Source organism: Gossypium arboreum, chromosome 12 (genome assembly GCF_025698485.1).
Source record: "Gossypium arboreum isolate Shixiya-1 chromosome 12, ASM2569848v2, whole genome shotgun sequence".
In the NCBI taxonomy this organism is placed as follows: Eukaryota; Viridiplantae; Streptophyta; class Magnoliopsida; order Malvales; family Malvaceae; genus Gossypium; species Gossypium arboreum.
In genome coordinates, this window is record NC_069081.1 from 115,939,696 (window position 1) to 116,011,486 (window position 71,791).

A 71,791-nucleotide genomic window follows, 5' to 3' on the forward strand; every position below is an offset into this window, starting at 1 on the left:
CTACGTCTTGCCGTATGTTAATTTGACGGGATTAAAAATTTAGCCAACATGGATAACATCATCTAACAAGGTATAGGTAGAGATGTCCATTATTCGGATTGGATTTAGGTTTGATTTCAAGGAAAATTTAAAAGTCCAGAATTGTTTTCCAGTTGACACGTTAAATAAATTCATTTCACTATTCAAGAAATTAAAATATTTAAAATTATATTTTTAATTAATATTTTATATTTTTATAATTTTATTTAATTTTAATTTTTAAAAATATTTTTATTATTTAAATTAAATTTAAATCAGATGAAATCGTCTCAAGAAACAAATTTTTTATTATTAAAACTTGACTTTAATCAAGTTAGGCTTACCGAGTTCGATAGGCTACTCACTCTTACAAGTTTAAACAAATCTCATAGAAGATATTATCACATGATATTTATTGGTACGTAATTAATCGATGATAAATTTAAAAAGATAAGACATTAAAGTGCAAAAGTTTTTTTTTTTTTTATTTTAAATAAGCCTAGATGAACAAGATAGTCTCGTGGCTTGAAAGTAGTGTAACCAAAAAAAAATGAAAATAATCAAAAAAATAATAATTTAGAAGAAAGAAAACGAAAACGAAAACTACGAAGAAAACAAAAAAAGAGCAAATAAGGTTTTGGCATGGATGGTAAAGGCAAAAGGTATTAAATTTTCAATATCTAGATTTGAGAAGTGCAAATATATATTTGAATTTTTTAATTTTATTATATATTATTGTCGTGTGTCGATTTTAGTTCGTTTATTTTAGATTGTTCAAGCAACATTTAAAAGGAAAAAATTAAGAATGTCATCTTAAAATAAAGTTGATTTTCAAATTAAAATTTCAAAACTACAATACTTTAATGGAAGATCTAATTATATGCAATCAAGATTTTAAGTCTATTGACCACTATCCAAATATTAACTTAAACGGATCATGGATGAACTCCCGTTAAAGAGTTTATCAAAATTGCTTTGCTCTCTCACTTTTTCTCTTCTTTTGTGTGTGCCGCTTACTTTGCTTATAAAAATTGAAAAATAAAAATTATCCGACCATTTATTAGAAGGGTAAAAGGTATAGTTAATTTCTCACACATAATGAGACTTATGGATTTAACCATTAATAAATTTTTAGTGTGTTTGTAATCTCCAAAAAAAAAATTATATTTACTTTACAAGTGACTCGAACTAAAACTCATGCCATTACTTTTACCCTCATGTTTATTACTGGTTAGGTGGATTGCTCAACTCAAATTTAAAATATTTTTATTTAAATTTCAATATTTAATTATTAATACAAATTTATATATTTTATTATTTTGAAATCATAATATGAGTTTTTAATACTGATGAAGTTTGGATTGGTTTTATATATATATATATTTATAAATGGAATGACAAACCAGCTTGAAGTGCGGAAAACTCTATATAATGAGCTCTAATGCTTTATCAAACTGAAGTCAACTAATTAAAAAAATGGAACAAAAATATATGAAAAGAAATCTTGAATGAGACGTGGTCTGATGTTTGATTTGGGCAGCCTCAAATAGATTGTGTTGAGCTGTTTAAAGACCATTTCAACATCCTCGGTGTCACTTATGGGATATAGCTTCGCTTGCCCTGCTAATTTTACCACTACCAACACTACAATCTTTTTTTTTTTAATGTCCTTTTGGTGCCTTATTTTATTTGCTATTATATATATATATATATATATAGAATCAATTATGATAGTCAATATCGTATCGGTTAGTATATATCATTTCGATCTTTAATTCACATCAATCAATTTATGTTTCGTTCTTATTAAAATTTTGGTGCATTTCAATTATTTTGATGCATTCTTGTCCGTTTCTATCAATATCGACTTGTATCGATGTGTATCCACTTATATTTGTACAAAAAAATTTCTTACCCAATTTAAATTTTTCTATAACTATATTTATATGGATGTAATTGACATATATTTGCATGCATATATAATATATAATTTATTAAGAAATTAAAAATAAGATTATAAATATATATAATATTTAAATATATATATATAATTTATCAAGAAAGTAAATATGAGACTATAAATATATATAAAAATATTTAAAATATCGATAAATTTAAAATAATATATCAAAATATTAATACGTATCAATACCAAAACAAAAATAATATGCATATTACTTGCAATCAACACTAACCTTTCATATATATATATATATATATATATATATATATATATAGTTTCTTGATATCGTTCAGTAAGCATTAACACATCAATTTCTAATGAATCTTTGGTTGTTTAAGCAAAAAGGTGCCTCATCCCAACGCGTTTGTCATCAAATCATGGATATCATTTTCATAGCATGCAATTCATGACAATAACTAATTATTAAATTACAAAAGAAAAAAAGAAAAAATCATAAAATCTTTTAATATTAAAAGTTATAATGAGTTTTGACTAAATTTAAAATTGAATTAAATTAAACTCTTAAACAAAAATAAAAGTGTCTCGGTATTAATTTTTTCCGTCACACTTCATATAATTTATTCTTTCTTCCTGAGCGAAGAAGAGATTTCCTGAAATTTCCTCGCAATGTATAAACACTGACATTTTTTTTTCTTACATTGTTCTAAATAACAACAATATATAAACACTTGCTAGGAAAAAAGGAAATTCAAGAAAAAATAATAATAATAATAATAAACCTTTATTGAATGGGTTAGTCTTACAAATTCACAAACATCTTTTTTTGTTCCCTCGTACATTGTTGTAAATAAAAAAGAACAAAAGAAAAACAACCAACAATAGTATATATGTGAACGAGCTGTGCTCACCAATGTTGAGCTTTCCTCACAGTATTGCACTTTTACATGTGAGGAAAGACCCAAAAAACTTACAATTGTTGAACAAATAGGGGTTTCATATAGAATGTAGCAGAAAAAGGTTTGAATACTATAATATGGTCAAAAGTCTTAGTTGATCAGCTTAAGTCCTGGCACGGACAAGGGGTGATTGAGGTATGGGAGAGTGAGGAGACATCATGTTTTGGGACATGAAATCGTCCATCCTTCGAGATAAGCTGAGTTTAAGGCTGGCTCGTCTGCATAGTTTACGAGGAACCATGGCCTCGTTGTGCTTATGCATAAAGGTCGTTATTCTCAACAAAGCAACTTCCATGGTATTGTCATCCATGTTAGCAAAGCAAACCCTGAACCAACCCGGCTCGTCACAATGGAAAGAAGAACCAGGGGAAACATTGAGCTTAACTTCATTGATAATCACTCGCCACAAGTCCATTTCAGCATCGAACGTCTTCTCTTTTAGGAGCTTACGAAGATCCATCCATATGAACAATCCAGCATTGCTCTTCAACGAACCGATACCGACTTGAGAAAGACTCAAAGTGAAATACTTGTGCCTTTTGAGCAACTGCTCTTTGCTCTCCACAATGAATCTATCCACAAAATCATCATCGGACAGCATCTTCGCGATTAAATGCTGAGTTTGTGAGGACACCAGTCCAAAGCTAGACATTTTCCGAGCACAGCTCACCACTGCATCGTTGTACGAGTATACTATGCCGACTCTGAAACCAGGGAACCCCATGTCCTTGGAAAGACTATACACAATGTGGATGAGATCACGATTACACTCCACTTCCTCAATAATCTCCGATATACTAACGAACTCGGGTTCCATGAAAACTGTGGCAGCATATATCTCATCACCGATTAAGTGTATGTTCTTTTCGTTTATGAACTTTACAATACCCTTCAATGTGTCTTGATCCAAGATAGTACCTAAGGGATTTGATGGATTGGTTATGAGCAAACCCTTGACTCTCAAGTTAGCTTCTTTTGCCTTTTCATATGCAGCTTCCAAGGCAGCTCTAGTGATCTTGAAATTATTGGAACTTTCACAAACGACAGGAACAAGTTTAACCCCTGTTCTCCACCTTAAGTCACGATCAAATCTGCAAATCAATGGCGAATATTTGAGTAATCAAAAGTTGGCAAGAACTGTTCAAATTATTGTCCACCTTCCTTGAAGGTTTTAAAGTTATCTATAACTATTGAAGAGTAACTCTGTACTTGATAATTATACAGGTCCTTTCAATGAATAAATACACACAGATGGGTCAATAGCTATAAAGTCTATGATATTAAAACAAAGAGACAACGTCGCTTTCAATGAATCCCATCCGTGGAATATGAATAGAAAATTAGAAAAAAAAAAAACTTGGATGTCAAGATTTTTTCTTCTTTAGTTGCATCGTCACATTTGACGTTATTGCTATGTTGACTATGATTTTTTTTTCTATCAATGTTCTTAGTCATAATTTAATTATTTATTAGTAATCCCTCCATCTTCTTCCTTACTTTCCGTGTGTGTCTGGGTTAGGGACATAGGTGAAAAAAATTCAAAACCCAAATTAAACGATCCAAAGGAAAACCCCAAAATGAAAATGTGAAAAAAATGATGCATTACCCTGGATAATAAGGAGTGGGAACCAGAAAAGCTTCACCAGGATCAGCCAAGCAAAAAGCAACCATCTCATGAGCTCCGGTGGCTCCACCGCTCATAACAATGCGGTCTGGGTCAAATTTCACTCGACCACCCCTCACTTTCCCCATAAATTTTGCAACAGCCTCTCTGAACTCAGGCATCCCATGATAGTCTTGGAACAGAGCCGTCTCCTTGAATTTGTTCACACCTTCTGCACTGCACAGAGACGCTTCTGGGTGTTCCATGACCCACTTTTTTATAAAGTTAAAGCAAAGCTGCAGAGATTAATAGCAAAGAAACCATCAGTATCTCCATAGATAAGATAAGCAGTCATGTTACTGTAAAATTCATGGAAGGGAGGGAGGGGGGTCTTTAACTCTTTATAGTTACCTGATTCTCAGCTAGACCCATCTGAATGACACCATCAGGTCTATCAATGGGATGAAAAGGGTTGGTCTCATATGCCTTCCATCCATCGAAATAAGGTGAGTCTTCACCATGACCATTACCAGTTGCAATCTTAGATATGGCCACCATTTTTTTTTTCTATAAAGAAAATAAATTAGCTTTGGCAGTTTACAGAGAAAGAATAGATTTAGCTTTGGTGATGTAAACAAGAAATTAAAATAAATGAAGAGAAAAAGAAAGAAAGAAAGAAAGAATAGATTAGCTTTGGTGAGTGTGTTGAAATGGTTGAGCCATGGTGGATCTGGCCTCAAGGTATTTATAAGTGTTGAATGATATTTGATATCTTCTGTACTGAACAAAGTCTTTACGATGGCTTGGCCATATCTAAGAAAGTTCCCTGGAGGAACAAAGAATACCATTCTAGTATTCTTTAACGTCACTTTTGGATTTTTAGTTACCATTTTTAATTTTTTTTGCTAATGGAATTCTAGAAAATTAAATAAAAAATGGAAAAGAATATATAGATTTTACTTTAATTATTAAATTTAAGGAATAATATTTAATGTACCCGACTTATAAATAAATTTTAATAATTTTATTTTGATATAATTAAACATTAATCGTAACAATTATGCTAAATATTAATAACTCTTAAATTTAAGTTTTAGAGTTGTAGTGTCTATTTATAATTTAATTATATTTAATAATTAATATTTATTTATAAGCCCATAATTATATATTTTTATTTAATGATGAAAGATTATGTTATTATTTTTCCTAAATTTAAATGTAATTGCTTATAATTACATATTTAATATATTTATTTAGATGATCATTATAATAAATGAATCTCATTATACTAAGGTAAAAAAAATCACTTGACTAATTAATTAACCATTATTTTCTTGTTTATTATATATTCGTTTTATGGATGATATTTGAGTTTATGTAAAAAATATTTTAATATATTTTAAAAATGTAAAATAATTAGCGGTAATTGTGTTTAATCGAATTTAAGCTTCACCCAAAATTCTATTTTATTAACTACACAAAGGTCATTTATATAATAAAAATAAATTCCATTGTTATATTTTAATTTGTGTTGGGATTAAAATTTTAATTAATTAATTATTTTGAACAAAATATACTGTGGTACTGTTTTTCCTCAATCAACACGCTACTTCTGTTTAAGGAAATTTGGTTGTTTTTTTTCTGGCCAAGAAAATATTTAACAGCATTTATTTATAGGAACAAACCATTTTCCACAACATTTATTTTAGTCTGGCAATGCAATAATTATAGAAGTACCCCATCCATACACGGTGTGGTGTGGTCACCGTGTAATATTATTACATACGTGTATTAAATGAGGTTAGCCTAATCCAAAAATGGTCCCATGTGATAATCATACTAAGTATTTCATCTATTACATGACTACCATGTGATACTATGTTCCATTTTTAGTGTGATAACCGACTTGTGTATGAAATTGTTGTTTTAATTCATTTTCACATTTTTAATAACACATTACATGATATGCATTAAGTGGATGTTAGATCTACCGACCAGTCATTGGGTTTTGTCTTTCTCAACCGAACCCTTTTTTGGTCCTCCATTGATTACTCTCTACTTTTTGTTTTAAACCTCCATGTTTGCTTAAACTAATGATACCGCCCTTCAAAATTGGAAATCAAGGTTAGTGGCGTATGATTGAGAGCTCTTGTTCAACATTCGGCACTCTGCATACCCACGTATGAGATATTTACGTGTTTGGCACATCTAATTTTTCTATTAATTATTTTTAATTTGTTTTTATTTTTCCATAATGCGAGCAACATCTTGGCAAAAAAAAAAAATGTTTATCCTTTTAAAATTGTAAAATTTTTAAGTTAAAATATTGATAATAATTCAATTCTATCCTTTTAAAATGGTAAATTTAGAGTTTAAGCTTTTAGGTATTGTAAAATATTAAGTTCATACATTAAGAAAATTACATTTTAACTCCTCCTAACTTTATATCAATTAATTTAATGTAGCTTATCTCTTTTAACATGTACTAACATGACACACATATATATACTTTGATATTTTTATATGGTTGGATAATTTTTTTACACATTCAAAAAAAAAAAAGAGAAAATGTACAATATTTTTAATTATACAAAATGCCTATATATATACCACATTATTGCATGCTTTAAACAATATAAATTACGACAAATTATTTGATGGTTCAAAAATATGTATTAAAACTAAAAACTTAAATGATAAAAAATCCTCGTAAAATAAATCAATAATAAATTAAGCCCTAAATGAGAAATTAAATCCATCTGATAATCATACTAAATATTTCATCTTTCACCATAATACTATGTTCCATTTTTCGTATGATACCGACTTGTAAGAAATTGGTTTTTTTTTTTTTTGGTCTTTATTTTACTCATTAGTGTCCACCTTTTGTTTTAAACCACCATGTTTGCTTCAACTAATGGTAGGCCCCTTGAAAATTAGAAATCAATGTTAGTGGTGTAGGAGGACTCTTGCTGAACATAGAACATTTGGATAATTTGAGTTTACAAGTTTTGGGGTGTGCATACCGACATAGAAAATTGCTTTAGAGAGATAGTGGATGAAATATAAAATTTTAAAGGGTTAAAAGTATAAATTTATTATTATATTAACATGTAATTTTGAAGGGACTACAAAATAATTTTACTATTTTAGGGGCCAAAATCATTGTTTGTTACTCTATCTACGCCCCTACATAGTACCTATTTACTCCCTTACTTGTACCATGCGTGTTTGATGGTTTTAGTTTTTCTATTATAAATCATTTATAATTATTCTTTTTTAAATATGTAGTTTTGTATCTTATATATTTTTTTACGATTTATATTTAAAATTTGTGATTCTTTTTCTTAACAATGTCAAGTGTTTGAACTTATATTCTCTCGTTAAAAATATAATCTATGTTACTATTACATCTAATACTTTTCTAAATGTATATTTTAAACAATTAGCAAGGGTAATGCCAAGTGAGGGCCCTGGCACAAAAACATGTCATCACTCCTACATGTAAAATTTTATAAAAATTGGATAATTTTTTTTTTGCATTTAAAGAAAAAAGAGAAAAATGAAAGAAATATACTATTTATCTAACTATATAAAATGCCAGAATATATATCACATTTAAATAAAATAAGTCATATGAATTTATTTTAATGAAATTAAAAAAATTGGTCTCAAAAATACGAAACGAATAAAAATAATAAAATTATAGTAGTGAATCCACCAAAAAAATGCGTAGTAAAAGCACCTTCCATAGCTTATTACTAGAAGTATTTTAATGGAAATCCATTATGATCGACAACTAATTAATTGGATAATTATATGAAGCCACTTTTAGTTTTGACACGTTCAGGAGTCTGACCTGTAACAGTGTAACGAGTCTTATGTGCCTAACACATTAAAATATTTATATATAAATATTCTGCAAGCACTTCTTTAATTAGGAAGTCAAAGCATTTGGTTGCTGCAAATGTGGCTTTGAAAATTCATATGTGCTTCAATAACACTAAAGCTATTGTGTTTGAAATGGTCGAACCATATTAAATAACAAAAATAATTGGATTTAATTGCCTTTGGTTAGGAAAAAAAACATTATCTTCAATACTCATGTGAAATTCATGAAGCTCATGTAAGTTGATGTTTCAATGGTGAAAAAAAAAAAAAAAACCTTGAGAGAATGATTCAAAGACTCAAAACAAATGTTGGAACACGTGAAGGCAGCCATGGTCACTTTTTGATGTAGCAGAAAAGTAAGATTTTTAAGAATACAAGGAATTGAACATGGGAAGTTGACTGACAAGAAGTAACATAACATAAATATGTTGGCATTTTGACAAAATTATGTTAAGACTTATTGACCATGTGTTGGAAACTGTTGTACCGTCAAAATTCACCATTATTCTTCAAGTTTTGAGAATTCAACATTTTGGTCCAACCAAAACTAGGATGATGTTCAGGGTATATAAATATACTCTCCCATCAGCAGCATCACTTTTCGGGTCGGGGTTACCCTGCAAGCACAGTGCAGGGTGGTTGATGTCGGAAGTTTGAAGTCATTACGAAACAAAAGGATATCAATTTTTGCAGAATCCCGCCAATTCAGAGCTCTTTACTTTTTTTTTTAAGTCATTTTTACAACGTGGACTTGCATGCACAATCACTAGCTAGATAGAATATAAGAATACGTAAGGTTTTCTTAAGTTATGTACATGCATATGCCATATTAGTTATCACAATCCAATATAAAACTTAAATAAACAAATTAACCTGTTAGATTCATTGTATCAGATAAAGCATATAAGGTTCAGTGCATTGTGATTGAAGAAGTCACTATCAGATTCTAAAGCATCACAGTATTGCTCCACCGAAGTAGTGTGATATGCACCACTCCACTCCTCAACACAGCAGACATACCTCTATTTATTTGCTTTTGCTAACGATGTAAGATAAACCACTTATTTTCTTTGAACTAGAAGACTCGGTTTTCGATTCTGAGAATATACTATAAATTTAACAGGGACCCGAACGCTGCTCCTGGACTACAACCCATGTTATATGGGTTTGAATAACACTTGTTATAGTGATAAACCAACTATAAGTTTGATTTGTACATACAAAATGTACAGGTACGGCATCCTGGTTTTACAACAATGAATAAGCAACTTTGCTTTGATAGTTTCTATGATAGACATTTGATATGAGAGGATACAATTTACATGAGCACAAAAGGGACAAAAGAAAATCACATTATGTAGTTGAAGCCCTAGCTTGCTTGCATCAATGATCTGGGATTAGATGTTCAGTGGCAGCTCTCTTCGGTCTCAACTGCAATGGAAAAGCAGTAAGAAACTGCATTAAATACCCTACACCTACTCTCATATTGTATGCATGCGTCCATGAAATTCTATATGTGACTAGGAAGTTATTTAGATGCAGTCTTATAACATAAAAGAATCATAAAAAAATAGCTACTAACCTTCTTCTCGTCATGCTGATAGAAATTTCTAGTAAGTAAATTTTGTCTCAGTAGTTATAACTGTTAGAAGTGTTTGAGATGTCAGTCACGGATAAAGAAAATGTTCCTAGAAGGATTAAAAAAAAAGAAAAAACTATTCATGATAAAATTCTAGACTTCAAAGTCAATGAGCTGTGGCACTCTGAATCAGGATGCAATTTGAAGTAGTTCTTTTATATTTGTAGCTCAAACAGTTCACACGGAGAAACATTTTCATTCCAATTGACAGACTTCAGAGAACAATTTAAATGATTTACGTGATACAATCGTTGTATTCTGATTACAAATCTCCATTCCCTGTTGATTTCAAAACAAAACTGTCTGACAGAACGTGAACAAGGCTAAATCAGTTCCACCTTTTCAGAGGAAGATAAGAAAAAGTAGTTGCAAATTGCAATGCCATGTACGAAGTGCTGCATAGATTTTAGTTTCTCAACTGTATCCATCTATTTGAAGCCCAATTGTCACGACAGTACCTTTGTCGAACTAATCAAATCAAAATATCAAGTTCCAGTTCAGACATATCAAGATACCTTTCCAGCAATCATGGTCTCAAACACAAGACAACATTCAACATCCAAGAAAGGTATCCTAGCCAAATAATTATTATGGTATATGGCATGGACTGTTAAATATATATTATGACCAAGTCACTAAAGCTTGAAAGATTTCACCAACCAAAGGTTAGAACATTGTCACCACAGGCAGTTTAAAGTGCCAAAGAATATCTCACTTCCACTTAGAAAGAGATATTGTTTGACAAGTAAAAACAAGGAGGAAGAAATAACTGTTCAATACCTTGATCAGGTGGTGGAGGAGTCCGGATATGACTAGAGTGGTAGGTGACAGGCATCAATTTCTAGCCAAAAGGAGATTGTTAGACTATAAAAGATAAGTGCAATCAATTCTTAATTTCTTATGAAAATGAGAGGAGCTCAATATGAAATCTGTTCAACAGTATAGCATTTCACATGTTGCAACAGATCAAAAGGATTGAATGGCAAGTGAAATTTGTTCTATACCATTTCGACCTTTCAAGTACTTTGAGCTTAATCGGAACGCTATAACTGTTAGGCAAGGAACCAATGTAAACTATATAGCCACAGAGAAACAAGCTCTCAACTACCGTGTTGGCTAAAACATAGTACTTTGTGAATAAGAACCAGTACTACGAACTAAAAATACCGAGTACACAACCAGAAAGCATTTCTCTTAAATCATTTTAGCAAACAGGTAATAACAAGTATTAGCATTACTTAGATGCATCGTTATCATCACCATATTATACTCCATTGAATCAGATTGGATCAACATCCTAAAAATAAGTGTATCTTGCAATGCAAGAGACAAAATCAATAAGCTGATATATTCATTTGTAACCACAAACAACTTTATCCAAATTAAGGTCCAAATTCAGTAATTTGATAATGATTAAAACGAAATCAACTAATCGTATATCAAGGTAAACCCAGAAACCTAAGCATAAGAATGCAATAATATTGCAGCAAAGGAACAGCTGAAAGAAACAACTTATTCAGATCAAACACGGAGATAAAAATCGATGCGTTTACGTAATTTGGAAAAATGGGAGCGGCTACTTACACAAGGATTAGAAGGATCTGAGGGACGAAGTTGGTTGAAGTTGAGAGGGTCAAACGACGGCAAGACACCGAGCAAAGACCCCATTGCTGGTTTCTGGTCAGCAACCAAAGAATCAATGGAGACTAATAGAGAGATTGGAACAAGAGACAAAATTGATAGAGAAACCACGAGAGTGGATGAACTGGTTCTAGAAACAGCCGTGTTTTGTGTTAGTGCTGGATGTATATATAATATAGGAATAGCTTAACCATCCATTTTAGGCAGTGTCCAGTTTTACATGTCCCACCCCCATCCTGTAGCCAACACAAACTACGTATCGGCTAGCAGTGAAGATATATTATTAATTAAAAATGTCAAATAAAATATTTAATATTCCAATTCTAAATTATTGAGATTTAAATTAACAAAAATATAATCTTAATTACACTTGATAGGTTCATAATTACATGTTCTAAAACAAAGGCCAAATTACCATCTATGAACATGTAGGCAACAAGTATTATACAGTAGAAGCTTACAATAAGGTATTTAGGAAAGTCTTGAGAATATTTTAAGTGGTGTATATAAATTTTTATTTATAATGAAAACTATATCAATAAATTAAACGAAATTATTATTATTTAAATAATATTGTTGAGAGGATGAAATCCTACTAAAAGAAGTTAAACCATGATAATGGTAGCAAATGCATACTTATGACAATCTCCCGGTAAAAATGTTACGAAAGCTTTTATATCAGATTTGGATTGTATTTTATTTCATCTATTTAAAAATAAATAAATTAGTCTCTATACATTAAATCAAAAGGCAAATTAATCTTTATGTTAAAAATTCTATTTATTTTTATTGTTAAAAATTGGTCACTATAAGTCAGAATGAGATACACCTGACATGCTACGTGTAACTTTTTGGTTATTCTATTATCAACGCTGGTTTTTAACAATAGAAATACATGAAATTTTTACTAGAAAGGACTAATTTGATATTCAATCTAACATATAAGAACTAATTTACCTATTTTTTAAATAAAAGATACAAAATACAATATAACTTCTAATACAGAAACCTCGGTCGTATGTTTACCAGTCTCCCCAATCCACACAACAGCCACTACTAAACAAACGATGTTGTTTCTCTGACTCCCTTGTTGGTTCAATAAACTGTTGGGAAGCAAATGACAAAGTGGGGGTTTTTTATAAAAATAATATTTAAAAATTATTTAATTACAAAAATGAGGCGGGGAACAAATTAATTATAAAAATAGGACATTTGCTATAGTGTTTTTTGGTGTCACTGACACACTGGCAACACCACTCCATTTTTCAACCAATGCAACAATCATTAAGATTTTTTTTTTTAAATAATTTTTTTAGTGTCACCATTATATCAAAAAGTACCGATACACATTTTTTAAAATATCCATAAAAATATGGATATACATGATAAGAGAAAAAATGAAAAAATATTTTTTATTGGTGTCTGGCAGCACCACTTTAATTTAATTAAAAAATGTAAAAAATAAAAAGCTACAAAAGAAAATTTTAACAATAGAAAGGAGGTTAAGCATTGGAGAAGAAAAAAATGGTGAACGCTGAGCCTAACCTGTGTTTAATAGGGATGAGTATTCGATTAAGTCGAGTCAAATAGAGTTAAAAAAATTTAAGTTAATTGAGTTAGCGAATCCTATTTTAGCAACTGAACTTAATTTGAATTTTTTTCGAATTGAATCGAGTAAAAAAATTTCGAGTCAAGTTGAGTTAAATTAACGAACCCTACTATTTATACTCAATATTGCGTTTACATAGGTCGATTATTTAACTAGTAGACGAAGTAGAAGATTATTTAACTACATAAACAATATAATAGTTTTAACTTTTAACTTAATGAGTAAATATTTATCAAAATGATATAATTTTTTCTTTTAACTTAATGATTATGACTTTTAACTTTAGAAAGGTAAATATTTATCAAAACGACGTAGTTTTGCTTTTACTTATTCAAATTTTTAAATAACTCGAATTGCGTAATTCATATTCGAGTTAAACTGAAAAACTTAATTTTTCATTCAAGTTGATCTAAATAACTTAATTAACCCAAATAACTCGAACTATTTAATTTAAAATTTAAATTTTTTATCGAATTTTTTAAATCAAATCGGATTTTAGTGTCCAGCTTTCTTTTTTCTTTCTGATAATTTTTTAAAAATTAAAGTGATGGCTCCTGACGTAATAGCGACATTAATAAAGAATTTCTTTTTTCATTTTTTCTTCCATTATGTATATTCATATTTTCACGATTTTTTTTTAAAATACATATCAATACCAAAAAGAATTATTATTTTTTAAACTTTAATGATTGCTGCAGGATTGATGTAAAGTAAGATGATGTTGTTGGTGTGTAAAGCGACATCGAGAAGCACCATAACAAATGTTTTATTTTCGTAATTAATTTTAATTTGTCTCTCATTTTGTAATTAATGAATATTTTAATATTATTAAAAAAAAACCACAGCGGAAACAGCATAAGCGGCGTAGTACTTTTTTTAAGTTACTGTCGTGAAATCACCACGCGTCAAACTCATGATCGGAAGGGACCCACCTTCCATCCCCGACAGTCCTACACCTCCAATATTATTTTTAATTTCATCCCCACCGCTTGATTACAGCGTCTCCACCGAACCCCACAAAACATTGAAGCACCAGATATTTCCTCGCTTCCGCTTAGGTTTTCCTTCTCAGAACTCTCTCTCTAACCTTTTTTTTCTGCTTCTCGAGTCTCGACCTTCCGAAACACGGCTCTGCATCGTCGGCGGCGTAGCAGAAAGGAAGAGAAAGAAGAAGCTATGATGGCCGCACCTGAAGCTGCTCTCCGCTATGTTGGCATCCCTCGCCAATCTGCTGCTTTTCGCCTCATGAAGCAAATGGTACGTATCCATACGAGCTATGTACGTTCTTTTGTTAATTGTAAATTGTATTTATTCGTTGTTTGGATGGCCCGGTTAGGGATGGGAAGAAGGAGAAGGGCTTGGGAAAGATAAACAAGGGATCAAAAGTTACGTTAGAGTTAAAAACAAACAGGACACAATTGGTTCGTCTCTCTTTGCTTTTTTTTCTTTAATCTGTTCGCGTATTTGTTTGTTTTAAGTTAAATTCTGTTTATGTAGAATGTAGATATTGAATTTACTTTTTGGAGAACTAGAATAGTATGAAATGATGAAAAAGAATATGAAATATATGGAGCAGGGGTTGGATTGGAAAAGCCGAATCCATGGGCTTTCGATACAGCTCAGTTTGATAGTATTCTCAAGAGATTGAAAGTGGTGAGTATTTCGTGCTTACTTTTACTGTCTTTAATTTGGCTAATACAGTGCTCAATTTGATGTGAAGCTCATTTCTATTTACATTTCTTTGGTATTTTTTGTTTTTTTATGCAGCAAGCAGCACAAATCAATGATGAAGGTACGATTGATGCCAAAACAAAACTACATCTGATTTTATACCTGATAGAAGATTATTGATTTTGAACTACTTTAATTTAACTGGACAGCCGAAAAGAATGAAAACCAAGTATTAACCGAGACCAATGTGTCTAATGACAGTGAAGAGCAAGTTGTCAAGGCTACCCGACCACAGGGAAGGTTTGTGCACTTGTTTTGTCCTAGTTTGGTAATGTATTTTAGTGATATGAGATTATTTCCAATTATTTAGTTAATGATCGCTGATATTTGCTCTTGTTTTTTACTTTGCCATATTCTTAGGTATAAGAAAAGAGAGAGAGGGAAACTTGTGCAGGCATATTCTTCAGAGGATCTTGAAGGAATTCTGGTAAGTTCTAAAATTTCTTCATGTCTTATATTGTTTAGGCCATTAGGAATTAGGGTTTAGGCAATCATTAACGCATGTTTTCAGTATGTGATATATTGTTATGCTCTTCCTCGTGTCCTTTTTGAGATACAAAATTATTCTATATTACATCAGATCAAACTGTAAGGGTCCTGTATTTATTTTGAAATGTTTCACTTGTTACTGAGTATTCGAAATCTGTTAATAACATACCACTCGCTTTCAATATTTTCCTTGTGTAGAAAATATTAGTGCCTTCTTGGCTGTGGTTGCCAGTGGAGTTGTCAGTATAACTGTTTATCCTTGATTGATCAGTTCAGTTTTTCATATTAGCATGAGAGGGATAAGCCATGTTACCCACCTTAATTATTGAGTCCATCTTCTGAACAGATTCTTGCCTGTAATGGAGTTAGAGAGGCAGAACCTTCAGCACTTTCAAAACTTACAATTCAGTAATAAATAGTTCTCTTCTGGTTATGCTAAAAAATCTTACAGTTCCATATGCAAATTAAAATGGGAATTACAATGTAGTGTTTATGTTTTGTTTGAATTGTCATATCCATTTTTCCTGACAGATCTTTCTTCCTTGTAATTAGTAAACCTTTACTAGCATTTTTATTATTATTATTATTTTTTAAAACACTGCGTATTTACTTATGCATGCTTTGCAATAGGCCAAAAGGGTTGAGGAGTCATCATCAGCAAATCCTGATGTGGGTGGTGAAATGGAGTTGATAGAGACAACCGAACGTCAGGATGTTCCTACTGGAGGTAATAACTACAAGTAGATTGATGAAACACTTGATAGAATTTTGCTGTCTGCTATTGATCATTTCTGAGAGAACTTGGATCCTCGTGACAGGAGACACAGCTGAAAGCGTTCCTCCAGAATGGTGGGGCCATAAGTATGGATTTATTTCTGGAGGTTTTCTAGGAGAATCTACCAGGAAAAAATCTAACAAAACTGGAGAGTGTAAAATTTTGAACGGGAGAACTGTTTTTTTCGAAGATGACCAAGAGAATCTCTACAAACTTGTGCAAGTTTGTCTCTTTACCTTTCAAAATATTTTTGCATGAAAACTGTATTATAGTTATTTGTATGATGAAGGAGAACAATTATAGTTTTCCATTTAATTTGACCTTATTTAAATTGATGGTTCTGTAAGATTTTTCTCTATATGATTATGAACATTGTAGCGTATGTTTTGGACTGTGAGATTAAAGGAGCTTATCAGCATGTTAGACAAATAATATATACACATTTTACTCCAAAATTTCAGTATAATGCCACAACTGGAAAGCAAGGTTTGGGTATTAAAGATCGACCAAAGAAAATAGCTGGAGTTCGCTTTCAGGGGAAAAAGACATCATTCAGTGACAGTGATGATGAGAATTCGGATGATTTTGGTCCTCCAGTAAAACGGATGCGAGACAATGCCTTTGAAACCGAGAAAGCCAGTGAAACAAACTTGAAGTTGAAAAAGCTATGCAAACAGCTTCTTCGTAAGGTACTTGATCTAAATAAGGAAAGCTCTTTAAAATCGCGATGCAATCTCCAATTATTAGTTATCTGCCTACTTCAGGTACCTGGAGAGACATTAAAACTAAAGCAGTTAAAAGTTCTCATCGATGAACAGTCGTCCTCTGTTGTTTGCAACTGTTCTTCAAAGAAAGAAGCTCTTGCCTACTTGAAGCAAAAGGTCTGTGTTTGTTCTCTTCTTATTCGATACCTTTGGCTTATATTCCTTTATTTGCTAGAAGAAAATGTTTTCATTTCCTCACTGTTTTCCGGTTCTGAATTTCAATATTTCTTTGCTTTGTGACACAGCTTGAAAGCAGTAGCACGTTCTCCGTAGAGGGAAAGCGAGTGAGTCTTACATCGAGAAGCAGCTAATAACTTCGGTGACAGTTTCTGATAATCTTTTAGCGGCCTGTAGATTTTGAGACTAAATTAGAACATTTATATGCGTCTTCTATTCATTTTGTTTTTGTTATAGTAATTCAGTCTTGTTTACTTTTTGTATTTATGCGTCATTTGTATTGTTTGATCAGCTTAATATTCATTAGCATTTAGAAATAATATATAAGAGTTGTTGGGGGTGAAAACAAAGCATAGATGTGGAGATGTTATGATGATATTGTAATCTGTGATTGGATTTCACTGATGAAAGTACCTTCTATACCACGATAATTTTTGTCCCGTTTATAATGTTTAGTAATGCCAGCAATGCTTAAAATCAAGGTGCCAAAAACATTATGGCATGCTTGCTCGACTTAATATGATCAAAGAAGGTTTTTTGATTGATATAAATGTTGAAATGATTGACCTGAACTTTCTCCATCCGCTTGCGATTATTATCTTTTAAAAAATCCAAAATAAATTTAAATTAATAAAAGTTTTCAAATTAATAAAATAAAATAAACCTAAAAATATAAATTAAAAACACGAAAATCAATTGATATCTTTCTTTCTAAGATTAAATATGATACTCATCCATTCCTAATAATTCTATCAAAAAGAAAAAAATAATTCCTTTATGAAAATCCCATTCTCTTTATTTTCATTTAATGCATGTATATGAATGGCTCTTACCCTGTGCTTGAAGACTTGAAAAACCTAAAAATTTTTGTTTAAAGATTGATTTTGAAGATGGACTATGGTTTAAAGATAAAAAAAAAAGATAAATATCAAAACTATACATGGGTTATAGTTTAATGAGCAATTGTATATATGAATGTTGATTTTGTACAAATTTATATATGAAATTTTGATTTGGTTCAATTCTTGTAAATTATTAACACAATTATTGATATAACATTATTTTATGTTTATATATTGTATACATAAATAATTATATTTATCTAATATAAAAGTAAATTTATATATATTTCTTTAAATGTGTATAATTAAATCAAAATTAAAGTTTCAAGTATACATTTGAACATAATTAGAGTTCTACGTGTATAATTGCACCAAATTAAAGTTCATGTATAATTGTACATTAAATCAAAGTACATATATAATTTTAAAATTTATCCCTAAAAAATATTACACTTAAAAATTGTTCAAATTTAAATATTAAATGAATATTTAAGCCCAAAGAGAAAATAGTACTTTTTTTCCACAAGGTAAATTTTAGTGGTTATCTTTTTAAAAAATATATAATTAATGGTTCCACTATTTGTTAATAACATATATATTTAACTTGGAAAAAATAATTGAAGTACTTGTAATCAAAGAATATTTAGGTACCAAAATAAGAAAAATAACATAATTTAGGTATTAATTTGTGTGTTAATTTTTCTAAATAGACTCGTGTTGGTGTAATAGAGGTACTAATTTTTAAAAAAAAAAGTAGTCTAAGTATTATTTGTGATAAAAAATTTAAGTATCAAAATAGAAAAATAATATAATTTGGGAACCAATTTGTCCGTTAAACCTTTAAAAGATTAGACAATAATCCTACCTTTGATAGAGGCACTACTATTTTCTTCATGTTTTAGTATATAAATTAACAATAAACTAATTTCCATTGATAATAATACTTAACCATTAATATGACTTATTTTTAGAAAATAAAAATAAAATATTTCGCTTACTTTGAAAAGATTTTATTTTTTGGAAGAGTATTATTTTTTTTTTTCAATTTTAAAGTGATTGTAAGTGTATATTAAATATTTTTTTTATTTCAAAACATATCGTATATGTTGGGCCCTTTGGAGATGGAGTTGGGCTTTGAAGGTTGGTTTGAGCTAATTATAAGGTATTAAGAGTTAGCATTTTTTGATACACTTCGTTATTTAAGTCAATAAGAAATTAAAAGAAATCTCAAGGACAACTCATAGATGAAAATGTGTAGACCAGCCAAGATACTGGGAAAAGAAAAAAAAAATGATGGAATAGCGAAAAATACTTGCATATAACTCACTCGAGGAGTTGGATCATTTTTATTCTCCTGGATGGGCCATCGAGAATTCATCATGATCTGGTTAAGTTTGGATCTGAGTCGATCTAAAATTTTAGATTTATCTTTAAAATTTAGATTTGATTTAAAAAATGTGTATAAATCTTGTCCAAATCTAATTCAGATCAAAAATGCTAAACACAAGTCTGACCCTACCTACTCAGTATTAAATTCTTTTTTTTAGGTTAATTTTTATATAAAAATAAATTTAAAAATATAATACATCAAATACACTAAAAACATTAAAATAAATGTTTCTCAAAAAATTAAAAATACACTAAAACAAACTTTTTATACTTAAATAATACTAAGATGGTTATAACTTAACAAGCAAATGCCTCTAAAATAGTAGTAAAATTAACCATAAAACAAGAGTTATAGAACAATGATAACAAAATAGTAGCAATATAATAGCAAAATGGAAGCAAAACAACAACAAAATGGCAATAAAACAACTATGAAATTGCAACAAAACAGTTAGATTAAGGTCAAATTGAACTCGAACAAAAAAAATCCTATCGAAGCGCGGCCTATTTAGAAAACGAGTCTTATTTTTTGTCAAAGTCTATTTTTTAGACTTATATTTTAACTCAAAGCCTCTTATTTTCTGAACTAACTTTTAATCCTAGACAGATGATCTGATATGATCAGATTTAGTAAAAGCTTGATAAAACTAACAATATCAATATTTACTTGCTATATAGTTTTAAGTGGTGAGAAGCTAATTTTAAGGTTTAGATATTATTTGTTAATGTGTTGGGTTGCTTTAATTACATCAATTTTGGGTTTTAATCTATAATCATGAGTTGATATTACGTGTTATTTTGTTACAATGAAAGCATGATTAGAAGAAGGAGAATAATGTTAAATAGGCAGCAGTAAATGTTGAACAAGACTTGGAGAATCAATCATATCCTTTTATTTGGCCAAAGTTTTCGCTTATCGTATGTGTTCAGTTTTGAGTTTTTTCCCAATTGCAAGAATTTTCCTCCTCCTTTCCGCGTGGGACATACATCAATCCACCAATGACCATAACAACTTACTTTCCCCACTTCTTTATCCATATTTTTTTTTCTAACGTTTCTATGGATAACTGGGAAAATGGTGGAGGGTCAACTTGTTACAAAGAGATATTTACATTAAGAGTTTAATTGGATTTTATATTTTTATTAAAAAATAAATAAATTAATTTTATACTTTATATCAAAGAGCAAATTAATCTTTTATGTTAGAATTTTCATTTAGTTCTATAATTAATTAGTGACGTGATTTATGGAATAATCAAATAGTTACACGTGAGGTATCACATGTAGCTCATGTTAACAATCAAGGACTAATTTTTAGCAATGAAAATGAATGATACTTTTACTTCTATTTTACGTTCTAAGATTAGAGTTCATGGTAGCTTTTTCTAATAATATTATTTCTAAAATTCAAATCTTATCTTCTTTTATTGGGAATGAAATATGTCTTACCTTTACAATTAAAACTTGTTGATATTCTCGCAAGTTAATTAGTGGCTTTTCAATGGTGTTTATTTTATTTTTTGAATAAAAAGTACTCATTTTGTTAAAGAGTATAAATATCAGATTTGAAAAATAATTTAAAAAATTAAATAAACACATATAAGAATTGCGGTTGATTAGTGGTAAAGGCTTGAGTCTGTTTTCCAATTTTATAACATAATAGCTTTATTTTATTTTATTTTATATTGATATATTTTATAATTTTGTATGGCATAAAGGCTGAGAATACAGCATTATAATCTAACCATTAAATTCTATTATAAATACTAATAAATAAATAAATAAATAATAACATAAAATTTAAAAGAAATATGGAAAAAAAACAGTAAGGGATATTCATTTATAAAAAATATGAAACTCATATTTCCCAGCCAATAAGTTTCTTCTTATAAAAATATCATAATAAACACAGGTTATGCCTTGATCAGTTGATCGTATGTGCTTCTGGGTTCATAGCCAATTAGACCCATAACCCCTATGTGTATACATAATCTTTTTGCAGGCTGAAATTGGAGTAATAACATTTAACAGACCTTGTAATATTCAGTTGGCAAGTTGCAGAAACGTAGATAGCAACTGATCATATAATAATAATAATAATAATAATAATAATAATAATAATAATAATCCATAGTTTGTTCGCCAACATTATGATCCATTTCAGATCTGATCATCATACAGATCCTCCGTAAAGAAAGGAATGTTATGCTTTAAAATTTTTTTTAAAAATTGCCAATGGTTTCATTTGCATATGAGATTGGGGAAGCAACCCTAACAATGCCCCTATAGCCTATATATGCAATTTGGCCATATGGGGTCTATGATTTTACCCATACTTTATTGCTTGTTTCGAATCTCTCAGCCTGTTTTTATTTTTTAAAATTCTAAGTTTTCCATGTTTAGATATTGCATGTTTGCTTTGCTTTTGGATAAATTTCTGGAAAAATTGCAGCTCCATTTCAAATAATAATATTTCTGCATGCCTAAAAATATAAATTAATTTCCAATCATCTTATAGTATTACATAATTCATAAGTTCGTGAAGTTGCTCTAGAAGAAAATGACTGGATGCATTTATATGATACATGCATAATCTCCAAATGGTTACTTATTAGATATGTATTCCTTGATTACTGCTTTGGCAGTTAGCAATATGACGAAGCTTATTCATACAATTATTTGTATTGTGTAAAAAGAAAATAAATATTATCATAATCCATAATGAAATTATTAAAAATAATAATTTTAAATGCTTATTTTATAATTTGTATTTAGAACTCGTTATTAATCCGTACAATAATGTCTATTACACCAATATTTAGAAGGATGAAATTTTATTTAAAAGAAACAAAAGGGTGACCTAAAAACTCCTTTCTCACCGACAACGTCCATGGAGGGACGATTAAACGTATTCCCAAAAGCTAATAGTAATCCTTTTGACTTTTCAAAACGTCAACTTGGTGGTTGAGAAGCAGCAAAAACCAGATTCGCACAAATTGCTGCTTAATTTCAATTCAAGTAGCAAAATTAAATAAATCATTTCTCTTTTGTTTCCAATATATAAACAATGCCCTTACTTTTTAAAAATTTCCTCTCATACATCCATCTCCTTCGTCTCACAATTCTCTGACACACATCTCAAAGTCAGCGCCACCCTTTCTTCTCTTTTATTATTATAATTAATCGATTTTTTATGACGAGTAACTTCAACATGGAGCACTGGGATTGGCAAGCGGTAACTGGTGAAACTTGCAGCAACAATGATGCTTTTTTCTCTTATATGGAAAACCCAGAATTCAGTTTTGGTCCTTTGAGTTTTCAACATGGAGATGAAGATCATCTCATGAGTTTCCCAAAAGTTTTTGAACCAAACCCTAATGTTTTAGATGAGTTAATGGAGGAACTTTACAAGCCTTTCTGTCCTGAGTTGAACCCATATACAATACCAGTTCTTGAAGATCACGCGGAGGAACCAGAGTGCCAAAAACAGCAGCCACTTGTTGTTTCTGGTACAAACAAGGATTCGACTAAGCCTAAAAGATCCAGGTTTGTAATTAAATTCATGGTTATTAATTACAAAAAGTTTTACATGTTTATAACTTCACATGTTTCAGCAGGAAGAAACAGCAACATAGAGTGGTGAAGCATGTAACAGGTGATGCTGGTCTTCAATCGGATATATGGTCATGGCGAAAATATGGGCAGAAACCCATCAAAGGATCACCATATCCAAGGTAAATATTCATTTATCATCTTTGTTTTGATATATATATATATATATATATATTTGAAGGGGTCATTGAGTATTTTTGAATGGAAAAAAACACAGGAGCTATTACAGGTGCAGTAGCTCAAAAGGATGTTTAGCAAGGAAGCAAGTAGAGCGTAGCTGCTCGGATCCTCGAGTCTTTATTATAACCTACACAGCCGAGCACAACCATGGCCACCCGACTCGACGGACCTCGCTTGCGGGAAGCACTCGCAACAAATCATTGACAGTGGCTAAGCCTAAAAACCTTGCCTATAAAAATGAACCCCATGAGGTTGCAGAATCAACGGTTCTTTCTCCGGCGGTCATTAAAGATGAGTCGGTGAAACAAGAGAGCATAACAATGGAGGGGGGAAAGATTCTAACGCCGGACGTAATGTTGAGCGACGAATTAGTTGAAAGCTTTGAGGGTTTTGGGGATTTATTTGTAGACCAGTTTCCAGATTTGTCTCACGAATTATGGTCCATGAACGAATCTGCAACCTTAACTGGTGGTTTGCTGAATTAGTTTTAGAGCAGGCATAATAAGCCAGCCATGTAATAACAACCAAATTGCACACTTGTACCAGCTGAAGAGTGTCTCTTTTGCAGTTTCAGTTTCTGTAATTCATTTGTTACAAGGAGTTGAATATATCATAATTTTTTTTCTAATTTATTTAAGATAAATAACCAAAATTCATTAAAAAATTATATAAAAAATTTATTAATAAACAATTAAAATTTAATCAAAGGAGGACTGGCCTGTTATTCATTGTTAATTTTGGGGTAATATCGGCTTCTTTGTTAAGATGGAGCAATGTTGACAAAAAGATCAAAGGAGGTAGCAAAGTATAAATGACAGTTCATTTGTATATAATAAATGTTGAAAGTCAAGAAAGTCAGAATTGACCACTTCTTTCAAATGATTAATTTGTATTTTATTGTCAATATATCCCAACTTGCATTTCCTTTGGCTAACTAAGCTTGCTTACACTCTTTAAACTTGTTGCTTAAGATTAGGTTTCAACTAGTCAAAACTGCAAGATGTATATTATATCTCTCTCTCTATATATATTATTTAACCGTTGTTTGAGCTAATGTGACGGATCAATTTAGTATTAATTTGGTTATATCTTTTCGTATCTAAAATAAGTTATATTATTCAAAGATTTTTAATTTTTTATTTTATTATCATACGTATTTAATGTATTATTATTAATTAGTTTTAAAATATATCTTTCGTTATTTATTATATATATATTATTTTAAATACACATTTGTATTCTAAATATATAATTTCTACACGCATACGCGTGTGATAGTATTTCTAGTTATATATTAAGCACTTAATTGAGTTAGCATTAAAAGTCAACAAGGTTGTTGAGTAATGTGAAAAGTAGTTTATTTTACAAAATATTATACTAAGCACCTAATTGAATACACAAAATAAAATTTGAACCTAAACTTTTATAGCTGTCAATATTTATACTTTTAACATCTCACTCAAAGCTTAATTTATTATTTTCACTAATTTTTATAAAGATATTTATACATAATTCTATTTTTATAAATATATATTTGACACGGATGTGTCATAATTTAATATATAAATATTTCTTAAATAAGCAATAAATTCTGCAATTATTTTAAAAATAAAAGGGTTTCTTTGCACAAAGGTTGGAACCCTGAAAATTTACTACTATCTAGATGAGTATAGATATTCCCTTAAAGTTTAAATTACTTAATTGATTCGATGAGTATAGGAAATTCATGGGTTTCGGTTGCCTGATGCAACTCTGGTAAATTACATGTAGTCGACCATATTTATGGTTGTATTAATCTGCAGCAGTTGCAGAGGCTCCTGTTTGGTTCCATCAAGCAAAGCAGCCACTGCACCTACAAAAGCTGCATTAATATAAGTTGTGGGTTCGGAATGCGAGTAATCCGATCTCTGATCATTGAAATGGTCACTTGAATCAGGACCTCCCACGATTGCTCCGACATGTTGATTTGGATTCGGGTTGTTCGAAGAGTAATAACTCGAGTAGCCATCGTTACACCCCACCCTGCTCGGGTGATTGTGGATAGAAGGGATGGATGAGCCTCTATGGTGAAGCTGCATGGGATATCTACTCCCAAACCCCACCATGTATGACATTTTCATGGGGTTGTTCCCCAATATGTAATTCACCTGCAATAATATCAGTATATAAATGAAAACCTTATTCTTGGTTTTTTATATCAATATCAGTATATATGTATATATACCTGTGATTTTACGAAAGATTTGATTTGGGAGGCTGAGAAATGTGCAGAGCCACATTGGATGCCATCAATATTAGATGTCATTAAGGTTTTGGAGTAGACAGATAGCACCATGCAAGAGCTTGTAACGTATTGCAAATTAGAGCTATCTCTTATATACAAAAGGCCACCTGAAAACAAACCAGAAAATTTATTAGCTTAGTGAGGATCGTTTAGAAATCTAAGTTATTCATTAGTGATTTTAAGAGGTGTATGTATGTACCAGCAGTTGTTTGAATCTGTAAAGAGCTGCTCCCTGGCATTAGTGCACATATAAATGATTCAACATCAGTCTTATATTTAGACAAATCCTTCTTCCCACCATAGAATTCCTGAACAAGAACTGTTAATACCTTTCTTTTAACTTGTTACTTATAAAGAAGGGTCATATGATTTTACCTTTGCTAGTAATGCTTGAGCTCCAGCAAATTTGTTGTCCCAACTAAACTCTGATACTGCTTGACTCCATCCTTGGTTGCTCAAAACATAGTTTAAGTATTTTTCATCTCTACTTGCCTTGTATAGCCAAGCTGCAGACCATAATAACTCGTCCTATATATATATATATATAAATCAGATGCAAAGCTCAAATGATTATATGGTTATCAACATTGCTAAAGGTTTATGATTTACCTGATATCCTGAGAAAGAGCAGTAGAAAGGGCAAGAGTCTTTGTATGATCCCCTATACTTGTCTGCGAATTTGAATAACTGTGCAGCCAATATGATTGAGATTGATATGCATAAAAGGCATGAAGAAACAAATTTAAACGAGCTACTTACTGATTTGGATTTGCTTAACAGCTTTGTAGAGTAATTGGAATCAACTCGTTTGAAGACTAATGAAGCAGCTGAAAGAGCGGCGGAAGCCTCAGCCGAGGCTTCGGTGCCTGGTGAATCGGAAGTGATTTTATAGAGCGTTCGAGGGGTGTCCATGTCTTCAGGACGCTCCCAGCACCGGTGATCAGCGTTTCCATCCCCAACCTGAGTATAAAGTGTGGTGGGTGAAGTATGGGCTCGCAATATAAAATCAGTGCCCCAACGGATAGCAGCCCGGAGGTGGCTAAGCTGATGGGCCGAAGAGATTTCATGCCGGTACTCAACGGCTGCCCAACTCAACAATGTCACTGTAAACGCCATTGGCCATCCGAACTTCACATTATCCCCAGCATCATAGTAACCTCCCACCAGATTGACCTGCACACAAAACCAAATCCAAACTTCAAAATTAGTCTACTATTTTCCGAAGCTCAATTTTATCATCATCATCATCATCATCATCAAAGTACCAAGTAATTTGGTAGCCATACATACATTATCAGGTTTGCCATCAGTGAGTGCAGAGTCTCCCCTCCATTTCAGTCTATGGTTAGCCGGCAACTTCCCCGAACGTTGTCCTTCAAAAAACATGATTGCTTTGCCTAGTGCATCCTTATAATCATAAGACAAATGTTCCACATCCTCCAAGGCTAGTTCATTGTGACTACTACTAGCCAATGCCATGGCTAAGTTGCAGCACAAGACCAGACCCCATACTATTTCACCACACCCCATTTTTTTCATGCCTTACAATTTGCATTAACTAACCTGCATGGTCTTTAATGGTTGGCCATGCTGGTAATTTATAGACCTTTTTTCACCACAACTGATGCTGTAGCTGGTTATTTAACAAAAATCAAACAAGTGTTGATGACATGGGAAGAATGGAGATGGCGTGAAGTGAATGAATTAAGAATGTGTTGCAAAGTCAGTAAGAGTTGAGTCACAACACTGTACTAATAATGTGAGTGAGAGCACAATGAGATATGGTTTCACCCACTCCTTCACGTCATGTATCTTCTTTCGTGTGATTTTTTCCATAAGAGAAAACCATAAATTTCAATGGTTCATTGAACCTTTTAGTTATGGGCCTAAATATAATGATTGTTCTCATACGGCTTCGCTCATGTATACGTCTATGTTAGTGGTTTGGCTATTAATAAACATATGACTGATGATACTACAGGAAGATCACTACGATCAACTTGTGGCCCATGTTCAGTTTTTGAACGTCCAAATAGCCAATCATCTACCAAAAGCCCAAATCAATCTTAACCTTATCCGTTGCCCGTAAGTTAAACCCTGTTAGAAGCAACAACCTCCCTTTGCCATATCTTAAACATGGAACTCGTTTCCCTGATAAGAGAAGATTCAAATAAATATTTATCAAATGGAATGAATTTTTTAATCTAAATTTAACTGATTTGTCAATAAGTCATCACGATTATACCATAATATTATTAAAATCAACTGTAAAATATTATTAACTCAACTTAATATAACGTGAAATCACTTTACAAACCAATCAATAAAAGAATAACTTTAGGGCTAAACGTAAAGGTTTTAGATATTATCCCTGGTTAGATCTTACTCCTTTCTTCATCTTATTTTTATTGCTCGAATTGACTTTTAAGTATAAAAAAGTCTTAAAATATAAATATTAATACTCTCTTAACTTATTTTCTTTTAGCAAAAATTTTAAAATATCTAAATTCATTTTCAAACCTGACAAATTATCAGATATATATAAAAATTCTAGAAACTCAACTTTTATTTTTGTGGCCAAAAAGTTCTTAACACCAACCTCACTAATATTATTTTTTTCTCTAAATTCATTTCTTTAGCACGTTTAATAATTTCTTATAAAGCAAAGTAGTAGCATTCAATCAATTCTATCAACGATTATCTTAGACTCTTTTCCAATTGATTAAGCGTAGGTTGAATTATAGTCTCCTTTTCACACATTAAGATTTAGCTAAACCAGAAAACAATAATCATTTAAGCATTCTTTTTCAGTGGATTAGCCCTCCCCCTTTTTTTTCTCTTTTTCTAATTTAATGTTCAGAAGCTGTCTGCCATGGAGTTTTCATGAGGCCAATACATGAAACACTTGTCTGTGTTCCCAACAATTTCGCCGTATTAAGAAAGAAAAAAAACAAAAACCCTTTAAATATGCGCACATAATCTAACCTTCTATTCCCATTTATGAACTTGTTTAACCCCCCTTCCTCTTTTAATGCATTTTCTAGAAAAATGAGTTAGTGCTTCTTAGTTGCTGCCTTAGATAATATTTTTTTTTGCAAAATAACTTAGTGGGAGATTTCCTGCTTTTTGTTCTCTTTTTTAAGCAACAATTAACGGATCTCTACTTGACTTTCAAGTATTGAAATCCAAGCAATGATTATTCGTCTCATTCATACTATCCACATTTTGGATTAAGTTAATTATTTATTTGTATCAAATTTTGAAGTTAAAATTTGATTATTAAAATATATTTTAAATAAAATTTTTAAAATTAGACTAGTAGTCGAATTGGTCATGCCATTAATTTGTATGATCTGATTAAATAAATCATTAAAAATCATAAAAAAAGACTCGTCTCAATTTATTTTTAACCTAGTTCAATCAATTCGTACCAGTTCACAGCTCAACTGATCTGTTGTCTCTCTTTGGACAGGTACCTCAACCAATCTGATCTGGTTCAAACAACCATAACTCTAAGTCTCTAGACTTTGTACAATTGAAATTTAGTCCTCCTACTTTTATTTCAAGAATTTAATTTCTCTACTTTTTAGATTTAACAATCCGCTTTCAAATTATATTTAACCACGTAACATTTTAATTGAAAAGTTAACTATATTAACTATTTAAATTAATCAATAAAATTATAAAAACATAAAGACTAAATTATGTTAAAAAGTAAAGTGTAAAGATTAATTCTCAATTTTAAACATAGTAGAAGGACCAAAACTAAAAATTAAATGTTGTTACAAAATAAAATAAAAAGAAAAGAGGCATGGTGGGTGTGCCACGTGTCAACATGAGATATATAGATAGATATGTATATTTAAATTTTTAGCATATTTTAGGACTAAAACTTAAACTATACCACCATTTGAAAATCTAAAATATATATATATATATATATATATATATTTTCCAGGTGTCAAAAAGAACATTGTTTGGACACTACTTTATGAAACTCAAGAAAAATCTAGATATTTAAAAATGAGAATGAAAATCATGAAAATAAAAAATCTTGATAAATTGTATGAATACAAGAAAATAGGGAACTGAAATGAAAAAAGTTGTTGACAACGTTATTACTTATAATGTTGCTATTGAAATAGCAAAAAGAAAAATTGAGGATATTGAGCCTATATCAGTTAAGGAATGTATAAATAGAAAAATTGGTTAGATTAGAAAAATGGAATTCAAGCATAATTGAAGTCACTCATTAAATAGGTATTTATGCCAAAAACAAAATGAGAAAAATGAAATCATAAAATATAAAGCATAACTTGTAGCACAAGAATTTTTGCAAATACCTGACATTGATTATGAAGAGACATATTCTCTTGTGGTGAATGCAATCACGTTTAGATATCTTGTTAGTCTGGCAATATATTAAATACTTGACATGCATCTAATGAATATCGTTACAATCTATTTGTATGGTTCACTTGATAGTAAAATTTATATGAAAATCTCTGAAGGATTTAAAATCTCAAAGGATATAGAGTTCCTTAGGAATATTGCTCGTTCAAAATAAAGAAATCCTTATATGATTAAAATAATTTGGACGTGACACAATATTCTTGGTTAATATTTGTTAGAAGAAGATTATAAAAATGATTCAATTTGTCCATACATTTTTATAAAAAAGGTATGGATCAAAATTTTGTGATAATTGTTGTTTATATTGACGATTTAAATATTATTTGTAACGACCCAAAATTCGTGAGCACCGGAAAAGTGTGTTATCGGGCCTCCGTCTTAGTGAAACGGGTTCGTAAATAATTATTAGGAATAATTATAAGTCTAGCAGTGTGTTTAATTAGGTTTTAATTAAGTAAAATTAACTCAATTTAGAGTAATTAGCAAAAAGAATTAAATTGAATAAGAGGTAAAAGTTTAATTCTAGAAAATAGAAAGTAAAAAGGGCCAAAATAGCAAATATGCCATTAAGTAATGGTTGAGGCGGCATAAATGTCTTAAAAATCTAATATTTTATTTAAATTATATATATTATATTATATTATATAATTGATTATTATAATTATTAATTATTATTATTATTATTAAATAAATTAAATAGTAGAGAATTGTATGGTAATAAAAATATTGGTACATTTGTAATTTAAATACTTAAATTACTTATAATTTAAGTATAAATATATTTGTTAATTAAATAATTAAATTATGATATTTTTGCACAATAAACAAATTGAATAATGACAATGGTAATAAAAACATTGGTACATTTATAATAAATAGATACATGTGTACTTGTTATAAAATAATTTGTTTACTTAATTTTAAAGTAATAGATAATTAGATTAAATTATATTATTGATAATTAAATAATTATGTCATAAGATTTTATATGTTAAATAAAGTATGATTATGACAAGTGTAAGATGATAAAATATACAAATGTAATGATAATATTTGTATAATTATAATATTTTATTTAAATTAGTAGATATTTATTATTTATTGTTATTAAAATTAAGAGATATTTATTAATTAAATAATTATAAAATAAGATTTTTATGTGATAATTAAATAAAATTATGACAAATGTAGGGTCATGATATTGGACAAATGTAAAACATGTGTGTGTACAATTGTTATATATATATATAATTGCTATTAAATAGATATTTATTATTAAATATAATATAAAGTAAATAAAGTAAAAAGAAATAAAGTATAAAATAAATAGAAACAAAACAAACAGAATAGAAAACAGAAGGCATTCGAAAACAGGGGAGAAAAAGAGAAAGAAAAAGGGAAAGAAAAAGAAAAAGGAAAAACTAGAGATTTGAAGCTTGAAGTTTTGATTAGTAAGTCAATTAAGTACTTTTTAGTTAATTTTGATGTTTTAGAAGCTTTAGAACAAAGTTTTGTTGAAATTAAGTTAAGGTTTGGAAGTTTTTAGGTTTTTGAACATAGTTCATGTTGAGCAAAATAATGAATTAGGGATTTAATTGAATGAATTTTAAATTGGAATTGAATAAATGATTGAATTGTAAACTAAGCAATAAGTTTTGAATTTTAGGGATTAAATTGAAATAAATTCGAAATTATGAAAATATGATAAAAATTAAATAGTTAAATGTGAGTTTGGCAAGAAATTGAGTAGCAAAAAGGTATGAATTGAGAAAGAAAAATATATAGGTTTAGTTAGGATTAAATTAGAATTAAAGTAAAAGTTAGATAAAAATTTCAGCATTTAAATTGTGTTATGCTAATAATTGTGAAATTATTTTAATTGTTTGTAGCTAATATCGAGCCTGAAGCATCAGCCCAAAAAGGAAAAGAAAAGATCGTCGAGGATTAAATCCGAAAAAAATTCTGGTTTGTATTACTATAACTCAAGTTTTATAACTAATACGTGTTTAATTTAATATGTATGTGTGGTAAGTATTTTAAGGTAAGTATTTAATGAACTGATAAATTTGTGATTGAGTATTAAAAATTGAGATTGATACTGAACTGAATTATGGGATACTGAATATTATTTTGAATATCGAATTGAATTGTGAAAATTACTGAATATTATTACGTATACTGCATTGAACTGTAAAATTTCTGATGAAAACGAAATACTGTATTACTGTGAAAATTGATCGAAATAATAAATTATAATTAATATTGAATCGAAATAGAAATTGTACTGAAAAGTGAATTAAATACCCTATTAACTAGTCGGGCTAGTCGGATATAGGTGGCATGCCATAGGATATGGAAGAGTACGGGTTTTTGCTGGCTTACTGATTAGGCACTTATGTGTCGACTCATCATATTATATCATTATTGTTGCCGATTCAATACTTTGTATGTCGAATACTGTTATCGTTCTATATCATATCATTTATTCTGATTCAACACTTTGTGTGTTGAATACTATTATTATTATTGCTACCTATCGACATTCTTGTTTAGGTCATCGTGTACCGTTAAGACGCAATGTGCCGTACTGGTGTGTTGGTTGGAATCCGTGTATCCGTAGAATCCAAGTCAAGTTAATAGGGACAAATGAAATAAATTTACTGATAAAACTAAATTTGAATGATATGACATATGTAAAAGGTGAGAATTGAAATAAAGAAATAAGAATGGTATATATATATATATATATATATAATCAAATGATAACATAAAAAGATTGAATTGTTCATTAAGTGATGATAATTGTAATGTAAAGTATGAGTGTGATTTAATGTATTTAATTATAAATTGAATTATAGTGATACCACTAAGTATATGCATACTCAGCGTACGGTTGTTTCCGTGCGCAGGTTGTAGAAGTCAAGTACTAAACCAGCATCCAAAGCCAGACCCGACTTCAGCAAACTTTTTGTGATGTATATTTTCTTTTGGTAATGTGGCATGTACATAGGATGTGTATAAAAGTTATTATGTTTTGAATACAAATGGTTAAAAAAGTTAGTATTACCGGTCTAAGAATTATTATGAAAGAAGTTTATTCATTTCAATTTAATTAGTACATTGATAAATTTAAATTGATATTATATTGATTGAGTTTGATTAGAAGATATTTAGAACAGAAAATGAGTATGTGAAATGATTTGGTTGAATTGGTTATGTTTGAAATGGATATGGTTTTAATTGCAGGAGGTTTTATGTGAAAACAAGTAGATATGCTGTCAAAATTTATAAAAAAATAAAATAAAATTTGGAATACTTGAATGAGTCTCGTTTCACTTTTAATACAAGTTTTAGACTTCGAGAGTTCATTATAGAGACTTAGTGATTAAATTACACTACGAATGTTATTTTATTTGTGAATTATTCGTAAGTTATCTGATATGTCCGGTAATGCCTCGTAATCCTGTTCCGGCGACGGTTCGGGGTTAGGGGGTGTTACATTATTGGAATTCACAAATAGCTTTATAATATAGTAAATTATTTAAAGAAAGATTTTGAGAGGAAATATTTTGGAAAAACAAAGTTTTGTATCAGCCTACAAATCAAGCATTCAAAGGATAAAATTCATGTCCATCAATCATGTTATACAGAAAAAATTTTAAAGAAATTTTATATGAATAAATCACATCCATTGAGTACCCCATGGTTGTAAGATCACTAGATGTGAATAAAGATCCATTTTGTTTTTGCGAAAATGATGAAGGGTTTCTTGGTCTTGAAGTACCATCTCTAAGTGACATAAAGGCATTTATGTATCTTGCAAACAACACACGACCCGGTATAACATTCATTGTGAACTTGTTAGCATGATTTAGTTCTTCTCCAACACATAGACACAGACATTGGAATAGAATTTAAACATATATTTAGATATGTTAAAAGAATAGTTGGAATGAGGTTATTTTATTCAAGTAAATCAAGATCTCTATTAATTGACATTAGTTGTTCTCTCTTCAAATCATACATAAATAATTGCAATGCATGAGGCAAGCTAAGAATGCGTTTAGCTAAGGTTGTTAATTCAACATATCTGATATGTGATTTGTCTTTGTAAGAAAATATGTCAACTATCATATACAAAAATAATATAGCATGTATAACTCAATTGAAAGGTGGTTGCATCAAATGTGATAGAAGAAAGCATATTTCACCAAAATTATTCTCCACTAATGATCTTGAGAAAAAAATGTGATATAAAAGTTTAACAAATTCGTTCTAGTGATAATTTGACTAATCTTTTATCAAGGCATTGCCAACCACAATATTTGAAAAACTAGAATGCAATATTGGAAAACGTTGGCTCAAAGATCTAATGTGATGTAGGCATTAGGGAGAGTCTAAAACACGATTTTTTTTTCCTTCAACCAAAGTTTTGTTTCATTGAATTTTCCTAATAAAAGTTTTTAACAAGGCAACTTGTAAAAGGAGATTGTGTATTTTTTTTCCCTTCATTATATTTTCATCCCATAGAGTTTTTCCTAATAAGGTTTTAATGAGACACATTTTCATTAATGAACATTAAATGGGGAGTGTTGTAAATCCATTGATAAATGGATGTCCATATAACTCTCCAAACCCCCCAAATTCATTCTCTTGTAACCCCTAAAAAAATTATAGGGCACCTGAATTATTTTTATTATATGTTTGTAACTTAAAGTGGTTGAGGCCCTATAAATAGAGGGCATGTATAAGTTTTTTAGTATCCAATTGAAAGTTGAATTATCGTTTCATTTTTCTACTATTCTCTCTTGTTTATTATATAATTCTCTTAGTTTATAATATAAGCTCATTTTTTCAATTATTCCTAAATCAATAATAAATAAAATATAAATATAAATAATATAATTAAAAACATAAATAACATAATTTAAGGCGAGGAATATCACAAATAATTAATAAATTATACACTTATCACCTAATATATAGGATTACTTGGAATATAAATTTTAATTTTTTAATTCACAGTTGTAAATAATTAATTTAAGTTAATTTTATATGATATAAATTATTGAATATATAAAAATAATATAATATAATACATACTAAAAAATATATAGGTTGGATCGTTGAAGTCCAAACTTAATTCATACTTTAAAACATTTTTTTATTTTCATTTTTGGCTTAAATTTTTGTTAAAATTTCTTAAATATCCAAATAAATTTGAAACTTGTACGGATACTGAGATGGTTAAACAAGTGTATTTTTTATTGTTATCTAAAGTTTGTTATATTATTATGTCAGTCCATAAACGAAGATAAATAAATGACATAAGCTAAGATATTAATTTAAGTGGTATTGAAACAGACTCTTCAGTTAAAGTCCTTACCTACTCAAAATGTCCATTTCATGCATAAATGCTTTTAATTTTTACAAGAAAAGTGATGGGTGGACTTTCGTGCCTTCTTTTAACTTAGCTAATGCCATTATCATTGACGACCAAGCAAAAGTCCTAGTCAATGGTTACCAACAATTTCGTTTAAATTATATCCCAACTCTAACTCTACCAAACATTTTCAATTAGATGTAGTGCTTCCATTTTAATAGAGTTATGATTTATATTGATAGTTCAGAGGTAATTTAACTCTAAAAGAATAATTTATTGGGGGAATCGAGTATTATAGATGGATCATGGGAATAAAAAGATATTGACATATTCCTAAAGAAGATAACGAAACCTCTCATAATGTCTTAAAAGTTTTAAATTAAAATAAAACTAAAGGTGCTTTTCATGAATTTTTTTCACCAAAAAGAAATATAGGGCTTCCATGTTTCTGTATCATATATTAATAATTTCCTATTTTATTTGATTAACTTTTATATTTGAAGTTTAATTTCCTTCTTCAGTTTTTTCGCCTTTAAAATTAATGACATTTTGTTATAGACCTATCAAAACCTGCCGCGACTTATTTTTTTCATGTAAGCAATTTAGGTGGAATTAGTGATTGAATAAACAATAATATGAAATAAAAACAAAATTAATAAAAAATTTAAAACAAAAAAAAAAGAATTAAATGAGTTTAATTGAAAATTTTGTTGTTTAATCTCTCGCATGTCTCAGCTAAATCCAAATTTCGGGGTCAGCTACCGCTTAAGCTGCCATTTATGGCAGGTCGGTGGGAGAAATTATCCTAAATAAAATTTCCGATTAAACTTTTAGTTTCCATTTTCCTTAATGTGTTTTGATTCACTGTTTCAATAATGCTTGATTTATTAGTTTTGTTGGGTGTACCAGATGCTGGATACGGTAAGTAACTCATCTATGTTCATGGAAAAGTCCAATTTGTTTGGTAATGAAAAGAAAGATGTTAATTCTTTCCTGTATATTGATTGATTTGGAAACACCAATTATTATATATATATATATATATAAATAAAGAATATATATATTTTTTATTTTCTAAATTTTATATTTTTAATCAATATAAATTCCACATCATCATTTGCGCGGACCAAAAATGTCATACCACAATTTTTAATAGTTCCACTTGGTGATTCGTTAGTTAATTCTTGGTGGAAATATAAATTTATGTATTAAAGTGGACAATTTTTTTTTAAAATAGAAAATTGGTATAATTTAGTGTTAGAATTCATTACGTGAAAATTGTTACAACTCGCGGTATATTTTCTAAAACCCAAAAACTCAAGTACAACCATATCTAAAACCAAATATTTGACTATGTATTTCAAACACTCTAAAACAAAGAAAAAGAAAGTAAGGAATTTGAAAAAATAAAATCAAATACAACACTCATTTGGTGCTTTTTTGCAATGTTATTTAAATAGAAATGGATTAGCCGGTTGAATCGGAAATTGACTGAGATATTAATTTGGAAAGGAGTTTTGAACCGATTGATTCGGAAACAAATACAGATTGATTGACTAAATTAAAAAAAAAAATTAATCAAACCGACTAACCGATGCTCTAACCAATATGACCATCACACATTGCTTTTGTGAACTAAAGATTTAAATTACATAAATAAATTTGAAACCCTTTACTTATTGTTTTCACAGTGTGGCGATTACTTTTTTAAATATAAAATAACTTATTTTTCTTATTTTCTTATTTCCAATATTTTCAATCTAACCCCAACATGTAGGGGTCAAATTGCTAATAAAACTTAATTTACATTATATAGTTTTTCTTAATATATCTAAGCCATTTTTGTTATATATCATATCGTGTTTTGACTACCTTTTTATTTGTTTATATTTGGCCATCACTAAGGGTAGTTGTAAATAATAGGGTGGAATTCGAAATCCCTAACCTAAATTCCATGGCGTTATACTTAATAGGATGTTCTACAAGATGATCTTTTCATTACCTTTACTAAGGGTGAAGTTGGAAAAAGGTCGAAATTAAATTTTAATTTTTATGATGGTAAAAATATAATTTCGTTATTTTAAAAATTTATATCTTTATAATTTTTAAAGAATTAAATCAAATTTTATCATTTTAAGAGGGTTAAAATGTAATTTTATATTTTCTAATTTAAACTATTAAAACTCTCATGAAAAAAATTTCATTTTAGGAGGCACCTGTACGAACTATCCCTACTCAAAAAATATATATTTATTAAAAAAAGGAGAAGAAAGAGAAGAAACAATCTTATTTGTTGTTATTTGTTTAGCGTAATATATAGGACATCTGAATTCTTTCATTTATCATTTTGAGGGGAGCCACAAGATTTAATCCAAAGCTTTCAAAGTTTTAATTTATAGAATTTTATATATTTTGGGGTTTTTTTTTAAATCCTATTGTTTGTTTGGTAGTGTGGATAGATGATGAAAATCTATGTGCTTAAGTCTTATAATACTAATATGTTTTTTAATAGTATAAGCTCAACTTATTTGATTTTAAAATATCATTTGTAAACTTATGCTTGCTAGTAGAAATTCCTTCTTCTTTCTTTCCTTTTCTTTTTAATTTTTATATGTAAATTATTTTTATCTGTCACCAACAAAATTTATAATTCATCATCAACAACAAACATCGACTATGAAACTAAAAGAGCTGTAATTCCAAATATTATGATTCTTTTAAAGAATTTATAATTCACGGTCTAGAATGTATAAAATTTTAAATTAATAATGATACTTTTAAAAGTGATAAAATTTTAAATTTTTTTAAATATTAAAATATTTAATTAATATAATATTAAAATTACATTTTAATTTTTATCAAAATTTACAACTTAATTTTAATGTCAAAAACTTTTTTTAACTTCTAAACATCACATTTTTCTCACTAAATAAAATTGAAGTGGACTCTAATATAATATTTCAGATATTGAAGTGGTTGGTGGATGTTGATTCACAGTGGAATATTCACTACTGAAAACAAAATTGGCATCAGCTCCAAAAATGATTTTGTTGACATTAATCAAGGAGGAACATGAGATGAAGTTGAACCAAAATTGGGTTTATCTGTATTTCTACAATTTGTGATAGGGTTAGGTTGGCTTTCTTTAAAAAAATTTATTATTTACTTTGTCACACAAGTTTTAAATGCTTACAGGATTGCTTACAGTTGGGAAATCATTTTCCTTCTAGAAACCCCAACAGAAAGAAAAATAAGTAGATAGTATAAAGCACAAATCATATATATATAAATGTGATAGTTCCATGAAACTGAATAAGGGTTGTTTGAACAGCTCAATCATTTCCTTTGTCAGGATTTGAAATCTTGGGTCCATAAGTATCTCACCTTTGCCAAACATGAGAAGAGATTAGTTTCAAATGTTTCATAAATTAAAACCAATTTGTGCTTACATGAAGGATTAATATAATTAAGTTTGAAGCACTAAACTTACTCTTTTTTTTTTTTTGGCTTCAGCCTGCATTTGTAATATTAATTTTTCAATTCCCACTCTCTTTTTTAATTTAATGCTTAAAAAATATTAGTTAATTCTTTTCACGAAAAATATATTTAATTAAGCCTTTAGACAATAAAAACAAATCAATTAAGTTAGTTGTTAATTGTTATCATAGTTGCTAATTTTCCACTATAATGCTAATGGTTGTTGCGTGACTAGACTTTATCATGGGCCGGGTCGAGTCAATGTAAAATTTTAGGTCCATTTTCTAGGCCCTGGCCTGGTTTGAAGAATGGGTTTAAAATTTAGCCCAAGTCTGACCTAATAAAAAATGCTAAACCGAGTTCGGTCTAGCCCATCCATATTAAATTTTTTATATAAAAATAAATTTATAAAATATAATACATCAAATACACTAAAAACATTAAAATATTGTTTCCTAATAAATTAAAAATACATTAAAAAAAGTCTTTATGCTTAAATAACACTAACATAGTTGCAACTTAACAAGTAAATACCTCTAAAATAGTAGAAAATTAATAATAAAATAAGAGTTATACAATATCTAAATAATAACAACGAAATAGTAGCAATATAATAGCAAAATGACAGCAAATTAACATCAAAATAGCAATAAAAAAAATTAGGCAAATTCATATTAGGCCAGGCCCAGGCTAAAAATCTTACGCCGTGCTAATCAAGTCTTATTATTTATCCAAGTTCATTTTTTAGGCCAATATTTTTACCCAAACCCTCCCACTTTTCAAGCGGATGGTCCAACCTATGATCAAGTCTATGCGTGACTATAATGACCCAAAATTTACGGGCACCGGAAAAGTGAGTTATAGGGCCTCCGTCTTAGTGAAATAATTTCGAAAATAATTTTTAGAAATATTTATGAATTTAGTAGTGTGTCTAATTAGGTTTTAATTAGGTGAATTTAGCTTGATTTAGAGTAATTAGTAAAAAAAACTAAATTGAATAAGGGTAAAAGTTTAATTCTAAAGTAATACAAAATAAAAAGGATTAAAATGGTAATTAAACTATTTACAAAAGTTGAGGCGGCATATATGTATTAAAATCTAAGATTTTATTTAGGTTATATTTAAATATTATATATAATTATTATAATTATTAATTAACATTATGGTTTTATATTAGATTATTATTATTAGTATTATTATTAAATAAATTAAATAGTAGATAATTATATGGTAATAAGTAAATATACATGTGTAAAAATTATATTGGTACATTTGTAATTTAAATATTCAAATTACTTATAATTTAAGTATAAAGATATTTTATAATAATTAAATGTATTAATTATATTATGAGATTTTTTATATAATTAATAAATTAAAGTTATGGCAAATGTATGAGGATGATAGGGTACAAATGTAATAATATGTATGTGTACAAATGTAATATATGTAATTGATATTAAAATAGATATTTATTAATTATTATTATGTTAAAGATATTTATTAAATTAAATAAATAAATTATGATATTTTGTTTGATAAACAAATTAAATAATGACAATTTTAATAAAATTATTGGTACAAATGTAGATATATAAATGTGACCAAATGTAATACTAACATTTATTTTAAATAGATATTTATTGAGTTAATTAAATAAAAAGTAAAGGAAATATAAAGAGAAATAAATAAACAAAAGAGAATAGAAACAGAATTGAAAACGGGAAGCAGGGGAGAAAAAGAGAAAGAAAAAAAAAAGAGAAAACTAAGGATTTGAAGCTTGAAGCTTTGATTAGTAAGTTAATTAAGTCCTTTCTAGTTAATCTTGATGTTTTAGAAGTTCTAAACAAGGTTTTTTTGAAATTAAGTTGATATTTCAAGAGTTTATAGGTGTTCAAGTAGGGCTTATGTTGAACAAATTATGGAATTAGGGATTAAATTGAATGAACTCTAAGTTAGAATTGAATAAAGGATTAAATTATAAAAGAAGTTATAAGTTTTATGTTGTATGGATTAAATTGAAGAAATTTCGAAATTAGAAAAAATGCTGAAAATTTAATAGTTAAATGTAAGTATGGAGAAAATTTGAATAGAAGTAAAGTATGAATTGAATTAGAAAAGTAAGTAAAATTATTTAGGATTAAATTGGGAATAAGGTAGGAATTGATTAGAAATTCAATTATTTATTTTAATTAGTGTTGTAATTAATAGTATAATCATTTTAATTTTGATAGCTAACAAAGAACCGAAATATCGGCTCAAAAGGAAAAGGAGAAGATTACGAGGAGTAATCAAGAATTTCGGGTTTGTATTACCATAATTCAAGTTATTTATTTTAAGTATTAATTTTAAATTTATTTATTTTATAGTAAATAAATATTGAGGAAAGTAATTTTATTGAACTGAATTTAGAAAATTGAATTGAATGAGAAATACGTGTTAGTATTACTATAATTTGAATTTAATTATTATTAATTGTTGGATTTTAAGTTAATATGCATGGTAAGCATTAGTATTGAATTGTATGAAATTAAATTAAATTGTGATTATTTGTGAATAATTGAAATGCATATTGAATTGAGAAAATGTATTGAACTATGAATATGTGAATTGAAAATTTGTTTGAAAAATGGAAAATGATTGAATTGAAAATGTGAGAAATTGCGACTGAATTGAATTGAGATTTATATGTGATTCGAAAACCCTATTAACTAGTCGGGCTGAGTCAGATATAGTTGGCATGCCATAGGATTGGAAGTGTTCAGGGATACTTCGACCTCGAGTCGATGAGACACTGAGTGTCATACTGTTACTTCGGATAGATTCGATGAGGTACTGGGTACCACTTTACTTCGGCTAGGCCGATGAGACACTGGGTGTTAACTTTGCTTCGAACTATCCGATGAGGCACTGGGTGCCAAACTGGTGTGTTTGGCTGGATCCATGTATTCGCCAAAGTCCGAGTCTGTTAATAGGGGTAATTAAAAGAAAAGTTAAGTCGAATAAAAGGAATTGGTTGAGTTATTGAAAGAAATGCTAAAATGGAACATGAATCGAAAATGTGATTTGAATGTGAGTATGAGAATGGAAAGCATGAACCATTGGTTCATTAATTAGATAATGGCTCAACATGAATGTATATGATTTTAATTTACGAATAGCTAAATTAAATTGTATGAATATATTGAGAATGACAAATTTTTATTTAAATTGGTTTAGTAAATATTAAAGTTATATGAATTAATTTATATGATTATTATGTTTATAATTTGAATTATGGTAATACCACTGAGTATGAAATACTCAGCGTACGGTTGTGTCCGTGCGTAGGTTAATAGGCATTCAGAGTCTCGGTTCAGCATCTAGACGATCCCGACTCCAACGCAAAACTCAGTGATGTATTCTTCTTTTGGCAAAAGTGGCATGTACATAGGTGTGTTAATTTCGTCACTTTAAAATGCTATATAATTTTTGTTGTAAAGAATGGTATTCGGTATTTTGGTGTTTAAACAAATGAAATAGTATGAAATTTTATTTGATATATTTGGTATAATTAATACTAACATGATCTTTTGATACTTGGTTTAATGAAATGGAAATAGAATTATCATAACATATTTGGTATAGTTGGGAACAAGTTGAAATAGAATGAATGAAGTTTATTTAATTAAACAATATATGCGAATGTTTACTTAGTAAATTACTGAATTGATGTTAAGCTATGTTTAGGTATATTTAAATATGAAATTGTATGGATTGTGATATTGGTTTTGAATTGGTTGCGATTTGAATTTGCAGTGAAGGTTAAATATTTATAAATGGGTTATATTGAATTTTTCCAAAAAAAAGAAAAAAGAGTCGATTAGCAAAAGTTTTATATGAACTTATGATTATATTATAACATGTTCGATAATTATTTAAATATTAATTGTAAATTATCCGATTATCCGGTAATGTCTAGCCACCCTATTTCAATGACGATTTAGGGTTAGGGGTGTTACAAATGACACTACCATGTCAATAAAAATTTAAAATAATGTAGAAAATCATAAAAAAATTAAAATAAAATCCAAAATAAATCTAGACAAATGGGCATCCAAATTCATTTTATTCTAAACATCCATTTGACTAGGTTAAGTTTAGACGTAGTTTTTTAAATTGTAAAAAAATGTTTTGTAAAATATTTATATAAAATTATTTTAAAACCAAAAAATATTATTTGAAAAAAAAGAGAAAAGATGTTATTGCTTTTCTTGCTATCTCACAACAGGTAAATTTCATTGATTCTTTTTCATCTAATTTGCTAATTGTAGCATTGGTGTTTGATATACTTTTAACAGTTATTTTCTCGTGAGTTGTTAATTTTAATGTAAGATGTAAAACTATAATATCGAAAAATAAAATTATCAATATGTGCATAAAATAGAAAAACAAGACTTATTATAATAAATTTATTTAGAATAGTTGGCAAAGCATAATTTTTAAGATTTTAATTTTTAATTTTTTTATATTTATAAAAATATTTTTAAGATTTTGTAAAATTAAATATTTTTGTGATGTTTCAAAGAGTAAAGAAATCAAGTTGTTTGTGCTCGACATAATTTAAACTTTTCGAAGTTAGATAGATGTATCAAAGACTGCTTGAAGAGTGTTGGTTTGTATGTGGTATCTACAATAGTAACATTTGAATTGATTACTTCCACCTTGTTAAAAAGATGGAGGTAAAAATGCATACATTTCCTTTTTTATGCGGGAAAATAACTGTATTATTGGAAGATGTCACTTTTATAACCGACCTTTCAATCGATGGGTAGGTGATAACCAGAACTAGAGGCATCAACGTAGAGCACGATGTTATTAGTTGTTGAGGGTCACACTGTCTGTAGATGTTATTAGTGGCATCCACAAAGGTGAAATGCACCTAGGTGAAGCAACTTATTGCTCCTGCCCTTTCATCACATGCAACTATGGAAGAAATGGAGCAAAATTATTCTCATATTACGACAACATAGAGCCACTAGAGAATACTTTATTGTTGCTGCATTTTGAGCAACATATCTGTAATGGCGTAAATTCAATGTTATTGGAACAGTGGTTTCGTAACCACAAATCCGATTTAAAGAGAAATTTATTTCAATATTTTTGCTTGAAAATTTATATGATAGGAAAATTGTATGAAAATATTGATAGGAAAATTTTATCAATTTAGTGATTAGTTAGAAAAAGAAATTATTGAAGAAATTGGGTAAAATAAGGTATCGGGACCTCTATCTCGTAAAACCGAGTTAAAAATAATTTTATAAATATTTATGAAATGTTATTAATGTGGTATTAAAATTTCGTTAGGAAATTTTAATGTTTGGGTAGTCAATTAAATGAAAAGGACTGAATTGTAATAGGTGTAAAAGTTGCTAGAGTGATTAAATAGCTTATTAGTCTAATGAGAAAGGATATAAAAGGCAATTAGACCCAAAATTTATTTGGGCTGGACGGCAAGGGTATGAAATCAGCAGAAAAATTGATAAATTAAGGGTAAAATTGGAATATTGCAAAATTAACTAAATAAAACTAGGACTAAATAGGAAATATCTAGATTTCTCTTCATTTATCTTCAATTCCAGCAGCTAAAAACGCCATAGGAGGGTTCTCTAAGCTGGTATTTCATAATTTTTGCACCAAGTGAGTTAATCCTTGCCTTTTTCTTGTAATTTTTGTGTTTCTAAGACTTTTACAACTAGATCCTACTATTAAATTCATTAGTTTTTGATTTCATGGATGAAATTTAAAGTCACCATGGTTGAGTGCTGTAAGTTTATGATGAAATAGAATGAAATTAAAGCTTTAATTTGTTTATGAGATGATTTCATTAGGCAATTTCAATGGAAATTGATTTTTGGGACCTAATTGTGAAAATGTTTGGAATTAAAGTCTATTGCTGAAATTCTGATTCCTAAAGGTTGTAAACTAGTTTAAGGTGATAGAATAAAATGTTAATTGAGAAAAATCAGCTCACTTGAGAGGCTAATTGAGTAGGGACAAAATTATCATTTATTAAAAGCTTAGGGGAAAAATGGTAATAAATAGCTTGCACTAAAACAGTTTGGACAGCAGCAGTAGACTAACTTTGAAAAATCACCAAAAATTTTAGGAATCGAATTAGAAGATGAAAAAAATATGGAATTAAAGCTTATTGAGTCTAGTTTCTCATAGAAGAAATATTGTAAGCAATGGATTTGTAAATTTTGAGATATAATGAATTTTGTGAGACAATGGCAGAATGAATTCGGGTTCCCTTGTTCTGACTTTGAAAAATTATAAAAAATTGAATAAAAATAATTAGGGACTTAAATTTATATGTCTAAAATTCTGAATGATTCTATTTTTAATAGAAACAAACAAGAACATCATTTGAATTCTGTATAAAGAGATAATTTATTTTTAGTGAAGAAGGGTCAGAACTGTTAGACAACAGAACAGGGGTGACTTTGAAGAATAAACTGTACTGATTGGCTAAACCAAAAATTCTGAAAATTTTATGGTAAAAATATATATGAGTCTAGTTTCAGGGAAAATTAACGGATCTTAATTTGGAGTTCCGTAGCTCAAGTTATAAATAATTTAGTAACTATGACTCAAGTAGACAGCTTTGAATGAACTATAAATAATAGTTGAATTATAGAGAATGTTGCATATGAACATGAAATGTATTAAATTGATAATTAAATTTATTTATTTAGATCCAGAAGATTCAAATACAAAGCTAGATCGAGGAAAGGAAAAGTTCGGGATTAATAGATTTTACTGTTTACAAACAAGTATCAAGGTAAGTTCGTAACTTGAATTATATTCTTAAATGCTTGAGATTGTATGTTATTGATGTGAATATGATTTGAGTGTTCATTGTATGAAAATTAATGAAACATTGATATATTTGATAAAATGGGAAGAAATCTCGGTTGAATGAAAGGAAAATTCGATGGATCTCTGAAAAGGAATTGACGGTAAAAAGGATCTAGCCCGGACGGGTGATCTTATCTTGATATAGCCCTCCCGAAGAATATGTGTAAAATGGATTTAGCCCAGACGGGTAATCCGAATCAAGGTCTGAATTTAGCCTGGACTGGTAATTCAGATCCAAGCTCATTAGAGTAATTGTCGTTGTAGGGGATTTAGCCTGGACTGGTAATCCCGACAATACTCTATGAGTTTATATTGCGTGATTTAGCTGGATGGTAATCCATTTGCAAGGTTGAGGTTCATGGAGTGTGCTCTCTGAAATGGAAATGTGCACACATGAATATGAATTGACAGACCCGGAATTGTACACTAAAAGTGTACCTCTGAAAATCCATCGAAATTCCGATAAATTCAACGGGATAAATATGAAAAATAATAAGGGAATGAAAATCATGGTATTGATGAGTACATCAATCATGGTATATATATATATTATTGATACATGGAAATTATTGTACTAACTTGAATGTTGAGTTTGTGCATGTTAGGGTAATAATGCATTGAATGGATATATGAATGTTTATTATATTGTATTGAAAATATTAGGTAAGTATAATTCTTGTTACATGAGCTTACTAAGCACAAAGTGCTTACCCTTTTCCTTTTTCCCTGTTTTGTAGTGTTAAGAGCTCGGAGGTCGGATTTGGTCGGAGACACATCACTTTATCAACCTCGGGATTTCGGTATATAAAGAAACTTTATTTTGGAAATCAATGGCATGTATAAGCTAACAAAGTAAATGTTAACGTGAAATGAATGTAAAGTTAGCCATTAGTATGGTTAACAAACCTGGTTATAGATATGTGATGACGTTATCTTATATAAATGCATGAATCTATCATGAAAATATGTTGAATTGAAAAAAAAAAATTTTAAAAAAAATTTAATTCGTAAACTCCGGTAATGCCTCGTACCCTATTCCGACAATGAATACGGGTAGGGGTATTACATTTATTGGTATCAGAGCTACGGTTTAGCCTGTTCTAGGACCGATGTAGCAAATACGGGATTAGCTATACATGCCATTTAAATTATTATTGATAGTGTGATATCTCCTGACCATTTAAAATGTGTTTTTCTTATAGTAATGTCATTCGACCGAGCTCAATCTGAGGAAGCTGGGATTCATGCTCCGGCTTCAGTACAAAGAGAAGAAACTAGCAGTAGAAGGCCCGAGATAGAGGGTCGAGGGGAGGAGGCAAAAACAGCCTTCTCTCAAATGATGAATGAATGGTTTAATCAATACTGAAGAACTAACCTGTAGTGCAGCAAGTTCAAGCTCCCCTCCTGCTCTTTCACGGTTCGAGATCCCACAAGTGCAGTCTTGAATCATCGGAAAAGGAAAGCTCCAGAGATAAAATTCGAAAATATGGGTAAGAATTTGAGCAGCAGTTGATGATGATTCGAACGGGCTGAATTCGGTTAGAAAATACTACTCGGGTTCGGAAGAATTATCTTGTACACCGAAGAATGTAAAATGTGCCGTCTCTTCGCTAAAAGATACTGACTTACCATTGGTGGAATACTAAAGCTTCAGTTGTTCGAAAGAAGAAATTACATGGGAATTCTTTCGCATCGAGTTCGAAAAAAATATATCACCAGAGGTTCCTTGACCGTAAAAGAAAAGAATTTCTTGAGCTAAAACAGGCAATAGATCGATTCGAATATGAAAGAGAATTTGTTCGATTGAGTAAATATGCTCAAAATGGGTACAATCGGAAGTTGAAATGTGCAAACGATTGAAGAAGGGTTGAATGAAGACATTAAGTTCTTGATCGAATTCTTGAAATTTGAGAGTTTGCTACATTGGCGAGAGAGCTTATAAAGCGAAGAATTGAGCAAAGAAAAGAAAGCAGTGAGAGGAAGCTTGAATTTTAGTAAAAGACCGATGGGAAAATCCCGTTTTACGCTTCAAAGAAATTGAAGAAATATCAGGATCGTTCTACTTCAGCCATTGGGTATTCGGGCAAAGAACGAGGTTTTCAACGCACTAATCCAAGTCCTTCTACTCCATCAGTGACTAGTGTTGGCAGTGTTGGCACTCCTAAACCGAGATGCCAGTACTGTAATAAAGCTCATTTTGGTGAATGCCGATTTAAGAGTGGGGCTTGTTACCGATGTGGTTCTTTTGACCATTTCTCGAGATTGTCCGAAAGGGTTGAAAAGAAGTTGAACATATATCGAAGCCGAGTAATCTAGTTTCGAGGGGCAGACCACCTTGACCATCCGGTAATGTCAGTGGTAGTCAATGAGCTACAAAAGATACTATAGGTAGGCACGAGGTACGAGCACTGCTAGGACATATGCCATTCGTGCGGAGAAGATGCTTGACACCGATGTTATTCTTGGTACATTTTCTTTACTTGATACTTGATATTCTGCATTGATTGATCCTAGTTCTACGCATTCATATATATGTGTTAAACTTGCAATTGTTAAAATTTATCTGTTGAACCCATCAATTTGTGGTTAAAGTCTCGAACCCCTGGGCGATCGTGTTAGTGGATAAAATTTGTAAAATTGTCCACCGATGGTAAGAGGTTATTGTTTCTGGTGATTTGATGTTACCGCCATTTGATGAATTTGACGTGATATTGGGTATGGATTGGTTAACCCAACATGATGCGGTAGTAAATTGTAAACAAAAATATATTGTGTTAAAATGTCAGAATGGTGAGTTGCTCCGGGTTAAATTTGATCGACGAGAGGGTTATCGATATGATTTGATAATGGCGACAGAGGTATGTTAAAAAGGGTATGATGCTTACTTGGCTTATGTACTCGACACCAAGGTATCGAGTCAAAGATACTGAGCGAGTTCGATGGTATGTGAATTTTCGATGTGTTTCGGAAGAATTACCAGGATTGCCACCAGAAAGAGAAGTGGAATTTTCTATAGATTTGATTCTGGAAACTACTCCGATCTCCATAGCTCTGTACCGGATGGCTCCTATAGAATTAAAAGAGTTAAAGACACAATTGCAAGAGCTTGTTGACAGGGGTTTTGTTCGACCGAGTCATTCACCTTGGGGTACTCCGGTTCTGTTTGTGAAAAAGAAAGACGGGTCTTTGAGATTGTGTATCGACTACCGGCAGCTTAATAAAGTAAAGAATAAGTACCCGTTACCCCGGATTGATGATTTATTTGATCAGCTGAAAGGTGCTACTATGTTTTCAAAGATTGATCTTCGATCAGGTTATTATCAGTTATGGGTAAAGGAGTCAGATGTGCCAAAAACAGCCTTTAGAACCAGGTACGGGCATTATGAGTTTCTAGTTATGCCGTTTGGGCTAACTAATGCACTGCGATATTCATGGATTTGATGAACCGGATATTTAGACCGTACTTAGACAAATTTGTAGTAGTATTCATTGATGATATTTTGGTTTATTCTCGGGATGAAGAAGAACATGCAGAACATTTGAGAATTGTGTTGCAAATTCTACGAAAGAAGCAGTTGTATGCTAAATTCAGTAAATGTGAATTTTGGTTTCGAGAAGTGAGTTTTCTTGGACACATTGTATCTGCCAAGGCATCAGGTAGATCCAAGTAAAATCTCACTATTGTCAATTGGAGTCCAGAAGAATGTATCCAAGTTAGAAGTTTCTTGGGTTTAGCTGGTTATTATCGGAGATTTGTGCAGGATTCTCTATGATAGCTTCTCCAATGACTCGGTTATTGCGAAAGATGTAAAGTTCGAGTGGATGATGAATGTCAACAAAGTTTCAACCGATTGAAAGACCTATTAACGAAAGCACAGTATTAGTGCAGACTGAACCGGGTAAGGAATTTGTTATTTTGATGATGCCTCATTAAATGGTTTAGGTTGTGTTTTGATGCAAGAAGGTAAAGTAATAGCCTATGCTTCAAGACAACTTAAACCACATGAAAGAAATTACCCAAGACATGATCTTGAATTAGCTGCTATTGTATTTATTTGAAGATATGGCGGCATTACTTGTACGGTGAGAAATGTCATATTTATACGATCATAAAAGCTTGAAATATTTGATGACACGAAAGATTTAAATTTGAGACAAGACATGTGGCTTGAATCGATAAAGGACTATGATTTGATTATTGATTACCATCCGGTAAGGCTAATGTTGTAGGTGATGCTTTGGTAGGAAATCTCTGTTTGCTTTCTGAGCTATGAATACCGGTTATCATTGATGATGATGGTTCAATCCTAGCTGAATTGAGAGCTAAACCGACATTTTACAGCAAATATGTGAAGCTCGGAAGAATGATGAGAAGTTACAGTTAAACGGCCACGATGTGAGTCGTAATGATTCGAATTTGATTGGTTCGATGATTGTTTATTATTCAGAGGTAGGGTATGTGTACCTCGAATTCGGGACTCATCTGAAGATTCTACGCGAGGCCCACAGAGTACTATGTACGTACATCCGGGAGTAATAAAATGTATAATGATCTGAAAAAGATGTCTTGGTGGTCGGAATGAAACGTGATATCTCCGAGTTTGTATCAAGGTGTTTAATATGTCAACAAGTTAAAGTGAACATCGGTACCTTGGGTTACTTGACCAATTACTATACGGAATGGAAATGGGAAAGAATCACTATGGATTTTGTATCGGGACTACCTTTGTCTCCGAGGAAAAAGATGCTATTTGGGTGATTGTAGACCGATTGACAAAGTCACTCACTTTATTAGAATGCGTATGGATTATTCTTTAGATAAACTAGTTGAACTGTACATATCTCGAGATTGTCGGGTTACATGGAGTGCCTGTCTCCATTATATCGAGATAGAGATCCCGATTTACGTCTCGTTTCGGGACAAATTGCAAGAAGCCTTGGGTACTCGGTTGTATTTCAAACCTCGCATTTCATCCTCGACAGATGGTCAATCTGAGCGTGTAATTCAAGTATTGAAAGATATGCTCCGATGTTGTATACTAGAGTTTGAAGGTAATTGGGAGAGGTATCTACCTTTGATTGAATTTGCTTACAATAACAGTTATCAGTCTAGTATTAAAATGGCTCCGTATGAAGCTTTATATGGTAGAAAATGTAGAACACCGTTATATTGGACAGAGCTCAGTGAAAGGAAGATACATGGGGTTGATTTGATCCGGGAAACAGAATAAAAAGTAAAGGTTATTCGAGATAGTCTAAAAGCAGCTTCTGATCGTCAAAAATCATATGCCGACCTTAAGCGAAAAGAGATTAAATTTTAAGTCGGTGACAAGGTATTTCTGAAAATTTCTCCTTGGAAGAAAGTTCTTCGATTCGGTCGAAAGGGTAAATTGAGTCCAAGATTTATCGGGCCCTATGAAATCATAGAAAAAATTGGACCGGTCGCTTATCGATTGGCATTACCACCGGAACTTGATAGAATCCATAATGTTTTTCATGTATCTATGTTACGACGATATCGATCAGATCCTTCACATGTTATTTCTCCGACAGAAGTAGAGATTCAACCGGATATGACTTACAGTGAAGAACCGGTCAAGATATTGGCACGGAGACAAAAGAGCTTAGAAATAAAAAGATAAATTTGGTGAAAGTATTGTGGCAAAAGCACGGATTGAGGAAGCAACATGGGAACCGGAGGAGGCAATGAGGAAACAATACCCAAACCCTTTCTTGGTAAGATTTTCGAGGATGAAAATCCTTAAAAGGGGGAGAGTTGTAATGGTGTAAATTCAATGTTATCGAACAAGTGGTTTCAGAACCACAAATTCGATTTAAAGAGAAATTTATTTCAATATTTTTGCTTGAAAATTTATATGATAGGAAAATTGTATGAAAATATTGATAGGAAAATTTTATCAATTTAATGATTAGTTAGAAAAGAAATTATTGAAGAAATTGGGTAAAATAAGGTATCGGGACCTCTATCTCGTAAAACCGAGTTAAAAATAATTTTATAAATATTTATGAAATGTTATTAATGTGGTATTAAAATTTCGTTAGGAAATTTTAATGTTTGGGTAGTCAATTAAATGAAAAGGACTGAATTGTAATAGGTGTAAAAGTTGCTAGAGTGATTAAATAGCTTATTAGTCTAATGAGAAAGGATATAAAAGGCAATTAGACCCAAAATTTATTTGGGCTGGACGGCAAGGGTATGAAATCAGCAGAAAAATTGATAAATTAAGGGTAAAATTGGAATATTGCAAAATTAACTAAATAAAACTAGGACTAAATAGGAAATATCTAGATTTCTCTTCATTTATCTTCAATTCCAGCAGCTAAAAACGCCATAGGAGGGTTCTATAAGCTGGTATTTCATAATTTTGCACCAAGTGAGTTAATCCTTGCCTTTTCTTGTAATTTTGTGTTTCTAAGACTTTTACAACTAGATCCTACTATTAAATTCATTAGTTTTTGATTTCATGGATGAAATTTAAAGTCACCATGGTTGAGTGCTGTAAGTTTATGATGAAATAGAATGAAATTAAAGCTTTAATTTGTTTATGAGATGATTTCATTAGGCAATTTCAATGGAAATTGATTTTTGGGACCTAATTGTGAAAATGTTTGGAATTAAAGTCTATTGCTGAAATTCTGATTCCTAAAGGTTGTAAACTAGTTTAAGGTGATAGAATAAAATGTTAATTGAGAAAAATCAGCTCACTTGAGAGGCTAATTGAGTAGGGACGAAATTATCATTTATTAAAAGCTTAGGGGAAAAATGGTAATAAATAGCTTGCACTAAAACAGTTTGGACAGCAGCAGTAGACTAACTTTGAAAAATCACCAAAAATTTTAGGAATCGAATTAGAAGATGAACAAAATATGGAATTAAAGCTTATTGAGTCTAGTTTCTCATAGAAGAAATATTGTAAGCAATGTATTTGTAAATTTTGAGATATAATGAATTTTGTGAGACAATGGCAGAATGAATTCGGGTTCCCTTGTTCTGACTTTGAAAAATTATAAAAAATTGAATAAAAATAATTAGGGACTTAAATTTATATGTCTAAAATTCTGAATGATTCTATTTTAATAGAAACAAACAAGAACATCATTTGAATTCTGTATAAAGAGATAATTTATTTTTAGTGAAGAAGGGTCAGAACTGTTAGACAACAGAATAGGGGTGACTTTGAAGAATAAACTGTACTGATTGGCTCAACCAAAATTCTGAAAATTTTATGGTAAAAATATATATGAGTCTAGTTTCAGGAAAATTAACGGATCTTAATTTGGAGTTCCGTAGCTCAAGTTATAAATAATTTAGTAACTATGACTCAAGTAGACAGCTTTGAATGAACTATAAATAATAGTTGAATTATAGAGAATGTTGCATATGAACATGAAATGTATTAAATTGATAATTAAATTTATTTATTTAGATCCAGAAGATTCAAATACAAAGCTAGATCGAGGAAAGGAAAAGTTCGGGATTAATAGATTTTCTGTTTACAAACAAGTATCAAGGTAAGTTCGTGTAACTTGAATTATATTCTTAAATGCTTGAGATTGTATGTTATTGATGTGAATATGATTTGAGTGTTCATTGTATGAAAATTAATGAAACATTGATATATTTGATAAAATGGGAAGAAATCCCGGTTGAATGAAAGGAAAATTCGATGGATCTCTGAAAAGGAATTGACGGTAAAAAGGATCTAGCCCGGACGGGTGATCTTATCTTGATATAGCCCTCCCGAAGAATATGTGTAAAATGGATTTAGCCCAGACGGGTAATCCGAATTAAGGTCTGAATTTAGCTTTGGACTGTAATTCAGATCCAAGCTCATTAGAGTAATTGTCGTTGTAGGGATTTAGCCTGGACTGGTAATCCCGACAATACTCTATGAGTTTATATTGCAGGGGATTTAGCCTGGACTGGTAATCCCGACAATACTCTATGAGTTTATATTGCAGGGGATTTAGCCTGGACTGGTAATCCCGCTACAAGGTTGAGGTTCGCGGGAGTGTGCTCTCTGAAATGGAAATGTGCACACATGAATATGAATTGACAGACCCGGAATTGTACACTAAAAGTGTACCTCTGAAAATCCATCGAAATTCCGATAAATTCAACGGGATAAATATGAAAAATAATAAGGGAATGAAAATCATGGTATTGATGAGTACATCAATCATGGTATATATATATATTATTGATACATGGAAATTATTGTACTAACTTGAATGTTGAGTTTGTGCATGTTAGGGTAATAATGCATTGAATGGATATATGAATGTTTATTATATTGTATTGAAAATATTAGGTAAGTATAATTCTTGTTACATGAGCTTACTAAGCACAAAGTGCTTACCCGCTTCCTTTTCCCTGTTTTGTAGTGTTAAGAGCTCGGAGGTCGATTTGGTCGGAGACACATCACTTTATCAACCTCGAGATTTCGGTATATAAAGAAACTTTATTTTGGAAATCAATGGCATGTATAAGCTAACAAAGTAAATGTTAATGTGAAATGAATGTAAAGTTAGCCATTAGTATGGTTAACAAACCTGGTTATAGATATGTGATGACGTTATCTTATATAAATGCATGAATCTATCATGAAAATATGTTGAATTGAAAAAAAAAATTTAAAAAAAAATTTAATTCGTAAACTCCGATAATACCTCGTACTCTATTCCGGCAATGAATACGGGTAGGGGTATTACAATATCATTCTTTCAATTTCAATAAGGGGACAATCATTATGATATGCTTTAAAATTCGAATTTAGAAAATCTTTAAGTGTATAGGATATGAAAGAATGTAGAAGAAAATGTTTTGAGTTTCCAATGAAAAACTAATTATTAGTACGAGTTATTTATAAGTTCAAGGATTAGGGTTCTTTTATGGTTTTTAAGAAGACCATACATGCGTAGGTAAAAAGGTTAATTTAAAATTTTCTTTCCCCTTCAAATTAATTACAATTTATGTTTTTAAAATTTTTACAAATAAATCAACACCCATTGGTGTCAAGGTGATTTAATCATTCTATAGTAATTACCTTGATTTCAAAGGGATGTGAAAATATTAATGCCACAATATATTTAACTAAACTCGATATATAGATGTCGAGATAACCCTAAATAAAATCATTTTTGATAAATAACTTTTAATATCACTTATTTTAATATAAAACCAATGTTATTTAAACGGGCCAGATCGATCAATTGGAATCGATTAGTATATAAATCAAGACATAAGGCTTGAACCCACCTATGAACAAACCACTTAAAATTGGTAAAATGCCAAAAATCGGGACAAAAAATGATGATTGGAGTGATTTTATAATTTTTATGAATTTTAAATTATTGTTAGACTGACAATTAAATTGATCGAACTAAAATTGATGATTTGACTTATAAGATCACCCATCCAATTATTAAAACAATAAAAATAATACTATATAGCAATAAAAAACCATTATCACGATATTACAATTCACCAAAAAATCATATGTACTTTGATAAAAGAGAATGAGATTTAGTGTCTGTATTTAAAAAGTTAAAAACGAAATCATTCTAGTTTTTAATTTAAAACTTTCAGCTAGTAATTAAAATTATAAGTATTTTTTATCAAATATTGTCAATTTAGAATTACGATTAGATTATTTTATATGAGTTAATATATGATTGACAAAAAATAAACATAATAAGTTGCCAAATTTTGACAGTACAACAATAATGATTGAACTAAGATTTTAAATTAAAAATTAGGAAGATTGAGTCAGAACTAAATCTCAAATTATATATAAGTACAAGGACTAAAAGTATATTTTAACCTAATTCTTTCGTATGAAATCCAACATATACAAGTCTCTTTCTTCCCTTTAGTCCCGCGATATTGTTCTTTTTATTCATTTTATTTAGTTTTTCTTGTGGAGCTGCTCTCCGCGTTCTCTTGTCTTTTCCTTCAGATTCCATCCGTGTTTCCTTTGCCTACCTTTATATTCAGCTTCTCTTTCTTTCTTTTTAATCCACTTTCTTAAATAAACTAAACATTAATTCAACTTCTCTTTCCTATAAATTTAACTGTCGCCATGTATAACTAGGAGTTGTTGGCTCAATGGGAGACGGTTCATTGCCGACGCACGAGAGGCGGTGGGCCTCAGACACCATCCCCGCCAATACCATTCTCAGTGCAACTACTTCGCCGGGGACTGAGTACAACTCCGCCGAGGAGTTCGTCGAGGTCACTCTCGATCTCCAAGACGATGATACCATCATCCTCCGAAGCGTCGAGCCGGCCACCGTTATCAACGTCGATCAAGGCTCCGATACTTCGGTATCCGCTTCACGGTCACCGACGACGAGGAGCTCATCCAATAGATTGAGGCAGTTTTCACAAGAACTGAAAGCCGAAGCAGTGGCCAAAGCCAGGCAGTTCTCACAAGAGTTGAAAGCCGAATTACGCAAGTTCTCATGGGGCAACGGACACGCATCTCAGACTGTAAATGGATTCGACTCGGCTTTAGCCGCTCGAGCTCTACGAAAGCAGCGAGCTCAACTCGACCGGACTCGTTCTGGCGCTCATAAAGCACTTCGTGGATTAAGGTTTATAAGTAACAATAAAGCCAATGCATGGGAAGAAGTTGAAAACAAATTCAACAAACTCGCCAAAGACGGATATCTCTTTCGCTCCGATTTCGCACAATGCATAGGTTATCCATTTCATCATCACATTTTCCTCCCAAATCCATTGTTTTAAACGCTTCGGTTTGAATTTATCTTCTAACTGTTTTTCTTAATCGTGTACTGTTCTTTAAGGAATGAAGGATTCGAAGGAATTTGCGTTAGAGATGTTCGATGCATTGAGTAGACGAAGGAGATTAAAAGTTGAAAAAATCAGCAAAGATGAACTTTATGAATATTGGTCTCAAATCACCGATCAAAGTTTTGATTCTCGCCTCCAGATCTTTTTCGACATGTACGCATTATTAAACTATTCTATAACAAGTAGAAATTAATTAATTACGATTTTTTTTTTCAGTTATTTCATTTTAAAATTAATGATTCTTAAATTTCACTCTTTGGAAACTTGTAATTAATGATGCAAATAAAATCTAGTTAAAATCGTCCTTTTTTGCAATTATATGTGAATTTCCTTTCTAATATTAAATTATATGATGTTTGCCCCATTTTTCAGGGTGGATAAGAACGAAGATGGTAGAATCACTGAGGCTGAAGTAAAAGAGGTAAATATTATTGTCATTATTCCAATTTTTAATAAAATTGGATTAGGCATCCACTTAAAACTAATTTTTAATAACGCTGCCCCTTCTGATAAATTTTTTTCTTCAAAAAGAAAATTGGAAGGCCGCCCTCTCATCGTCAGATGGAAATAGTTTAATGTTTAAAGTGATTGATTATGAGCACTTGTTTACAGGGTGTCATTTTGGTTTATTATAATCAACGTAAGGCAGGTATAATATGACCTTGAATCACAAGAAACTCCTACACTAACTACTCCGATTATAAATAATCAAATTAAAGAAAAAAAGAAATAACAATAATTTCAATCTTTTTTTTGGTGTATGCCGTAAATCACTTTACAAGCATCTTGCCTATAATTAGATTGGTTTATTCGATATTCATTGTTCAGGGGTTTGGCCTTTTTTCCGAATTTTCTTTTCATATCATTTACTTTTCCTTTTTTTTTTTTTGGGGGGTTGGTGGGGGCATTTTGGTCAATATATAATTATAATTACCTTTAATTCGTAATTACAAAATTTATTTTCCTTTTGGTTTATACAGATTATCATGCTAAGTGCTTCAGCAAACAAGCTATCAAGATTGAAAGAGCAAGCGGAAGAATATGCAGCTTTGATCATGGAAGAATTGGACCCTGAAAGACTTGGATATATTGAGGTGGGTCCATTATTTATATGAAACTTCCATAATCAAATTCTTTTTTTGCTTCGTTTTGCATGAATTTCTTATTCTCTTAATTTTATTTAATATTAAAGGGTAACAAATCAAGACAAGGGGTGTTTTAGAATTTAATAAATCAAATCGAGGAAATTATTATTTCCAGTAAGATTTCATTTTCACCAAGCTTATAAATTAGTTTTAGTAAGATGACCAATGGAGTAGCATTGATTTGAATATTATAAAGAAATAAATGAAAATATTAAATTGGGCTTCTTTCTTCCAAAGTCTATTGTTCGGCGAAAAATGATCATTCCAACAAATCCGGTTCTGGTTATGTGCAACCGTGACGAAAGAAGAATGATCAAAGCAAGAATAACGAGCTTTTACGATAGACAGCTCAAATTATCTCTATGTTGGTAAACAGTAATTACATTTGAGGTCGTTGAACCAGTTTTTAGTGCTTCCTTACATGTAGCTTGAACTCGATGGGAAGAAAAAAAAAAGGCTGAATAGGTCCCTTCCTGTAATAAATAGAGTACTATTCTAGCTTTGTATATTAATTTTCCATTTTATCTACTAGCAAATTATATTTGCATGATTATCTACTGAATAGGTCCCTCATTTAATTGGTGTGCTTGTTCTATATTTTTCTTTAATTGCTTTATCTCTATATAGTAATTAAGGCTGTATGGTAAGACCAAAATCAACTTGGCAGGTCACTATCCGGGCAATAGCATCTGCCTTGAATTTGATTATCTTTTCCCTTATTTCTTATCTTTGCAAATCGATTTTTCTTTTGTTTTACTTGCCAAAGTTGTGGTTTAAAGTATTGAGCAAGGGTATCTGGTCATAGATTGAAGGGGTCCTGACCAACTCCAACCCATGATTGACCGTTTTGAACTCGATAGTCCTGCTAAATGGCGGACCTGACACAATTGGGTTCCCATGTGAGCTTTGCTTTCTAGTTATTCCCCTCTCCAAAACGCGTTCTCTTCACTCATTCACGCATGGACCCGTCATCCATTCTGCTTCACTGATAGTGCGACCAGTTGACTGGGTCAAGATAACATTGTCCTTTTTCAGGACTAAATATTTTCCTCATCAGTTAATTTTTTTTTATTTGCCGTAACTTTCATGAGTTGGTGGATGATGATGAATGATGAAAATGGTGCAGCTATGGCAACTGGAGACACTTCTCTTGCAAAAGGACACATATCTAAGCTACAGTCAAGCCCTAAGCTACACAAGCCAAGCTCTTAGCCAAAACTTACATGGATTAAGAAAAAAGGGCAGAATCAGAAGGATGAGCACTAAACTTGTGTACTATTTAGAAGAAAATTGGAAGAGGATATGGGTCGTGTCACTCTGGATTATGGTTATGATAGGGCTCTTTACTTGGAAGTTCTTTCAATACAAACAGAAGAGTGCTTTTAATGTTATGGGTTATTGCCTCCTCACAGCCAAGGGAGCAGCTGAGACCCTGAAGTTTAACATGGCTCTTATCCTCATGCCCGTGTGCAGAAACACCATTACTTGGCTCAGGTCCACAAAGCTGGGTCTCTTCGTACCTTTTGACGATAATATCAACTTTCACAAGGTATGTAAACTGAATACCAATTCCTTTCTTTCTTTCTAGTAATACAATCTTTAGCTTCTCTTTCACGTTTATCGTGTGGGCCCCAGGCAACTTCGATGATAGAAGTCAATATGATGGGCTGATTTAAGCCATCAAAGGCAATAATAGGTGTTCGATGTTGTCGCTTGTGAAATGTGAACTTAAGACTACGACGTTAGGGAAAAGGGGGGAGGGGTCACGCAGCAAAAGTTGACATATAAACAGGTTTTTTTAAAAAAAAATAGTGAAGACACTAGAATATTATACATGAAATTATAACATTGTAGTTTTGATACTTTTTTGGCCGTGACCAAAGCATTTACATACACAAGAAGAAGAAAATGTTTCTCAAATTTTAGAACAGAAGGCTTGTAGTTAAGAGTATATTTCCCAGATAAGTATACTTAGGCCAAACTAGAACGTATAGTTTTAACTGAAGTCTAAAGCAAGTACCACTAAATTCTATCAAGATTATAATGGTATAATGGTGGACAATCAAGATTTAATGGTATTGGTTTGCAAAGGCATTAACCATGCTCTTGAGTTCACAATTCAAACATTTGCAAATTAGCCCACAATGAAAAGCAAATCTGATGCGTTGCATAATAACATTGAAGTTTGAAAGTTGTCGATTCCCATCCAATTAGATCATTGTTTACGCTCTCCTCATCTCATTGAATTTATGCAGACAATAGCTGCAGCGATTTTAATTGGAGTCATTCTCCATGTTGGTAACCATCTTGCCTGTGATTTCCCGAGGCTTATCAGCTCTTCTAATGATAACTATAGAAAGTTTCTAAAGAACGACTTTGGAAGTCCTAAACCAACGTACATAGACCTGGTAAAAGGAACTGAAGGAGTGACTGGAGTTCTAATGGTTATCTTCATGGCAATTGCATTTACACTGGCAACAAGATGGTTTCGGCGGAACCTGATTAAGCTACCCAAGCCTTTTGATAGAATCACTGGCTTCAATGCCTTCTGGTACTCACATCACCTGTTTGTCATTGTCTACGTCTTGCTCATCATCCATGGAGAATTCCTTTATCTCGTGCACATATGGTATCGGAGGACGGTATATATTTAAATCTTCTTTTCTCAAGTTATTGCAGAAATTCCAACATCAGGATTTTATTTTATTTTAATTAACTGTAACTGTAGTTTTAGCCTTAAGGCAATCGAATTCCTTGTTGCAGACTTGGATGTACCTAGCTGTTCCAGTTTTGCTTTATGCTGGAGAAAGGATCCTAAGATTTTTTCGTTCCGGTTTCTCTACTGTCCGGCTTTTGAAGGTACGCATACTCTGTCAAGTATGATTTAGTGTAAACAAGTTCCATAATTAATTAGAATCTGCTCAAAGAAAAAGGGTATTGAATAAAATGAAGAAACATTTATGAGACCAATTAACTTGGAAGCACAATCTCAAGGATTTGAGGCTGTTCAAATTACTAAATTAACTTCTCTGTGATCCTTTTTCCATGAACCCTGAATTTAGGTCCGAATCAGGCTACTGTATATTTTGATTGATGATCGTCTTGTAACTTTGCATTCTCAATATATAGGTTGCAATTTATCCAGGAGGTGTTCTTACATTACAAATGTCTAAGCCGCCACAATTTCGGTACAAGAGTGGACAGTACATGTTTGTCCAGTGCCCGGCTGTCTCTCCATTTGAATGGTAGGTAAAAAATTTGAAGCATATATAATGTTTTAGGATGGTTTCGGCTGGCAGGGGTGTATATTTTGCATTTTGCATTTTTCCCTGAACTCATGAGCGTTTCTTTTTGGGAACCAGGCATCCATTTTCAATCACCTCCGCTCCTGGTGATGACTACCTCAGTGTACATATTCGTCAGCTAGGTGACTGGACCCAAGCACTCAAACGACTATTCTCTGAGGTTTGTGAACCTCCTGTAGCGGGGAAAAGTGGGCTTCTCAGGGCAGATGAGGCAACTAAAAAAAGGTATATCTATTTGGCTTCTATTAATATATTCAACATTATCCTTTTTAGAATCATTAGGAATACTAAGTTTATGATCGATGATGTTGTTGTCCGAAGAACAGTTTGCCAAAGCTCTTAATTGATGGACCGTATGGTGCACCGGCACAAGACTATAGTAAGTATGATGTTCTGTTGCTTGTGGGTCTTGGAATCGGTGCAACACCATTCATCAGCATTTTAAAAGATCTGCTGAACAACATTGTCAAAATGGAGGAGCAGGCAGTAAGTAACTCGTGGTGAGCTAATGAGTCGGTTTTTCTTGTTCTTTGGTTATAACATTTACAAAGATTATTTTTCTCATTTTCAGGATTCAGTCTCAGATACCAGTAAGGCATCAGACGTAAGTGTTGCGAGCAGCAATGAATCAACCACTCCAAACAGAGTTCCATCGAAACGAAAGAAAACTCTTAAGACCACGAATGCTTACTTTTATTGGGTAACCAGAGAGCAAGGTTCTTTTGATTGGTTCAAAGGGGTCATGAATGAAGTTGCAGAACTTGATCAAAGGGTAAAAGAACTAATCTTTCATTTGTAATTTCTTAGAATACATTGTTAAGATGACAGTCGGAAAGAATACCTTGGCTTGTTACTAACTTCGCCCTTTGAACAATGTAGGGTGTGATTGAAATGCACAACTATTTGACAAGCGTGTACGAGGAAGGCGATGCACGCTCAGCTCTCATTACAATGGTTCAAGCACTAAATCATGCCAAGAATGGAGTTGACATCGTTTCGGGCACTAGGGTAGGATCATTTTTTTCTGTCATTTTCATTCTCTCAGCATATGATTGTCTTTAAATCTCAATTCCTTGTGAAGAGACAACAATTCCCTATGCAGAATTGTAGACCATGGGTAATATCCATCCCATGCATTAACAACAGCCCGGCTAAAATTTTCTTTTGAAACGCAATCACAGTTCCTTTTTTGACATTATCAGGTGCGGACCCATTTTGCAAGGCCCAAATGGAAGAACGTTCTGTCTAAACTAAGTTCCAAGCATTGCAACGCAAGGATAGGTAAGTGACCCCCTCGACCCCCAATGTAAGCAACTGACAATGGCAATCTTCTGTGTATTTCTAATACTGTTGTATTGTGGTTTGGGGAGCAGGGGTTTTTTATTGTGGGGCACCGGTTTTGGCTAAAGAGCTCAGCAAACTCTGCTACGAGTTAAACCAAAAAGGTTCCACTAAATTTGAATTCCACAAAGAGCATTTCTAATTCTGAGAGGAGTATACAAGGGGAGGAAATAGCATTCTTACCATCCAGGGCCCTAACTCCTTTCTTTACCTAGAGAAATAAGAATTTTGCAATAGTAGACCCAGAAGACAGGAGCCACCGTACAGCCTTAGAATAGAAAAAGGAGATATGAAAGGAAAAAAGGCATTTAGGTCTCTATCCCTATCGTTGAATACCCACAAAAGTGACCGAAGAGGCCATCATGGTTTTTGGGAAATTAAATTCAATGGTCCGGCGAGCAAGAGAAATGAGAGTTGAGAGGTAGGGCAGGCCTAGCCCATTCATGGGTAGGTGGACTAGAAAGAAGACCAACTTTGAAAAGCATAAACTTGATGGGTTTTTTGCCTCTCTTTTTTCCCTATATTTCCAAATTTTCATGTAAAGAAACCTTCTAGCATCTCGATGCTGCTGAATGCGGATTGAAGATTTGAAGCTGCTGTTCCTTATTATTATTCATTACCTTTGCTTTCAATAATAATCAGAGATTGTGTGTAAATTATGTTCACAACGAACTGTTTTGTAAGTTAATTAACTTGCTGCTAGTTTTATGATGTTCATCTTTATCTTAAATAATATAGTCAAAGAGAGGATTTTATATTAAGGCCGGTTAATTACTTATTTCACGCCCCTGTTATATTACTTCATCCATTTTATACTTATCATAAATTAGGTTCTTCACTTATTATTTTGAATAAATAAACCAAAAGGAAAGTTTAGGTTCTTGATTTATGATTTTAACAAAGGGTATTTTATATATATTTGATATTTGATAATAAAAATTTAAATAATGTCTATAAGGTTAAAAATAATTAATATTTGGTGCATATTATTTATATATATATCATGCTTACATAGTTATATTATTGTTGTTTGAAAAATGTAGCACTTGTAATAAATTTATGATTAAATGCCTAACTTTTTTATTTTATGTGACAGTGCACTGCAAACATGAAATCAGTTTGCGTGTGGGTTAATTTGGGTGTACAACAATATTCCCTTAATGCCAAAACTTTGCAACAATAAAGATTCAATTAGGTTCTTAAATGTAAATTACATTTGACTCGTAAAAAGGTGCTTTCAAAGGTTGCAAAGTGTTATGGGTACTCTTCCCTGTTAGATTCAAAACTACAATAATATATATCTATTTAATTTATACCCAATTTTATTTCTATTAAATAACTCTGTAAAATAAAACATAATCTGCTTAAAATTTTGTCATCTACGTCTAGGAAACTTAGAATGTATGCCATAAAGGAGGCTTTTCAATAGCAACGGACACGTTTCAACAGACAAACTTATAAAAAATGCAGTCCTTTTTCTTGTTTATTTTAAGTTTTGGTACAAATATTCAACAAATGGGTGCTTGAGATCGCAAGAAATTTCCCTCTGTCCTCCAGTCCCTTAGTAGATTATCATGACTAAGTAAAACATTTACTCCGCCTTAAAACAATGTAGGAAAAACAACCTCAACTCCCTAACCTCATTCAACTTTTACCTCTAAGAATTTAATTTCTCTATTTGTCGGGATTAAAAATAAATTTCTTTGCATTTTTTGAAACTTAAAATTTTAATCTTAGTATTTTTATTTCACTAAATTTAGTTTCTCTATTTTTATATTTCAAAATTTAATTTTTATTAAATTCAACCTAATTACAATTTTTTTAATTACATGATTATCATGCGAATATTTTTAAAAAATTGAATTACTTTGAATTTGGGTCATTTTGAATTATTGTTTGAGAGTTGAATTTTTTCAAGTTTAGGTTCATTTTAGTCATTCAAGTTAAATTTAATACACAAAATATTTTAAAATAAATCATTTTAGATTCAAGTTATTTGTATATTTTACTCATGATTTCAGTGTGATTGTTAAAATTGATATCGTTCAATTTCTTAATTTTAGAATAAAATTAGATCAAAGTCAAATAAACCGATTTAAGTTTATCATAAAATTATTAATTACTATAAATAATAGTTTAAAATAAATATAATAAATTATTGTAAATTTAAATTAATTAACAATAATTAAAAGCAAAACAATTATTTTATTTTAAAAAAACTATACTTAATTTAATTTTTGTTATTTTGGGTATGAAATCAACTCATTCCAAATCATATTTTATAAAAAGAAATTACAATCTATTTAGTCGAAAACTACTGTTAGCTTTTCTCAAGAAAAAGGTTTAATTACCAATACTTAACCACATCTTTATGAGATGTTAAGGGCATATAACCCTGTAAATTAAACTAAAGGAATGCTTGTTATATAGGGTTAAAAAGTAATCGTGTAAAATTTATATGAGTGGGGCATTAGGAGAGGGGCCACGTGGGGCGGAAGATATCTATCCCATTCAGGTTTTTTAGTTGGTTTAATCAATTTGTATCGATTTTTAGTCGAATTAATTCAAAGTCATTTCCTAAAATATTATTTTAGTTGGTTCTCAATCCAATTGATCCAACCGGTTGTTTTAGTTCAGTTTAAATATCCTGATCTAATCGAATTTTTAGCCGATTTGACTAGCTCTTATTGACTTCCGAGCTAATTGATTCAAAGCCACTCTCCAAATTGATATCCTATCAATTTTCAATTCAATCGGTCTGACCAGATGGTCCAATCCGATGCAAACATTCTTGGAGAAACTTATCAAACAAATATTTATTGTTTTTTATGGATGCCATTTGTGAAAAAAAAATAAAGTTAAAATATGCCATAAGTCCTCATACTTTTTGAAAATTAGAATTTAATTTTTATACTTCTATTTCATAAACACTTTTCAAATTTCAAAATTCAAGTCAATTTATTAACACTATTAATTTTTTGTTAAATTTATTAATGTCACATTTTCAAAATTAAAAAAAATCACTTTATGATTATATACTTACAAATAAAACTTTGTAATTAGCTTGAATTTAAAAGAAAAACATTTTAACCCTAAATTTCATTAAAAAAAGTCAATCTTAAAAATTCGCACATTTTAATCAAAATTAAATAATTCTATAAAAAATTTGTGCTATTCTCCAAGTTAATTGTATAATTTTTATTAAAATTATACAACTGTAGGTGAGACACAGTTAGGGGCAGAAGAATTTCGTCGGCCGGCGTTAATTCTGACCCAGTAAGTAAAAAGGTTAATACTCAATACACTTGAATACTCATTCAACGCGGGTTGTTCGAGAAACCCAAAACCTGGATTTCATATATAAAGACATTGTTCCCATGTTTATAACTCGTACCAAAACTTACAAAAAGCAAAAATCCAAGCCTATATCTTCCATTCTTGATTCTTTTTTAAAAGAAAACTTTAACGACCTAAAGATTCTCACCCCTTTTCTTTCTTCTAGAAAAACAATATGCAACAACAAGAAGATCCCCAGGGCAAGCCACTGGCACCTGTTCAAGATTATCCAAGAAGCGACATGGAGTTCGGGGGAATTAAACCCAAATCTTTACGCCGAGAAGAAAAAAGCAGTAAATGTCTCGTTTACGTTCTCACCATCACGGTCGTCCTAGGAACCATTCTTTTGACATTCGGAAGTATCTTTTTACGTCCTAGAACACCCGGTTTCAAGTTCCGATCGGTTCAGGTTAGAAATCTCAAGTACGTAACTAATTCAACGTCTCCGTCCTTCAACTTCACACTTATAACGCAGATCGCTGTTGAGAACACCAATTTTGGAGACTTCCGGTTCGACAACACGACCGGGAGTGTTTCGTGTGGTTTGGTAGTCGTCGGAGAGTTCAAGATACCTACCGGGAGAGCTCAAGCTAGGAAAACCGAGCGGTTGAATGTTTCGGTTGATGTGAGCTCGATTCGGGTACCGAACACCACGAGCTTAAGCGGTAATATAAGTTCTGGGATTTTAGAGCTGAGCAGCCATGTGAAATTGAGTGGGAAATTGAATATTATGAACATAATGAAGAGAAGAAGGCACCCTGAGATGACTTGCTTCATGAAACTTAATTTGACGGGGAGTTCCGTACATGATTTAACATGCGACTGATCATATGATATTACGGTGGGTGAATTGATCTTAATTTTGGTTTTCTTTTTGGCAGAGTTTTATACTACCTTTTCATTAAAGGGATAAAGCTTATAAGATCAATATGTTTAATTAGAGATCCCAATGTAAATGGAAGACGAATTGAGAACAATTTCTTTATTAAAAGTTTGTGTAAATTTCACTTCATTCTTTTGATGATATTAGTAAGGTTTAATTATGTTCCCTGTCCCTATACTTGTTTATTTTTAAAAATTTAAGTTCCATTGTTAAGTCTATTAATACGTTTCCTATAAATTTATTCAAAGGTTTGCTCTAAAAATTAAAATCTAATTGAACACATATTCATCAAAATTAAAAGCAAAGAGACTAAATTTGAAAAGTCCAAAAAGTACAGGGACTAGATACAGAAATAGACCTATTAGTAGTTTGATTAACAGTGTTAATTACTGGTTCTGGTTTCACATATTGGCCAGAGACGGCAAGGCGTGTGAGTCCTTGTGGCTTAAGAAGTCAGTCAACTTGCTACAACTTCATCGGCCAATGACTTTGAAAGTAAATGCTTGGGCCACAGCCCTTAGCCCCGCCCGTCGCTGTTGAATGAAACGAGTTGAGCCCCACGACCCCATTTTTTTTCTATTATTTTGTGAATCAATCTTCTTCTTCCATTTAGGCTGCTTTCAGCATTAAATTCTCATAACTTGATATAGAGTGCATGATGTCAAATTGTATATCATGTTGGAAATAATTAAATCCCAAATTGAAGTTTGTTTGTGTTTCTAATTTATCCAAGACAAGTTGTGTGAAGTGAGTTAAGCTTAAGCGTGTATACGTTAACTTTATCTTCTAATACGAGAGTTGGATTGTTTAAGTATTGTTAATAAATTCAACAACAATAATTTAGTTTTATCCATTTATAATCAAATTATTGAGGAAACTCGAATGTTGTGTGGTTATTATTATTTTTTTTTTTTCGTTTTGCTCATCAATCGGCCAATTGTGTAGCCCATTCTCTTGATGAGAATATATATATATTTTTTTTTGTTTAAATGATCTAAAAATTATTCACTGAATTCTGTTGAATAATGCTTTAGTTTGAATTTTTTTTTTCCTTTAAAAAAGAAAAGTAAAGAAAAGTGAGATCTTTACTTTTATATATATTGCAATTAATTTATACTAAATCCTTTCAAAAAAGCCAAAACAGACGAAATAACAAAGATAAGGTCAATTTCTATTATAGTATGTGCTTATTGTGTGAGTTCAACTAGACTTGTTGCCGTGCAATAGTGGCCAATTTATTTGCCGTGCAACTTCAGTTGCTCAAACTATCTTCTAACAGTGTTAATCCTTTATAGCGGTTTCTTATGTTAACTACATTGTTCTCCTTGTAGATATAGTTGATTTTTGGCCTTTTTGGACTTAGGGAGAGAAGTGTGGATTTAGAGAGAAAAGTTGAGTTTAAAATTTCAGTATACACTTAGGTTTTTAAAATATTAGTAAGTTAATATTTTAATTGATTATTTATAACTTTTTAAAGTGATTAAAATATAGATATCGAGTGTAGTTTACTCATAATTTTTGTATATGACAGTTATTTGAAAAGGCACGTACAAATCTTGACAAAAAATAATTTTTATATTTGAAAAAATATTTAGAGATCTCGTCACACTACAAAATGACACAAGTTTAAATCCTATTATCTGTATTTCTCATCCATATTATTGTTTGGATAAAACAAATAAAATAAGATTTAAACTTTGAGATAGAAGTTGCATTGGGTAAACTATCAAAATAGTCACTTTTGTTTATATCGGGTTACATTTTAGTTATTTATGTTTGAAAAGTTACGTTTTAGTCACTTACGTTAACGTGTCATAACATTTTAGTTACTGAACTGTTAATTGCAATGTGGCACGTTAAATCATCATTTCAAACAAAAAGTTTAGGTTAAATTATACAATTGATCCCCATATTTTTTTCATTTTGACCAATTTAGTTTTTTTTTTCTTTTATGTTTTTTTTCTTTTTTTTTTTTTTTTTTTCCATTCTCTTCTTTTCTTCCTTTGTTTTCCTCCATTCTTCATCTCTTTTAACTTAGTTTTTTTTTTTTATGTTTTCCATTTGTTAAAACTAGTTCCTACACATTTATTTTTTTGAACAATTTAATTCTTTTTCTTTTTTTCTTTTCCTTTTCTTATTCCCCTTTAGTTTTAGCAAATAGAAAACATATAAAACTATATTAAAAGAGATGGAGAAAGAAGGAAAAGCAGAGGAAGAAGCGAAGAGAATTAAAAAAAAAGAAAAAAAGGAAAGTTAAAAGAACATATAAAAGAAAAAATTAAATTGCTCAAAACAAAAAATATGGGGACCAATTGTATAATTTAACTTAAAATTTTATTTGAAATGATGAGTTAATGTAATTTTATTTGAAATGAAGGTTAACTCCTTTTTTATGTTTATGTTAAACCAATCACGATCATATACTTTGTATTATTAATATAATCTAGTTTCTTTTATAATATCTATTTATTTCTAATAAATATTTATATAATAGATTGAATTTATTTAATTTATTTCTATATCGAATAGAGTGGCGATTAAAATGAATGATTTACTGAGTATAAATCATGAGTTAAAAATGGAAAATCATAAAAGATGGAAAAAGCTTTCGGCTCTATTCATTCCATTATTTGACAATTTCAGAAAACTGTTCATACTATGAGCATAGTATGGTCACGGTTAGGCAAGTACGCCCCCATCGTCTAGCGGTTCAGGACACCTCTCTTTCAAGGAGGCAGTGAGGATTTGACTTCCCCTGAGGGTAAAGTACTACGAAAGGAAGTTGATCATGTATTATCAATAAACTTAGAATTGTTACTTCCAGGTCGATGCTAGAGCGGTTAATGGGGACGGACTGTAAATTCGTTAGCAATATGTCTACGCTGGTTCAAATCCAGCTCGGCCCAATAATTCATTGATTTGCCATAATCTAAAATTGTAACGCCCCCGCGCCCGAAACCGTCACCGGAGTCAAGCTTGAGGTGTTACTAAACTTATCTTACCTTTTAAACAACTCTAAATCACTTATTTTAATTCACTAATTTCACCATTTCACAAATTCTTCTAAATTCTTCCTTGACTCATAAATATTAAGTTACTATCTTGTTCAATCTTATTTGTCCGATTTAGTGATCTGAAATCACCATTTTTGACACCACTGAAAATTAGGCCGTTACATTCTACCTCGGATTTGTGGTTTCGCAACCACTGTTCCATTTAGGCCCTATTTCGGGATGTTACAAAAATGCCCATTTTTTTGTATTTTGTTTTCTCTAAAAGTCAAACAAAAAAATCTCATCATTAATAGAAATTAACGGCTCTTAGTGTCTAAAATATTACAACACGTTAATGTAAGCGACTAAAACATAACATATTAAATATAAATAACTAAAGCGTAACTTGAGATAAATAAAAATAACTATTTTAATAGTTTATCGGTTGTAATATAAGACGTTTCTGTCAAAGGTCTTTATATTTTGCTTCATGGTCTCTTTAGACCAGGTATACACACGAAACTTCCTTGAACTTAGCAACGGCTCATTGGGGGTCGTTGTTGCCCCTTTTTCAAGCTAAGAATACATAATTCCTTGGTGCCCCATGAGACTTAGCTTCTTCTATAATGTTAAGTCAGTGTGTTTAGACCCGCCAATTCCTTTTCCGTAACATTTGAAAGGTCGCACCATATTTTTTAGATTGTGATTTGGGGTCGTTTGGGGTCGTTGTTTTCTTTTTCTTGTCTAACCAATATTTTAGCCAACACTATTTTAGAAGTGTTTATTCTGTAAAGAAGGTCAAATAAAAATTGATTCTATTTTTTGTTGTATCAGTATTTTATTTTTAATAAAAGATTATAATTTTAAGATTTTTATGACTTTCTGTTATAATTTTTGTTATAATTATTATGATATTTTAATAAATTTAAAAGGGTTTAGTTGAATTTTTTAAAATTTATTACTATGCCATTTTGACCCTTTAACCATTTTAGTTACCAAAATTTATAATCTACATCCAATAAAAAATACTAATCAAATTGAATAAATGTGTAAAGGTTGAAAGTTAAATTTATTATTATACCTTATATATAAACACTAAATTTTATCGAAATGACTATTTTACTTACTAATTTAATGTACAGAAATTAAATTATTAATTTATTCAATAAAAACCTTGCTATATGGTGTTTCATTCACATCTAAAATGATAAATTTTATAAATATCCCTATATATACAATATAAATTCCTTTCCTATTACCCCAAAACCATTGGACACAAAATTCAATGGATTATATTCTTTTGACGCATGTCATGCATATGGTTAATCTTGGAAGACAAAACAACTAATATGAAATAATAAGAGATATTTAAAAAAAAAATGAAGAAGAAGAAGGAGGAGGAGGAGGAAATTTCCTATATTTTTTACTCAAAGGAACTTCTTAAATTGACTGATTTTATTCCATGTATTGTTTCAAGGAAGAAGAAAAACAAAGGTCATCGTATTTGATGCGTTATTCAGGGTAGAATTTCTTAAACACTACAGTAGTCTAAACTCGAGACGTTAGAAGCTTACTAACGCGTTTCAGCAGTCTCAATCATGCTTATTTTCCTCACAAATGCTGTAGACCATGTATAAGAATCTAACCCCATTTCCCAAGTATTTATAAACATGCTAATTGCCATTGCCAAGCATCGAAGTCACAGATTCTAAATCCTAGGCAATGGCTGAGCGAGAGCAGGTCAAGCCCTTTGCCTCCGCCACCTTAGGAGGAGTTCGCAGCAGCAGCAGCAGCGACGACGACGAAGCTTTGTCTATGGAAATGCAGCTGAGAAAGAGGAGATATATCCAGTGCTGTGGCTGCATCGCCGCTCTTTTTTTAATCCTAGCCGCCGTAGTTTTAGTCCTGTCTTTCACCGTGTTTCGAATCGGGGACCCATTGATCAGGTTGAATTCTCTAACGATACAGAGCCTGGATATTTCAACGAACGGAAGTTTAAAGACTCGTGTGAACTTGACACTTTTAGTTGATGTTTCGGTGAAGAACCCCAACGCGGCAACCTTCAAATTCGATAACGGCTCGACGACGATTTACTACGGTGGCAGGGTGGTGGGCGAGGGCGTCCATTTCCAAGAGAAGATTAAGCCCAGGCGTACGCTGCGGAGAAATGTGACGGTGGCAATAGATCCTGTGAAATTCGTGGAAGTTCCCGGCTTTATCACTGATTTAATGGTTGCTAAGAGAATGAATGTAA

At 30.8% G+C, this 71,791-nt stretch overlaps 8 protein-coding genes across 8 annotated transcripts in view; 5 read left to right on the forward strand and 3 right to left on the reverse strand.

Annotated features, from left to right (window-relative positions):
- Positions 1-2,701: 2,701 nt before the first annotated feature.
- LOC108450653 (1-aminocyclopropane-1-carboxylate synthase-like) lies at positions 2,702-5,346 on the reverse strand. The gene is made up of 3 exons (XM_017748372.2): positions 4,913-5,346; positions 4,505-4,797; positions 2,702-3,989 (listed from the first exon to the last, which is right to left on the reverse strand). Exons 1-3 carry the CDS (start codon positions 5,057-5,059, stop codon positions 3,002-3,004), a joined length of 1,428 nt encoding a protein of 475 aa, XP_017603861.1. The 5' UTR covers positions 5,060-5,346; the 3' UTR covers positions 2,702-3,001.
- A 4,224-nt stretch (positions 5,347-9,570) lies between these two features.
- On the reverse strand, positions 9,571-11,934 carry LOC108452507 (DET1- and DDB1-associated protein 1). The gene is given in 5 exon segments (XM_017750303.2): positions 9,571-9,823; positions 9,975-10,020; positions 10,022-10,034; positions 10,812-10,872; positions 11,616-11,934. Coding segments are annotated over 5 exon segments (252 nt in total). The 5' UTR covers positions 11,700-11,934; the 3' UTR covers positions 9,571-9,775.
- Positions 11,935-14,245: 2,311 nt separating this feature from the next.
- On the forward strand, positions 14,246-17,648 carry LOC108450338 (G-patch domain-containing protein 1). Its single transcript, XM_017747907.2, has 11 exons — positions 14,246-14,538; positions 14,618-14,702; positions 14,858-14,934; positions 15,049-15,073; positions 15,162-15,252; positions 15,373-15,439; positions 16,132-16,228; positions 16,320-16,498; positions 16,738-16,965; positions 17,041-17,157; positions 17,286-17,648. The coding sequence occupies exons 1-11, from the start codon at positions 14,458-14,460 to the stop codon at positions 17,349-17,351; spliced, it is 1,113 nt and encodes a 370-aa protein (XP_017603396.1). The 5' UTR covers positions 14,246-14,457; the 3' UTR covers positions 17,352-17,648.
- A 4,821-nt stretch (positions 17,649-22,469) lies between these two features.
- On the forward strand, positions 22,470-23,868 carry LOC108452344 (WRKY transcription factor 22-like). The gene is made up of 3 exons (XM_017750122.2): positions 22,470-22,994; positions 23,066-23,182; positions 23,278-23,868. Exons 1-3 carry the CDS (start codon positions 22,642-22,644, stop codon positions 23,723-23,725), a joined length of 918 nt encoding a protein of 305 aa, XP_017605611.1. The 5' UTR covers positions 22,470-22,641; the 3' UTR covers positions 23,726-23,868.
- A 1,048-nt stretch (positions 23,869-24,916) lies between these two features.
- Positions 24,917-27,342, reverse strand: LOC108452266 (endoglucanase-like). The gene is made up of 7 exons (XM_017750039.2): positions 26,815-27,342; positions 26,284-26,697; positions 26,134-26,211; positions 25,900-26,052; positions 25,724-25,832; positions 25,465-25,631; positions 24,917-25,387 (listed from the first exon to the last, which is right to left on the reverse strand). Exons 1-7 carry the CDS (start codon positions 27,061-27,063, stop codon positions 25,001-25,003), a joined length of 1,557 nt encoding a protein of 518 aa, XP_017605528.1. The 5' UTR covers positions 27,064-27,342; the 3' UTR covers positions 24,917-25,000.
- A 28,253-nt stretch (positions 27,343-55,595) lies between these two features.
- LOC108489938 (respiratory burst oxidase homolog protein A) lies at positions 55,596-63,086 on the forward strand. Its single transcript, XM_017794699.2, has 14 exons — positions 55,596-56,421; positions 56,528-56,687; positions 56,907-56,955; positions 57,515-57,628; positions 58,806-59,228; positions 59,935-60,321; positions 60,443-60,538; positions 60,809-60,924; positions 61,042-61,209; positions 61,311-61,470; positions 61,556-61,756; positions 61,864-61,992; positions 62,187-62,265; positions 62,358-63,086. Exons 1-14 carry the CDS (start codon positions 55,827-55,829, stop codon positions 62,465-62,467), a joined length of 2,787 nt encoding a protein of 928 aa, XP_017650188.1. The 5' UTR covers positions 55,596-55,826; the 3' UTR covers positions 62,468-63,086.
- A 2,750-nt stretch (positions 63,087-65,836) lies between these two features.
- Positions 65,837-66,487, forward strand: LOC108451093 (late embryogenesis abundant protein At1g64065). Its single transcript, XM_017748826.1, has one exon. The coding sequence runs from the start codon at positions 65,837-65,839 to the stop codon at positions 66,485-66,487; it is 651 nt and encodes a 216-aa protein (XP_017604315.1).
- A 4,511-nt stretch (positions 66,488-70,998) lies between these two features.
- The window catches only part of LOC108452446 (uncharacterized), a 1,085-nt gene continuing 292 nt past the window's right edge, over positions 70,999-71,791 (forward strand). Inside the window, exon 1 of the mRNA XM_017750238.2 lies at positions 70,999-71,791. This exon is cut by the window's right edge and continues 292 nt beyond it. Within this exon, the coding sequence (XP_017605727.1) occupies positions 71,260-71,791 (532 nt within the window). The 5' untranslated portion in view covers positions 70,999-71,259.

What these genes read in the sequence shown, in the direction of transcription:
- LOC108450338 (XM_017747907.2), top strand. Translation starts at nt 14,458, where the DNA reads ATGATGGCCGCACCTGAAGCTGCTCTCCGCTATGTTGGCATCCCTCGC. An exon ending in AGCACAAATCAATGATGAAG is followed by an intron (nt 15,074 to 15,161) that starts GTACGATTGATG and finishes TTAACTGGACAG; the next exon opens with CCGAAAAGAATGAAAACCAA. An exon ending in GCTACCCGACCACAGGGAAG is followed by an intron (nt 15,253 to 15,372) that starts GTTTGTGCACTT and finishes CCATATTCTTAG; the next exon opens with GTATAAGAAAAGAGAGAGAG.
- LOC108452266 (XM_017750039.2), bottom strand. Translation starts at nt 27,063, where the DNA reads ATGAAAAAAATGGGGTGTGGTGAAATAGTATGGGGTCTGGTCTTGTGC. An exon ending in CTGATGGCAAACCTGATAAT is followed by an intron (nt 26,698 to 26,814) that starts GTATGTATGGCT and finishes TTTTGTGTGCAG; the next exon opens with GTCAATCTGGTGGGAGGTTA. An exon ending in GCTCTTTCTCAGGATATCAG is followed by an intron (nt 26,053 to 26,133) that starts GTAAATCATAAA and finishes ATATATATATAG; the next exon opens with GACGAGTTATTATGGTCTGC.
- LOC108452344 (XM_017750122.2), top strand. Translation starts at nt 22,642, where the DNA reads ATGACGAGTAACTTCAACATGGAGCACTGGGATTGGCAAGCGGTAACT. An exon ending in ACTAAGCCTAAAAGATCCAG is followed by an intron (nt 22,995 to 23,065) that starts GTTTGTAATTAA and finishes ATGTTTCAGCAG; the next exon opens with GAAGAAACAGCAACATAGAG. An exon ending in AAAGGATCACCATATCCAAG is followed by an intron (nt 23,183 to 23,277) that starts GTAAATATTCAT and finishes AAAAAAACACAG; the next exon opens with GAGCTATTACAGGTGCAGTA.
- LOC108489938 (XM_017794699.2), top strand. Translation starts at nt 55,827, where the DNA reads ATGGGAGACGGTTCATTGCCGACGCACGAGAGGCGGTGGGCCTCAGAC. An exon ending in ACATATGGTATCGGAGGACG is followed by an intron (nt 60,322 to 60,442) that starts GTATATATTTAA and finishes TCCTTGTTGCAG; the next exon opens with ACTTGGATGTACCTAGCTGT. An exon ending in CTACTGTCCGGCTTTTGAAG is followed by an intron (nt 60,539 to 60,808) that starts GTACGCATACTC and finishes CTCAATATATAG; the next exon opens with GTTGCAATTTATCCAGGAGG.
- LOC108450653 (XM_017748372.2), bottom strand. Translation starts at nt 5,059, where the DNA reads ATGGTGGCCATATCTAAGATTGCAACTGGTAATGGTCATGGTGAAGAC. An exon ending in TGGGTCTAGCTGAGAATCAG is followed by an intron (nt 4,798 to 4,912) that starts GTAACTATAAAG and finishes TAATCTCTGCAG; the next exon opens with CTTTGCTTTAACTTTATAAA. An exon ending in CCCACTCCTTATTATCCAGG is followed by an intron (nt 3,990 to 4,504) that starts GTAATGCATCAT and finishes ATTGATTTGCAG; the next exon opens with ATTTGATCGTGACTTAAGGT.
- LOC108451093 (XM_017748826.1), top strand. Translation starts at nt 65,837, where the DNA reads ATGCAACAACAAGAAGATCCCCAGGGCAAGCCACTGGCACCTGTTCAA.